General features: G+C 41.4%; 6 protein-coding genes, 1 long non-coding RNA gene and 1 other non-coding gene across 9 annotated transcripts in view; 2 read left to right on the top strand and 6 right to left on the bottom strand.

Annotated features, from left to right (window-relative positions):
- The window catches only part of LOC143138511 (uncharacterized), a 7,309-nt gene extending 4,425 nt beyond the window's left edge, over positions 1-2,884 (bottom strand). Inside the window, exons 1-2 of the long non-coding RNA XR_012990241.1 lie at positions 2,796-2,884; positions 2,432-2,681 (exon numbers count right to left, since the gene is read on the bottom strand). This is a non-coding gene — a long non-coding RNA (uncharacterized LOC143138511). The remainder of the gene's footprint in view (positions 1-2,431; positions 2,682-2,795) is intronic.
- Positions 2,885-13,515: 10,631 nt separating this feature from the next.
- On the bottom strand, positions 13,516-24,459 carry foxk2a (forkhead box K2a). The gene is made up of 9 exons (XM_076298191.1): positions 23,995-24,459; positions 22,679-22,873; positions 22,246-22,387; positions 21,622-21,768; positions 20,998-21,188; positions 20,055-20,263; positions 18,000-18,293; positions 17,479-17,688; positions 13,516-15,429 (listed from the first exon to the last, which is right to left on the bottom strand). The coding sequence occupies exons 1-9, from the start codon at positions 24,288-24,290 to the stop codon at positions 15,242-15,244; spliced, it is 1,872 nt and encodes a 623-aa protein (XP_076154306.1). The 5' UTR covers positions 24,291-24,459; the 3' UTR covers positions 13,516-15,241.
- A 1,038-nt stretch (positions 24,460-25,497) lies between these two features.
- wdr45b (WD repeat domain 45B) lies at positions 25,498-33,094 on the bottom strand. Its single transcript, XM_076298190.1, has 10 exons — positions 32,911-33,094; positions 31,467-31,541; positions 30,843-30,944; positions 30,467-30,554; positions 29,602-29,696; positions 29,099-29,289; positions 28,530-28,615; positions 28,317-28,418; positions 27,815-27,936; positions 25,498-27,347 (listed from the first exon to the last, which is right to left on the bottom strand). Exons 1-10 carry the CDS (start codon positions 32,975-32,977, stop codon positions 27,241-27,243), a joined length of 1,035 nt encoding a protein of 344 aa, XP_076154305.1. The 5' UTR covers positions 32,978-33,094; the 3' UTR covers positions 25,498-27,240.
- Positions 33,095-33,904: 810 nt separating this feature from the next.
- Positions 33,905-33,977, top strand: trnar-ccu (transfer RNA arginine (anticodon CCU)). The gene has a single exon. It is a non-coding gene; the product is annotated as a tRNA-Arg (tRNA).
- Positions 33,978-34,076: 99 nt separating this feature from the next.
- LOC143138277 (transmembrane protease serine 9-like) lies at positions 34,077-44,827 on the bottom strand. Its single transcript, XM_076298772.1, has 15 exons — positions 44,771-44,827; positions 44,367-44,387; positions 43,717-43,879; positions 42,466-42,734; positions 41,948-42,093; positions 41,454-41,742; positions 41,170-41,332; positions 40,694-40,962; positions 40,349-40,494; positions 39,947-40,235; positions 38,029-38,182; positions 37,613-37,881; positions 36,724-36,821; positions 35,980-36,228; positions 34,077-34,088 (listed from the first exon to the last, which is right to left on the bottom strand). The coding sequence occupies exons 1-15, from the start codon at positions 44,823-44,825 to the stop codon at positions 34,077-34,079; spliced, it is 2,592 nt and encodes an 863-aa protein (XP_076154887.1). The 5' UTR covers positions 44,826-44,827.
- Positions 44,828-48,492: 3,665 nt separating this feature from the next.
- On the bottom strand, positions 48,493-50,050 carry vkorc1 (vitamin K epoxide reductase complex, subunit 1). Its single transcript, XM_076298189.1, has 3 exons — positions 49,681-50,050; positions 49,062-49,171; positions 48,493-48,918 (listed from the first exon to the last, which is right to left on the bottom strand). Exons 1-3 carry the CDS (start codon positions 49,869-49,871, stop codon positions 48,701-48,703), a joined length of 519 nt encoding a protein of 172 aa, XP_076154304.1. The 5' UTR covers positions 49,872-50,050; the 3' UTR covers positions 48,493-48,700.
- Positions 50,051-51,103: 1,053 nt separating this feature from the next.
- On the top strand, positions 51,104-57,021 carry mapk7 (mitogen-activated protein kinase 7). Of its 2 annotated transcripts, none has more exons than XM_076298187.1 (7): positions 51,104-51,180; positions 51,725-52,059; positions 52,243-52,408; positions 52,923-54,373; positions 54,474-55,696; positions 56,363-56,496; positions 56,664-57,021. In XM_076298187.1, the coding sequence occupies exons 2-7, from the start codon at positions 51,744-51,746 to the stop codon at positions 56,815-56,817; spliced, it is 3,444 nt and encodes a 1,147-aa protein (XP_076154302.1). In that variant the 5' UTR covers positions 51,104-51,180; positions 51,725-51,743; the 3' UTR covers positions 56,818-57,021. The 2 variants fall into 2 exon arrangements, with proteins under 2 accessions (XP_076154302.1, XP_076154301.1); XM_076298186.1 differs by having other exon boundaries at positions 51,123-51,374.
- A 136-nt stretch (positions 57,022-57,157) lies between these two features.
- Positions 57,158-61,986, bottom strand: LOC143137871 (serine protease 33). The gene is made up of 7 exons (XM_076298188.1): positions 61,659-61,986; positions 61,207-61,230; positions 61,024-61,109; positions 59,396-59,475; positions 58,933-59,204; positions 58,421-58,587; positions 57,158-57,976 (listed from the first exon to the last, which is right to left on the bottom strand). Exons 1-7 carry the CDS (start codon positions 61,705-61,707, stop codon positions 57,719-57,721), a joined length of 936 nt encoding a protein of 311 aa, XP_076154303.1. The 5' UTR covers positions 61,708-61,986; the 3' UTR covers positions 57,158-57,718.
- Between the last annotated feature and the right edge of the window lie 8,345 nt (positions 61,987-70,331).

Here is a 70,331-nt window from a genome sequence, read left to right as displayed (position 1 = left end):
TGGGGGGGGGGGGTAAAGAGGGTAAAGAGAGAGAGAGAGAGAGAGAGAGAGAGAGAGAGAGAGAGAGACAAAGAGAGATTGTGGCTGTGGTCACTGTCTATAAATATGTGACCCTAAGGACTTGTGGCTACTGAGTCGAAAGACTACGACAAGAGCTGCCCTCTCATTTGACAGGCGGCACCTGTAGATATTCTCCTGCTCCCCGTTCTCTTCTCCCCCTCACCCACCACTCACCCTCTCTTAACTCCCCACATCAGAAGTCTCAGTTTCGCCTCTCCAAATTATACCCCACAGCAGTTTTAAACTGTCCTTAATGGGAGACGCAAAACACATTTTGTTCGGTTGCCGCGAGAAAACGCCGACATCTGCCCTGGGGGGGAAAACCTCATTCTGTAGCCACTTCTAATATCATCTACTGTACAACATTCCCCAAGAGGTCGTGGATGAGTTGGTGATCTGCCACCACGCAGACAGGGAGATATGTGAAGGCAGCGTGTCTGCTATGTGCAGCTAAGTGTACTTTGGGGGGGGGGGCGGTGGAGGGGAGAGACCACGAGGAGGAACTGTCTTTGATAACAGGGTAAGACGTCTGCTTAAATGCTCCAGGAAGCTCATGCGTGTCAAGGCTGCGGCTCCATTGGGAAATCAAGGATTGGGAAGAAAGACAGCATCCTCGGAAAGGAGCCTCGGCTCCAAGCGCCGAGATCTGACACCCCCGAAACGGCGAAAGCCAGACCAACCGCTCCAAATTGACATCCACACTGGGCGTGTGCGCTTGTTGAAGGAGGAGATAGGAAGTGGTGCTCATTTGTCAAGTTAAATCTAATGTTCAACTCTGCGGCTGTTTGAGGGCTCACTGGGAAACTTTACTCTAATGAGAGTAGCTCCCTGGGCATTATTGATCTAGATCTTCATCTCCCATTGAGCTGAATTGTTTAACGTGATTTCAACCATGAAACAAGTTACTGAAAAGTAGTTCTCAACTAAACTTTAGATTCATCTCTGGAAGTACATTCAAAATTGCTCCACATCCCCCCCTTGGACCAAATTGCTTTCCACTACTGAAAAGTAAGATGTCAAGGGATTCATGAGCACCATTCATGAGCACCTTTGACATGACAAGCCAACATTGTTCAGACACTAAATGTAAATTCACCTTTTCTATAACCCCCTTAATGAAAATCTAAAGGCAGCAAATAAAGGACTTTATGGGGACTTCAAGAAATCAACGGATGCCTATGACTTTCCCTCAGTGAGCAGCCCCAAAGTTCACAGTTGTGATTTTGATCAGTCCATTATGCTACATGTGCAAAACATTTCTGATGCCACATTAATGAAACTTGTAGGAAGACAAATGTATCACTGGCCTACAGTATGTTTATCAAAAGACAATAGAAATTACATTGCCTCATCCTTTCCGTTTTTGCTCTGGGTGATTTCATGTGGAAATTGTATACGGGAACAAAGTGTGGTCTTACATAACTATATAAAATATATAACTATGCAATCCTTTATAGTAAAGCCAAGAGAGGTCTCAGATCAAATTTGGCTCCAAATGAAAACTCTTCACCTATTCCCTTTACAGATTCCAGAGGCTTAACACACTGTGGGTAAAGAGAGTGGCCATTTCTAGATTAAACAGTCTCATGAATCTATCATAGGCCTATACTTCCATAGTGCAAACACTGCTATTATTTCAGACTAAGATTGATCTTTGGGTTCAGACTAAGTCATCATTTTCAGAAGGGAACATTTGTATTTGACACTGTGGAACTGGTCTGATGTATTTCATTTGACTGCCCTCTGCATTATCAGATACTTGCTTTGCTGACGGGGCGTCTTATGGAGTAAATAATGTCATTGCTTATTACACCTCACAAAACCACCATAAGACTGGAAGAATATATTGCTTTCCAGTATAGTTTTAGTGGCAGCAAAGCCTATCCAACACATGCTTGAGGAATGAGAGTGAGGGGAAACGCAAGCATCTCGTAAACAGCACTAGCATAATTTCTACGCAAAAAAGAGCATCTTTTGGGAGGTTTCAGTAGGCTCCAGCGAGTTCCAGAGAACCTTTGTCATTTCGCAGTTTAAACTCCCCAAGGACTTAATTATTTCATATGCCTTACTATGCGACTTCTGGGTATACACTTGGCTGATGCGCGCACCACACATTCCTATGGCACTATCACCACGGTGTGGTCAATGGTAATGTTTCAGTTTAATAAACTGCAATAATAAGATAAATATGAACATAGATCGATATATGTTGCACATTTAATAAGAGGGTGTAGCATAATTCTCATATCAGAGTCAAATCCATGTTTGGTGGCTTTATATCCGTTATGGAAAGAAAAATGCGACTTAGTATTACATTGGGAATACTGATGATTAGTTAGAGACCCGGAAAGCTGTAATTAAAGCCTCTTACCCATTGTGTAAACTGCGCGTGAGCTTGTCGATGGTACTGTGGTACAGCTGCATGAGTTCTGCGCACTCTCCAAATGCAACGGTCGGTTTCCTAGAAAGGTAACTGGCGCCCTCTATCGATGCACCAGCGCTATCATCCACACTTTCCTGTTTGAACTCCTTCTGTTACTTTAAGCCTACATGTTGAAGTTGTTGGCTATTCACCTACAGCCTGTTTTGTCGGGGCTGAAGTTTAATTGTGTTAAAGTGACCTGTAAAACGGTCAGAAACAAAATATGCGAATAGGACGTGTCAGTGCTCGTTTGCCTTTATGCATAAAAACCTTCATAAAAAAACACATAAACGTATAAAATTAACCAACTCACGTGCCAGAAATGAGTTCATGATCTAACCCGATAACTAAGAAATACATATGAAGTAGCCTATGATCAACTGCTGTGTGCCCTGTTCTCTGAGATGGGCACTGACACTGACTGTGATTTCCATGGAGGTATTATGGTGATTTCTGTGTAAGTTGTATACGACGTCATCAAACAAGGCGGGGCGCTAAACAGGTGTGTTGTGCAGGTGGGAAATACATGCCTTGAAAAACATGTTAAATGTTGCCCTAATGCTAACCAACGGGATACCGCCGAGAGTTCTAGCATGGCCACAGTGAAATGTGTGGGTGCTTGTATGCCTTTATTTATTCTCGGAATAATTTTCGACGTCGTCGGTTTGACAGTTTTACTGGTGGGAATTTTTGGAAATTTGCGTCTTGACGGGAGGTTTTATGGAGACTTTTTAATATACACTGGCGCGATCATCGTCTTTCTTAGTTTGATTTGGTGGCTAATGTGGTACGCAGGAAACATCAAAGACACATCTGTGGACTATGACAAGAGCAGTCTGGACAGTTTCACACAATGGGCTAGAAAGTTTTCCCAGAGGCTTTCGAAGAGTGGAATTAAAACTTTGGAGGCAGGAGAAAAATGCATTGGCAAGACGACCAACGGAGTATCAGTGCATGCGGCAACAAAAATAAGCTGGGAGAGTCCAGCAGTCCTTGAATACGATAACGAAGGATATGATCGAAATCTTGACACTCCAGTGCAAAAAAATGTGGAACTGGGTACTTTCAAGAATTCCGGAGATTTGTTGCAGATGAATGAAGATGGGAAAGTCGAACGTCTTCTCTAGACTTTGTACGTAACAGAATTTAGAACAAATTCAATGTCTATTCCATTCCTTAAATAGCCTACGTTTAATTTTGAGGGCATTGTGTATTTATGATGCTGTTGCCATACAGTACAGAACTATGACACCCATGACATTCTCCAAACATGCAATTTACCTTTCCTCTGTCCATGACATTGTCCCAACATGCAATTTACCGTTCTTCTGTTAGGGTTGCTGCTTTTTCAATTACACAGGTTGAAGTCTTTGAACTCAACTTAAATCAATTTAACTGTGTCAGTGTATATTGAATGTTGAGCAGTTTATTGCATCTACAGATGATTGCATTGCATTCACAGATACAGGATGCTGGGAAGGAGAGGTTATTACCACCTTTCATTCAGTGAAACCATCATGATTGCCAAGAATAAAAAAGGCACTCTTGAAAAAGTTAAAAAGCCTTGGAGTTTTTTTATTCTTGGCATTTAGTTTCCCATCCAAAGAGCACCTCTGACTTAACCAAATTTTGGGGTCCAGGAAGCGCTCCTCTACCCCCTTTTTTGTTAAACCATCATGATTGTTTGGCATATTGTGCAGGTTAGGCCCAGCAGTAAGCAAACACTTCCCTGAAGGCATTCCTGTAAGTTGCATGGACATTTTCCAACAGTATAGGACTACACTGGTGGTTAGAGAGGCAACACCCATGAATCAACAGTTGGGAAACAATCGTTTGTGCAATGTTTGTTCACTGCAATTAGACTCTTTTGACCACACAAAACAGTTGTGATTTGAGTTGAGGTTATCGCGTATTCTGATAGCTGGCACAGGTTTAACCTCAGGACTTTTTTTATTTTTCAGGTGGTCACTGGTTCTCTTGCACACCAGCACTTAGAAAACTGAAGATGGCAAATCAATGTTTTTAATATCTTTTTTTCTCTTTGAATGGGTCTTTGCAGAATCACTGCTCTCATTTCAGAAAGATCTTGCACATTTCAGTGTATATGGACATTTCATTTGAACATTTTAATTATTTTTACCATTTTATGTGTTAATAAAAAAACTATTTTTTATAAAAATATCTTTTGTCCACATGAAACCACAGGTTACTGAAATGTTATGTGTTGACTGAACTGCACCAAATATACCTCCATATTGAACATACCACCGTCTCAGCGGACTATGTAGAACACGCTCCAGGTAATAACACTCCTTTATTCAGCCTCACCTCAGTCTAATGCTTAAGGCCCAATTCACACCAACGCAGTTGCAAGGTTTTAGAACGTTGCAGCTCATCTCGACACAAATCTTTGGTTTGAACCCCCGCCCCCCCCCCCCTTAACAGAGACATGAAATTGGATGATTTGATCCAGGAGTGCAGAATGAAGTAAGACTTTAAGTTGCAGACACTTAACTTATAACAACAAAACTCATTTGACAGTGATTGAGCAGGTGTCCTCACATTATTACCTAAACTTAATGAAGCTTTTGCCTCATGTTTCTATTACAGATGCTGTATGTATTGCCTTGCTTATATGACTTAGCCTTTGATAAAGGGGCTAGATGGCAATATGATTCAGGCTCTCCTCCCAATGTTTTGACTTAACAAGCCAGCAAAGTTAAAAGAAAATCTATCTTGTAAGAACTTCTCAGCAGAAATTAACAGCCATACACACATAAACATACACCTACCGGTACGTACACACACACACACACACACACACACACACGCACATACATACACCACCCTCCAGAATGGCACCTCTAATAAAGTTGACCAAAAACCACTATAAAAAATGAATCTGTTGGTGATTTATTGTAATCTCACAATGAAAACAATGAAGGAAAAATCCAATCTTGAAGGGAAGCAATTTTTTGTGCATTCTCCTCTTTGAATCACCCCACATGTTTTCTATGGAGTTTAGATTAGGGGGTAGAGATGGCATTGGCTGAAGCTCGATTTTGCAGAAAACCATCTTTGTTTTGATCTGGATGTTTGTTTTGGTTCATTGACCTGATGAATGATCCAATCATGACCCACTTCTAGTGTCTTGGCAGAGATTGACAGATTTCCTTTGAAAATGTACCATGCACCTTAATTAGGTTCCCAAGGCCTTTGGGAATAAAAACAGCCCCACAATAGCACAGCCCTTCCACCATAATTTTCATTAGGCATGAGGTTCTTTTCAGGTAGTCATTCTTATGTACGCCAAACAAGCCTAAAGTGTTTCTAGCCAAATAGTGCTGTTTTAATTTAATTTCACAATAGACCACACTTCCAGACAAAGTCACCATTCAGTAACTCCTGCTGTTTACATTGGTCATTTTAATGACTGGACATACTTTTACGTATGCCCTCTAAATAATCTATTAGCAGTGAGGTCACTTTTGGGGGACTTGGTGACCATAAGATGACACCTTTTTCTGTAACTCTCCAACAGGGTTCTTATGGATTTTTTTGCCTGCATGAATGAAGGGATTCTTACCATCCTCCATACTGTGTGCGGGGGCAAGATAACAATGGGTCTTTGTCTGAGCATGTTTGTCACATTTCCACTTGATTAGAACATTTGAATCATTGCTTTAGACATTCCCAAACTTAAAAATGTCAACACACTTTCTTTTTATTTAAATTTAGTGTATTCTCTTGTCTTTCCTATGTTGAAAAATGACTAGAGGATTTAGCCACTGTGTCACTTTATTTTCATACCTTAGTGAAAAAGAAAGTCATGATCTACTTCTGAAAGTTCACAGACACTCTGATTAACTTAAAGCGATGGTTCGGAGTAATTTCACCCTAGGGTCCTTTGCACCATGACCCAGAGCCAAACACCCTCCAGGAACCTGTTTTCCCTTGGTCGAACCCTGGTCGAGTAGCGCTGTCAGAAACTAATGAGTTTCTGCAGTCGTAATGGTACCAACTTTTATCTCGTAAATTACCCCACTTATAATGCCCTGAATGGTACGAAACTTCTACAGTAGTACAACTATGTTCTTTACTCATAAAACGAGGCATTGAAAAGTTTGTAAATACACCAGGAGTTTATTTAAATAACACTTGCCTGATGGATGCTACTATACCGCTGCGTCGACGTTACTTCCGTGATCAAGGGCGTAGGTTTGGTCTCAGCTTTGGTAGGGACACATCCACAACTTCTGTTGTCACGATACCAACATTATTGTTTCAATACCAATAGCAAGTGAAGAATCTCGATTTCGATACTATTGCGATTTTTTAAAATTTGATTTGGTTTGTGTGATTTGTGAGATCATTCACATCAGTGGTAATCAGAATTTGATTGACCCTGCACACACACACACACACACATAGAAAGTGATGGTTGTCATAGGTTTCTTTTTCATATTTTGGAATTCATAAAAACTATAAATTTATATTGATAATTATTTATAGTATTTTATGATCTACATGATTACTAATAGCTAAACATATTTAGTAATTTGATTACATCATATTGATATTTAAAATATTAGGCTACACTTGTCTATATCATCACATTTGGTGTGTAAATCTAATTGAGTGCCTGTCACTTTAAGAGGAACATGAATGGTAAAAAATAGTTTCGGAAGTGCAAGGATATGTGGATTCAATTCAGCATGTTTGCTATGTCATTAGATAAAATAAATGTTAAAAAAAAAACTAACAAGTCAAAGAAAATCTTTCTGGGATGAGATCATAGAAGAGATAAGTGTCTCGCAATGTTCATTTATGAGTATGGAAATGCACCAGTTTATCTTTTATTTATTTGCATTGTGCAGGCTACATTCACAAATACATTAGCCTACATAAACAGAATATAGGAACAGGAAAATGTCTTAGATCCATTGTTTATTGCGACTGCAAGATTGGTAGCCCAATTAGCCTAACAGTCAGTGATGGTGACTTATAGCCTATGTGACTGTCCGTGTGGCACACCCTTATTCAACATGACTCCTAACTAACTTTGGTTGAAAGATTACAGAAGCTAGCTTAGCTGTGACAATATTTTACACAGTAAAATACGCATTTGAAAGTTGGTCACCAGTTGCCAGTTTGTATGGCTAATTATTTTGCCTAGACTGCAATGAAAAAGCTTCGTATTTTGGGGTGGCAAAGCTGATCTACAAACCACAAAAAGGGGCAAAGATGTACATGCTGAAGGGCATAGGGAATATCACAATGTTTTACTCTGGCCTTTTTTGGGATAGGCTATGTATTGGCAGACAGCCCTAACTTACCGTTGTCGTTGACACACCCGCTCGCTTGACTGCCGGTGCAAACAAGTACAGGAGCCTTTGACACTCTCCATGCGTGTAGGCCTACTGTAGCGTGCATGTCAGATAACCCTTCCCCCTCCCCCTCTGTTTTTCAGCAAATCATATGATGACGTTTTTTGTACTGCTGTGCTGGCTGTCGGAATGATCAGCAGCACAAATAAGTTCGCTAAAATATTGGTGGGGACAATTTTGTCATCTTAAAATATTGATTAGGACTAGTCCTTAGCGTCCCACCCTAAATCTACGCCCATGTCCGTGATTCAAGCCAGTACCTTTCCGGAAATGTTGCTGCTGCAGCTGGCATCTTTAGGGGAAAGTCCGTAGGAGTCGATTGCCGAGTGTGGAGTAACACGCTCTGGAAATTCACAATTTCGTCGCCGTTTAAAAAAAAAAAAAAAAAAAAACATAGTCCAGTATTTCTTTCGAAATTGAAATGAAGTTGTATACAACAGCAAACCTTAGCTTACTAACAGGTTGGAATTTTGAGATGTCATGACGTGATGTCGTGCAACGACGTGATGCAATCGACTTTCCCCTAAAGATGCCAGCTGCAGCAGCAACATTTCCGGAAAGGTACTGGCTTGATGAAATTCATTCTGGACTCTCTATCTGACCACATAAAGGACTCGGGATACTTCGGTTTGGCTTTAGGGACCCTCTACTCACTACCACGTAAGTGTAATGTTGTTTGGAACTGTAGAAGAGGTATAAAAATAGCGTTTTGTAGCGGCGAAATGACATGCCCTGGTCACTTCCAGGCTAACGAGTTTTGACTAAAAACGGTAAAATCAAACTTTCTCAAAACACATCCGAATGACATGATTTTGATGTCAACTCAACGTATGTACTCCCAATCATCCGTAAATTGATCTAAAGTGCATTTTACTCCGGATAATTCCTTTAATATAGTTGATCAGTTAAGTTATGACACTGCTGGCATATCCAGCATAGTCATAGCACCTGTTGCCATTTTATGACATTTATATTTCATAACATAATCACATGCTGTGTTACAGTAGCTGAAGACTAGTTTAGTCGTACATCCCTTCCATATGATGGTGTATGGCAGGCCACTAATCTGGGAACTTGTGACACTAAGGAATTGGTGTACAAGGATCACATTCACATTCAATCACATTTCCTATAACAAAGACTGTAGGGTGAATCTCATCCATCTTAAAGTGGATCTACTTGTAGTTCAAGATTTTTGCTATGCGGAACATGTCAGCGTTGTTATTGCGGGAATGCGTCCTTGTCCTTCAAGAGAGCTCTCCCTCAGCTTGCCACTTTGAGTTCACGGCTGGTAGAGGACAGACAAAGGAACATCTCTCCGAACATGGACTACACACAGTACCTCGGCCGCTGTATCGGCTTCTTCCTCCTGGCTGTGGCGTTTGACGCAATCGGCCTCATCCTCTTCTTCCTCGGCATCTTTGCTCCCCTGAGTTTCTGGGACTTCTTCGTCCTCTCAGGACCTCTCGTCATTTTCATCAGCCTTATCTTCTGGATATTTTGGTACCTGGGGAACCTTGTGGTGCCGGCGTCAGACTTTCTTGTGAAATGACGCGTGTGGGGAGAAAGTTGTGTTTGTGTGTGTCTGTCTGAAACTGGATTTCACTGCTGCTAGTTTATTGCGGACGTGCAATTGGCAGAGGACTCACCCAAGAACCAAAACAAAACTGCAACCTCCCCTATAACCTCCCAGCGAACATAAGGTGTGTTTACCCTCACATAAAGACTGTTCTGGGGATAAACAGGGACGGTATCCTCCACATGGATTAAGCCCGTAGACAGAAAAAAGAACTTTTAATCTAGGACTAGGCTATGTCTAGAAAACCACCCCTCATAGTGTGGCAATATATTAGAATACACATTTAATCATATTATCCACAATTCAGCTGTTGTCATCAGCAAAGTTAAGTGTGTACTGACATAACACTGAAAATCCTATTGGCTTACATAAAGACTGCTGAATACACCTGTGCCCCTTTCATGAACACTGTATAGAAACAGCCATATTTTTCTGAAAACCAAAGGAGGGAAAACATAATCAAAGATGAATACATACAGAATTTTGTGAATGTGATGACCATTTCTCAAGGAACTAAGAATTGGGGATGGGGGAAAGCTGACATGCTACACACTAACACCAGAGTTTTAACACCACTAACATGAGGAACCTGTTCGTCTGGAAGTGTCACACCCTCTGATGTGATGTATTATCTTACTGGGAGTGGAAGAAGAAATGGAAGATTTTCCAATCACCTTTCTCGTGACTAGGGACTTGACAGCTGCAAAACAGGACTGTAGTTGTTTTGCCACGAAGAAAACATGCCATGTTCCCTGTTCCTCATGCCTTTGTTTAAGCACCTCCATAGGTAAAACTACTTCACAACTGGCACATCCATCGACTATTGTTGGCTCTGTTTGCAAGATATTTGAACCTTTGATAGTACCATAGCCTACAGGAAATAAGACTGACTTTAAAGCAGAAGCTTAAAATATGCCATGGAGCTTGCAAGTTCGGCCTAATATCTCTCTATTCTGTTAATGTGTGCTGAGTTTCGATGGGAATCTAAAATGATTGTATATAATGTAACTAAATAAATTCTGAGATCAATTTTTTGGTCAGGGAGTCGTCATCAGTGTGTCATGTTGTGTTGAATGAGCAATACAGAATAATGTATATGTATGTTGTGGTTCATTCATGATGAAATGCATTAATGATCTTATGTCCCCTACTGTGAGCATAATAAGCTCCATGGCCTACTTACAGGCCTTTGTGCCATAGGATCACAGGAGCATCAACTGTCTGCGGTCATTTTTGACAGAGCTGGTGGAAAAGCTTCAGAGGAGGGAGAGAGAGGTAGAAAAGTCAGACATTCATCACTTATTCATTGCAGCTGCTTGCGTGGCTTTGAGTAATCAAGCTGTGTTTGTGTCAAGTGACGCTTGTTGTTTCAGTAACCCAGTACATGTTCAGAGACAGATCAGGTTGCCCTATTCACAACCACTGTGTCGAGAGGACAGGGCTTTGGGTTTCCAGCTCCGACACCTTCGCTTGGCCCGCCTCCCTGGCCTGGCAGGTAAATCTGACACCCCTGAACATCACTGTTACAGTGAGATCAAGTTCCCCCCTGACTACAGACAGAACCGGGACGGCAAGATCTCATCATAAGCTGCCTATGGCATCACAATAAGCTATTGTTCCCAACTGACCAAACCACAGATATTCTGAGCAACAAATCTATCAGTATGTTGGAACACACCAGCAGATCCTCTCTTAAGGGCGAGTTTGAAAAGCAAAGCGCATAGCAGTGAAATATGTCCAGCAAGCCTGCAGCAACCACCATGGTAGGACCAACAACAAACTACACCTTGTGGCAAAATAAACACACTGGATGGGAATCGGCTCCCAGAAAGCCTCTTATGTTACTTCAGTCAGCTCGACAAAAAAATAATGCCTGGTGACATTTCAGAATAAAGCTATTTCAAGTGGGCATGTGCTGAGGTGCCCCTTTTCTGACACGATTTCACACGCAGGGGGTTGTTGGCTCGGGCAGAAGGGGCTGGGTAAAATGCCCTGTCAAAAACTTGAATACAGCTTTCACTCCATTTTCAAGATGAATGCATTTTGAAGATGGGGTTAGAATGTCCTTGCGTATTTCACTCCAAAGTATGAATGGAAAAAGGGCAGCCGAATTCAGGGAATTCTTCACCTGTGTTACCCACTGGCATCAAAATGTTTGACTGTAAGGCATATTTTTTGTTTGATATTAAGAGTCCTGTGATGCCTTACAAAACAGCGAGGTATCTAGCAGTCTGCTGTCATTAGTGAGCCTGTGTGTACAATATCAACAGCATATCATCATTTTCAAATGAGTCACACAGACACAACCCTTTCCACAGACTGATTGAATGTTCCCTGTGCCTGCTGTGTCATTGTTTGCATATTCATTATATCGATAAGCTGAACAATTTGCTTTAGTTTCAATAGCAGTTTAATGATTACACTACTTGTAGCTGATGTTTGAGGTAGAATAATGTCTGGTCTTAGCAGAGAGGAGAGCTGGCAGATCCGTCACTGCTTTGTTCAAGAACCTGAAGATAATGACAAAGTACACAATTCCTAATGGGAGCCCTTGCACGCTACTCGATATCCTTACCTTTTTGAACAGACGTAAAGAATAAAGCCTTTGACTGCTTTTTATTGTAGTGATACATGTAGCCTTGTACAAGTCAAATGGTTTGAGAGTAAAACTAACTGTAAAATATAGAAAGCTCAGAGCTAGATAATATATAATATTCTCATGATTGCATAAAAACATTATCACACGAAACTCTCCCAGTTGGTGATCCCCTTCATAGTGATCACAACTTGTTTGCTCTTTTTCGATTGTAAATGCTCATTTATTTTATTATTGCAATACCTTGTTGACACACCTGCATGAGTCTATTGGGAAAAACCCACCATCCTGTGACCATTTATGTCAATTTATTGAAACACAGGCTACAACTTCACATCTGCATATATTAAGTAAGTAGTGTTTTATAAATAGTGCAATGGTATAGTTATGAACAGTTGCTAAAGTCAGTGTCCCCCCAAAATGAATACAATGGTGGGTAAGTTCAGAGACATTGGTGTTTTTTTAGCAATACCATGCAACATGTTTTGTGTTTTGTTGTCATCTTCAAATTAATTTGTTTTCACTGGCCATTCTCCCACCAGCAACATTTAAACTAAGCAGAGGATGGCCATTAGAAACCTTTTGTCCCAGATTACAATTTTGTATTCAGATTCTTGTACATATGTGTGCAGTCATTTACCATAACAACATCAAACAGAAATACGATATCTAAGCACCAGCCTCTGAAAAGGTGTGCTTGCTCAGATGGTTGCGTTGAGCTGTGAGCCATGTACACACACACACACACACACACACACACAAAGGGTGTATACAGAGGGTGAGTACGGATCAGAGAAGCGTTTCGTTTAGAAGACCTTTTCCATATTAATGGTTGGTGATAAAAGGCAACCTTCTACATGTTCACAAAGAGTGTGCAGTGGACGCTTATCCCCTTCATCCATTTTGACCACTAATCAGACATGAGACTGGAGCACTAATTATAGAGCCAGTGCGAAGATTAAAGTATACCACCAGTAAAAAGATCTAGTTATAAGCATGGGACTACTCTAGATAAACAAACTCCACTGTTAAAAACACTGAGGGTTAGGCCAACGAGGCTCATTCTTGTTTGTTCTCAAGCCGTTTCGTCCACATTGAGCCTCAGCTGATGGTAGTCATCTCATATCTGAGGCCTGGTGTGAGCTTTCAACCAAGACAAACTTGGCCAAGAGCGCCATCTACTGTTTATATCCATTATCCAACCAGATAATGGATATAAATACCAAATACACTAATGTTCAATGTATAGTTCAGAGGGGTGTGATACAAATGTATGTAGCTGACTGACCCAGATAACATTGGGAGTAACCGTTCATCTCTAAAAGAACACTGCACTAATCAGCTATGTTTCTTAAGCGCCGTGTTTGGAGATCCGTGGTTACTCCTGAAGTTACTTGGGTAGGCCAGTAACCTTGCTTCATAGTAGACCCCTCAGGTATTGAATGGATGCACACAAGGACAGATACATACATTAGTTATTTTTTAATTTAATATATAAAAGGCATTTACCCACTGAAGCAGAACAAACATCTATCACTTATTTTTCTCCTTGAGGAACATATACCATTTGAATAAACTTTTTTTGTCCAATCTGAGCAGACTAAAATAAAAAAAAATAAAAATTGGGCAAAGACATTGCCAACTTTAACACAAAGTACAAACACTGCAGACAGGGAAAACATAAAAGAAGAATTAAAAGGAGAGGGGAAAGAGGAGGTCAGAGATATAGGGACAAGGTAAGTGCAGCTCTGGTTGGAAATCACGCAGGAAAATATTTCCTTTTTTTAAGTTTCTTCACAGTTCCTTAGGGGGGGTTCTGCTCAGGTCCTGTATAGGTTTCTCTACTCATTAAACATGCAAGCTCAGATGAAGTGTTTTGTTCAAATACGAATGGAAATATATCTCTTATCTTATAGGTTATTTGTTAAAATATGGGAAAAAAAAATCTTTAGATGTAACAAAAAAAACATAATTTGGACTCAACAGAAAAATAAACACAAATCCACTGTATCGATAGTGTTTTTTTTTTTTTTTTACAGAGAAACTACATTCATTCTGATAAAGTTAGAGTCTGTTTTTTTTTCTTTCAAGATGTTTTTTTCTTTCTTTTTTTTTTAAACCCTAAAACTTGAATGCTTGTGAATGTGAGAAGATCCCATTCTGGTGTTGTCCCAGTTGCTTTTGGGTGCCTTGGTAAATGGAAAAACACACACAAATAAGACTATGATACACATGTACCACAAAATACTGCATATCTAGTTAGGACTGCATTAGGTAGGTTTTACATAAAGGCTAGCTGCCATGGTACAGGACAATAGTTCCACACATTCTCCTATTGTGGAACTTAATTTGGAACACCTTGGCGGTTCCAAGGTTAGGTGTTTTTATGCTACTAAATAGAATAGAAGATATTCCAATCTGTTACACAACATGATAACTTTTGCTTGCTTGTTTGTTTGTTTGTTTGTTTGTCAACAAACAACAGTCATGACGCTTTGAAGACTTGCTCCTTCATCCACTGCAACTTCTTTTCTAAAGGACTTCATAAATAGCAGCAGTATGGTTGTGTCCATGGATCAGGTAAAGAAGTTGCAGTCCCCACTTCAAAACAAAACTGGCTGTAAGCCACTGTGAATATCTGCATACAAAATAGCATTGGATGACGACTTTAGAGACATATTGTCACTTCTAAAGTGTTTTGATTGTGTCATGCTTTCTGATAAGTCATTCAAATTTGGAAAGGTCCAACCATCATCCCTTTGCCTTTTTATTTCCAGTCCACAAAGAGGTAGTGGAGGTGGAAGGTTCTAGAACCTCCTGAAGACCTGGGTGGTTGTTCTATGAAGTTTAGGTAGGCCTTGGGGTTCAAATACAGTTTCATTTTCTGGTTATGTGTAAAGGCTTCATGTGCTTTGCTCACTGTACACTTGAAGTTATCCTTCCTTTTGTTTGCATTCCTCGGCCCTCCTGGTCATTTTTGCACCAAACGCATTGTCTTTCCACTTCGCCTACGTCCTCAGAGATGACACTTTCCCAATCCATCTGTGTTCTTAAAACATGTGGTTTCCTTTTTTTGGCACCATTGAAATCGGTGAAATAAGTAATGATGGAAAATGACTATGGCCAAAAAAAACGGGGAAGAGAAAACAAGAAATGAGAGACTCTCGGGTAACAGGATGAGAATGGAAGGAGAAGCCCTATTCGTCGACCGCCTGCTTGTCTCTGTCTGTTGTCACGGCGAAGACTACTCCACCTTCCGTCTCGTCCTCAGTTTTGAGCTTCTTGGGCTCCGACTGTTCTGACGGCTCTCCGTTTTGGCGCTTGGTTGGCAGGGAGGCCGACGCCGAGGCGTGGGTTGCCAGTAAGTGGAGGGGACTTGCCACTGCTGAGAGAAACAAGAGAGGCCACCAAACTCAGTTACTTTGTAAACACAACGGTCTCCATGGAGATTGGAGAACATCAGATAGTTATGCTGGTTCGAGTAGTTATTTTGTATGGATTAGGTTTAGTTTGATATTCAAAAAGAATTCTACTAAACTAAAAGAGCTGAAGTGCATCTTATGCCTCTATATGTCATAATCTATATGCATCTTATGCCTCTATATGTCATAATTAAAGTCAACACCACAGCCAGTTGTTGAAGGCATGCTCCTCACAAGCCTGCTGGTAAACTGTACTATATAAACAAGCAAACTCCGCAACACATTTCTGGCTTCATAAGCCCTTAAGTGCTGGCCTTCTATAACATTCCTATCAAACAGAAACATTGCTGAGACCGTGCTCACGGGACACTTAACACTTTTACATGTGGCCTCATGGAATGACTGTCCAGTTTGAAGTAGAGAAAAACCAGTACGTATACACAGCTCACCCTCATATAATCTACTCAGTGTATGTATGCATGTGCAGTTCACATGCATCAATGAGATCACAGATCTCCAGACATCATAATCATTTTTCATTCCATTTCCACAGGGAAACTATTTGCCCTTCATGCAACGGAGCAGTGCTTTGCGCCATTCCAACATACTGGCATATTACCATGCAGTGTTGAGGGATACACCTCCGCATTTTTTGGTGTCCTTCAGTCTCATAAACCATTAATCTGCATATTATCTAATCCCAAAACAGAGCACATTACCATCACAGGCAAAGTTCAGTTCAGTTCAGATATCTTTATTAGTCCCCGAGGGGCAATTCGGTTTACAGCCAACCCATCCATTAAGGGGTTAAAAGTTTAAAGAGTGCATTAGCATACACTAAATAAATATATGCAATGTTAAGAAAGATAATAGACAAATAAATAAGTAAATACTGCAGCAGTCATACATCACCCATCTACAGACACACACACACACACACACACACACACACACACACACACACACACACACACACACACACACACACACACACACACACACACACACACACACACACACACACACACACACACACACACACACACACACACACACACACACACACACACACACACACACACACACACACACACACACACACACACACACACACACACTTCGCCTACCAGTGACGGAACATAGCAGCAGAGTCCAAGAAGCAGTATTGTTGTAGTTATGTGCATTCTTTTAACAGTCTTATATGATGTTCATTTAACAATCTAATAGCAGAGGGAATGAATGAGTTGGCATAGCGGCTAGTTTTACGTATTGGCACATGGTACCGCCGACCTGACTGCATGATAACCAATTTATTACTGAGTACATGATTTGGTTGGCAAGATATTCTTTCTGCTTGAAGCACCAAAGTGATTTACATGCACCACAGCCATCAAATATTAGCCTCTGCCAGACTGGCGGGGTGACAGAACTGAGTTGAGGAAAATACTAAGTATAAGTAAGTATAAGTATATACTCTTTTGATCCAGTGAGTGAAATTTGGTCTCTGCATTTATCCCAATCCGTGAATTAGTGAAACACACTGAGCACACAGTGAGCACACAGTGAAGTGAAGCACACACTAATCCTGGCGCAATGAGCTGCCTGCAACAACAGCGGCGCTCGGGGAGCAGTGAGGGGTTAGGTGCCTTGCTCAAAGGCACTTCAGCCATGGCCTACTGGTTGGGGTTCGAACCTGCAACCCTCCGGTTACAAGTCCAAAGCGCTAACCAGTAGGCCACAGCTGCCCCAACTAGCTCATACTAGCCATTACAACCGCTGTTCAAGCATGCAAAACTTCATGGCTTAAAAGGATTCAACGTTAAAGCTTAAACCACAAGCCAATATTAAATATTTGAAGCATACATTTGAAGATATTACCACAAGCCAATATTAAATATTTGAAGCATACATTTGAAGATATTTCATGACTTTTCAAGTTTGGCTGTAAAGACAGAGTTCATAAGCATGGTTTATATCAATGATACGAGTCAAGTATAGTCAGAAGCACTGACCTGTGTTTCCTGCCGATGAGATGGCAGCGCTGATGGGCACTACGTGCGTGCCGTTCTGTGTGATGGTTTTGATTGGCAGTTGGTGCTGACCCAATGGAGCCTGCTGCACCAAGGTAACAGTCTGGAGGGGCGTGCCTTGGGAGGTCTGAATGAAGCGACTGGCCCCACCTATAGAGGCGTTTGAGATGGCAGGCATTGCTTCTACTTTCACTGCAAATACAAAAATGGAGGAGGAAGAAAAAAAAAAAAAGGAAAAAAAAAAACACGTTCAATGAAATGCTACTAGCAGATGCACTGCACAGCCACGTATGATCAACCCATCATACAACCACTCTCCTAAAAAAACAAGTTTTACTGACCATTTTGTGAACAATGGAACACATCAAATCAACCCCATAAAAACACCACACACAGGAAGACGCACACAAACAGAGAGAGACAGAGTGATTAAGTGTCTGAGTGCATGTGAGAGTGGGGGTGGGAGAGGGAGACAGAGACTAGAAAAAGCTGTAATCCTTCACCTTTGACCTCCGAGTGGTCACCACCGTTCTGCTGCCCCGACTGGGCGCTGGCAGTGTAGGCGGCGTTGGCCGTGTAGGTAGCGCCGGCAGTGAGGCTGGCCACCGTGGTGACTGCCACAGCCGGGAGCTGGTGAACCACGTGTAACGTCTGCACCACGGTGGGCTGGGGCGAGGAGGATGAGGAGGAGGAGGGGGTGGAGACGGGCGAGGCCATGGCGTAGGTCACCGGCTTAATGGTCTGGGGGAGTTGCCGCTGAACGGTGATTAAGACTGGCTGGCCGGCCATGGGAGACCCTGGAGGAAAGATGGCGGACAGAGATATAAAGGACCTGTGTGTGTGTGTGTACAAAGTCACTTAAATAGAAAAAAAAAAAACCTCTATTTTAACCATGTACAGAGATATTTCAGCTGTGAAGGATCCAAAGGTTCTTTGTACAAAAAAAAAACACATTAACAATTTAAAGATTCTAAACAAAAGCTTTTGATTCAAAGTAACGATCTGTCCAAGTAATCTACAAGTAATACTATCTGAAGTAGTGTTACGATAATCCATGCTAATAGCAATCAGGTACCAAGGGTATTATTTTGATAAAAATATAAACAATAATAGAGGCTGTGCTGATTGACATGTCAGCATATAACACGTGCAGCATTTTATATCGATTTTTCATTTTCTAGCCATTCTTTTCAACCTTCATTCAACTGACATTTTCAGTCCTCTTCTCAGATCAAAATTGTTTTATATAAAATTGGCAGTTCTAATCCAAATCTAATCAGTACAGTTTTTCAACTCAGAAATCCAGTCCAATCAAGCAATAACCACAGACCCAGCTCTACACAGGCCGTTCCCCGGTGGTCTACTTCGGTTTGTCCATTTGCTGTTGTCTGCTTGTCGTCCTTGTTTGTTAGCCTTTATGAATACTTCAGCGACAGTCAAATGCACTTACGTCTGTACGTGTTTGAATTATTAATTTGGCTGGTGTGCTGAGTGATGGGAATTTTTTTTTACTGTGCACGTCTTATTTATATCCATCTTCTTGCAATTCTACTGACCTGGATAAGCCTTACGCTAACAACCACTTTCAACTCAAACTAATCAAGCAAGAAAAGAACTGCTTTGCAATAAACCAAAGTTATTGTTTCATTGATTTGTACAGTCTAACTGATAAAGAAATGGGACATCTTTGACCCTGCTTCATAGCAAGGTCAGGCCTTCATCATATACTCTTTGCCTTCATGATCACAACCCTCAGTTAGGTTTGTTTTTACTGGCCGGCTTTCATATTACCGGTGGCTTCCAATAAGTTGCAAAAATTGTTCACTTATGATCAGTTCTGTGCAATTCAAGTGTGCTGCATTGCTCAAGACTGGTTGAGACAGCATGAAGAAAGGCCATTATAATTCATGTCAAGATCATTTTTCCTTTTTGAGCTGGGCAGACATTTAGACATGATTCTAAAAAGCAAGGAATGATTAAGTATAATCTCCAGCACAAACGCATCAGACGAGCTTTAAATGATAATGGGACAGCTGAGATTTTATGTCCCCGAGTTCCTCCTTTGTTTTCAGATATTTTATTGTGGTTATGGAAACGAGGAAACGCTATATTTAAATCACTATGAATCTGGAGCAGCTTAATATAGAAACCGACTGTGACAACCCAGACAAGAATCCCCACCTTCTTCAAAAAGGGTGTAGATGAAGCTGGAAGTGACAAAGCGCTAGCATCATGAAGATAGGCTTTAGCTATCTGAACGTCATACTGAACCTGCTTTAGATTACAGTGAGACAGCCACTTCCTTCCACTGCTAGTGAAAGGCCAAAAACAATGACTGCCCTAGAAATTATGCTCCACTTCAGAAGGTCTACTTAAGTATATAGTGTCACCACACACATATCGCTATATCTAAAAATATGCTCAAAATACATAAGGATGTGTCATTAGACCTCTGAAGTTCACCTACAAAAGGACCCCAAAAACTGGCATTTTGCCCATATAAGGAGTTTTGTAGGCAAACTTTAGAGGTCTATGTTGGTGTGGGAAGTGGTTCTCACCAGGGGCATTCTGGGTGAAGCGTGCCTCTTGAATGACTGCAAGCTTGGGCTGGACAGGAGTGGTAGAGGCGGCGGCTGGAGTGGGGGCAGGGGTGGGCTCAGGCTCCATGGGAATGGGAGAGCCTTCACGCGATAAGCTCTCGGGGGTCTGCACCCCGCTGGAGTGGGCGGAGAGCCCACCTGCATGGTTCGGAGAGGCGGGCGCACTCCTGAGAGACAAACAGGAGAAGCAATTAGTGAGTGATTAGCTTGTTACTTGTTAATTAAGCTGACAGGCCTTGAAAAAAGCACCTGGATGACACATTTAAGCCATATTCAGGATGCACATAGTGCTGCTAAAACTGGTGAGATTGGAAATCTTTTGCCGTTTGTTTTTACATTGCTAAAATAATCCTTAGGCAACAGTTAATACCAATGCAGAATAAAAGATCACTTAACACTTTCAAGTGCCATTGCGAAACTCTAGCACATTCGATTTGCAGAAATTCTGTTTTGGTCTCCTGAGGCAAACCAGACATGGGAACTGTTGTAAGCATTACAAATGGAACAATTGTTTTGTTTTAGTTTAAGGTTTGGTCTTTGTTATGTTTGTCTGCACCAACACTCCTGAGAGATAAACATCTTTAACAGGGAGCTAATTTTAAACAAAGCCTTCAGGCAAGTGAGGCAGAGTACCAGCCTCAAAAATATGTCTAGACATTTAATACTGATACACTACTGATACATTCAATTTAGACTAAACATAAACAGATCATAGCAAACATACAGGAATTTGGGAATAACTTTAAAAAAATGGGGCAATTCTGTGCAAAACTGTCACATCCATAACGCCAACACAATGCCATGGTAGTTGCCGTTATGGACGTTACAGTTTTGCGTGGAATTGCCCATTCTTAAATGTTTGATGACTCTTCTAAACAGCCACATGCATTGGTCGAGTTACCTGGAAGAAAGGGGACCTAGTGGAGTCCTGAAGCAAGGCACCCGAGGCCTTCGCTTCCTGAAAGCCTGCTCTATGAGCTTGCCCTCCGATGAGGGGTCTATTCTCCAGAAAGACCCTTTGCCTGGTTCCTCCTGGGATCTGGGCACTTTAATAAAGTAGCGGTTCAGTGACAGATTGTGACGGATTGAGTTCTGCAACAGGAAATGAAGGTTAGTGGTAAATACGGCCACAGTGTTAAGAAAGACAAACAAGTAGGATTATTTTGTACTTATTTTTTCTTTTGCTGATAGAAAAAGCAACGGATGCCTATTTCAGTTCTGACTAATGCCTTTTGGCAAACATCCCAGAGCTCTTTTTTGTGGTCTATTTTGCAATTGTCATGACCTAGAGACACCCTTACATCTCTGTTAGGGCCCCCCATTGACACATTAAATAAATATAGATTGCACTGATTATCCCTGTGGCTGCACAAATAGTCATGTCTTTAAAAGTCACACACACACACACACACACACATTCTGCCACCCAAGCAATCAGCATGCATCATTCTGACAAAAAATATTAGAACAATTAAAAAACACTTTCTGCCACCCAACCAATCACCATGCCCCCTTCACAACTCACCTGCCAGCCCTTATCTGCAGTCCTATAATACGGGTAGTTTTTAGTGATGTGCGTATAGATGCCATTCAATGTGAGTTGCTTGTCTGGTGCCATTGTGATCGCTTGGACAATCAACTGTGCATACGAGTAAGGGGGTTTAGAGTCATCCTGTGAAATAAACACACAATAGCTTATTAATGGACAAATACAAATGTACATTGGGTACCAACTTCAAATCATCTTGCTCCTACTTCCATTTCAGAATAATTTTGTTTAGCCCAAATGGACAGGGTCAATCCAGGAACCCAGATAGGGAGGCAACTACTGATTTTCATAACGGAGTTGTGGATTACCTTCTCAATTAAACGATTAATTGTTTGATCGATAAAATGGTCAGAAAAAGGTGAAATATGTCATTCAATCATTGCTTCTGAAAGCCCAAGATTATGGCTTCAAATACTTTATATTGTCCACACGCCTAGCTATTTAGTTTACAGTCACAGAGGAGTTAAAGTTTTAGAAGCTGCAATCAGAAGATTTTGAGGCGTTTCCCTTAAAATGTATTAATTGTTGGATCCCTAAAACCAGATATGGTTTATTGATTTAGTATCAAACACACAGGTCAAACAACAAGTAGGCACTTGCCTTTGGACTGTCCCCTCCTGAGGCGTCTTTGTCATTCTCTGACTGAGAGTTGTCCCCGATGAATTCGGCAGTGAGTCCGCGTCCCATCCTGTAGCTGGACAACCCCGCCCCTCTGGGGCTGGATGGACAGGAGTTGGCAGCGCTGCAGCAAGGACACAATCATGAGCTCTTCACCGAATTCATCTCAGGTAAAGAACCACTCAAACTATTGATTTCTCAATTGCATGAAAACACGACGACAACGACAAAAGCTTCAGCCAAGTCACGCTTGTGCCAAATGACTGAATTAACACATTTTTCAAGTCAAATAACTATGCGTGTTGATCTTTTTTCTGCTCTGCAGCGTATACTGCATATCTGCTACTGGTTAACTAATCATAAGAAACTGCTGGCAAGTGTGTGCTGATGTCATGATGTGAGTATGAAGGGTTACCTGATGGTGCTGGTGGGGGAAGGGAGGGGACTCATCAGGTGAGTGATGTTGTCTGGAATGTTAATGGTCAGCGGGGATATCTGAGGCTGAACCGCTTTCACTGGGGACTCGGGGGCGTTCCTTCGTTCCTTCTTGTCAGTTGCCAAAACTGTGAAAGTGATCTTGATGTTTGTGCTGGGGAAACGGAAAGTGCACCTTCAAAGTAGAGATAGAGAGACAGAGAGTGAGATATTATAGCTGCTGTGAGGATAACAAGAATCTACACTGGCAACTGAGAGCAAGGGTCAAGTGAAGTCCCACCTTAGAAGGCTCTCATTCAAAAAACAACTGCATAGCTCAGTTTTGTGCAAGACAATAACATCAGACTTGTTTCTAAATTCATAAATGAAACTACAGAGCACTGGCTGCAGTGTTTTCCCCCTTAGCTAAAATGGGTTAAGCTCAGTAACAGAGTACTTAACACCATGCACAATAAATATGAATTTGTACGGCATAGGAGCCTAGACTCTAGGTTGGGGCTTTGACCTATCTGGGTTTTGTTTACATGGGTGAGAAACTGTGCTAGAGAGGAAACAGGAACGGTGTTGGCAAAATGAAACTAACCATGAGCTTTCAGTTTACAGCCAAGTTGATCTAACATTGCTCAAGTTTATATGAACCCAGTCCGGTCTCAGCAGTCTGCGCTTAGTGTGTGCGCCAAAACAAGTCTTGGTTCCGTCAATGGGGAAACAAACAATGGGTCGGGCCGAGCCATAAACAACCCCAGTAAATCGACAAGGTGCTTCTGGACAACGCAAGACCGGCGTACTTTGGCTAACATCAAATATATATATAAAAAATAATAATAATAAAAAAAGAGTCGTGGTCCCATCTCGAATGTAAACAGTAAGCTAACGTTCACCAATCATATTAACCTTATGGACATTTGCTAGTTAATGATAGCTAGCGCATACTGACATACATCGGGGGGCCTGGTGTTTTAAGTAACTGAAACACGCAAAGCCCTTTTGCCACATAAATTAACAATGAATGATTGTGTAATGATGGAATTGTGACAGTGATCATATTAAAGGCATGGATGATCTTATCAAACAGAGACTTAGCGTCAGTGACGCATGGGTCTGTTAGCTCAGCAAATCATGCTAACTTCGCGCATCGGCTTAGCTAGCGACATGAAACCGGTATCCAAAGATTGCGCAGAGCACGTGCTACATGGGGAAACAAAACAATAACACGGGAGACCAACAATAAATAAGAAAAACGTTAGTTTGCCATTTACATTGCATATCTGACATTTGTTTAGATGTTCATCTTACATTCGTGGAAGCTGCAGAGGAGGAGCCCCTCGCCTTTGGAACACCCCATCCACAAACACCCCATTTTTGCCGAGACATCGAAGATAGAAGTCGCCGCTGCCCGTGCCATCTTCGCCCGCAGTAAATATTTCAAGGTGTCTTCGTGAAATAAAACTTGAGTGACCCATGCTGACATCCACGGACCCGTGAGAAGAATTTCGACCGATGGTTACCGAGCGCTTCTTCATAAGATACTCGAATTCTCGGCCCTCAAGCCGGGCGACTGCCGACCCTGACATCCCGCTCACCACCGCCATTTTATGGTGTTTTATTTATAAATCGTTGGGAATCTGGAGCTGAAAATAGCTAAATGTTTTAGATAAACTGTTTCCAATTAAATACTTCGTAGACGGTCTCCAACGTTATGTCTTGATACAAAATATATAACGTGGAACGTGCCAGCCCAGGAACAGCGGCTCCAACACACCGCCGCGACAGAGAGAAAGAGGGTACAACAGAACCTCCTAAACAAACAAAAGGGGTGGGATGTTTATAACTGATCGCGTGCGCAACCAATGTGCTGGCGGTTTCGCAAAGTAAGGAAATCGTAGCTACCAATGGGAGCCTCAAATAAAGACACACAGAGAGCTGAGGTTGGTTGAGTTGCAGCGTGACACGCAGATCCGTGTATTCTACAAAATACGGAAAGAAAACTCACATGGAGAGGCATTTGTCACGCATTTAATCAATATCTGTACCATATTACATTATTCGGGATTGTGTTGAACAGGTCTATGATTCAAAACACTGGGACAAATAGAAGGAAATAACGAGCTAATGTATTTTGGGGTTGCATTACGAGGGGAGAGCCATCCATCACATTGTAATGGATTGCCCTTTTAATTTTTGGATATGTTAACTGGCTAAATATGTAACGTTACAGGGATAATCCTAATTATCCTCGTGAAACTCAATTTGAGATTTCAGACATTCACGTTTCTGCAGCGTAGCCTACGTTCGTTTGAAAACCGACTTCATGTCGGCGCGTCCGTGAGCATCACGGATGTAGTAGCGAAGATTGCAGACAGCAGCGTGGAGGTCAAAACACGATAAGCCTGATAAACCCCGTCGAAATCCTCCCTCTTTGCCTCTGAAGGCAGAACACACGGCTAAAATCAGCTACATTCCGCGCAAGTATCTCCTTGTAGGCCTACATGAAGCAAGATACATGTTTTGTACATGACTCATACATTTTCGATGGCATATTAGGGATCAGCGTCAGTTTAATCATTAAGTTACAAAATACCATTAACTGTATTTTGAGCTTTCAACATAGCCTCCTATGAGTCCACGTTTGAAATGACAACTAGATGGAATGGCACAGATACCTAAATTAAGCCACAATAACGTGTACAAGCTACTGTCAAATACAGAGATAGTTTAATAACCCATAACTTCAAATTTTTTGTTGTCACATAATATGTAATTTGTGCAGTAGCTTACTATTGTACAATTACCCACAGATAGTATATCAGACATTTTTTATTTGACTGTGTACTTATAGTGTTATCACAATTACAATCAAAGCATGAAATGCATTCAGTATGCTGTCTTCCAGCAAGAACTCAGAAATGGAACAAAGCTGTTTGACCAGCAAGTAATTTTGGAGGGAGAAGAAACAATTCATCAACAAACACATACACATTTTCCTGTACTCAGTGATAAACAAATCAATGTAACAAATGGAAGAAGTCAGAAATATAAAGTAAAGCTTTTTTCCCCCCTCATATTAATTTCCTTGGGTTCAAAAGCAATTCTAATGTATAATACAGGCATCTGGAAATTTGATAGAGATGCAAGTCCAAATTCAAGTTCTAAACTGCACTTCTTTGTGTTTGTTACCTGACAAGTCCACATTATGTCTTCCAGCAATTGCGGTCATAACAAAAATGCTGTTATCAACTAACAAGATTATTTAGTGTAGGACAATTGGATGAATGTTTTCAGAAAAGAGGATTATAAACTGTGCATTGGTTAGTTTATCTGAACAGTTTGAAACAAAGGCAACAGTGGCTTGTAGACAACGCATAGGACATTGCCCAAATATTGTGCTCATATGTCCAATTTGAGAATATGCAATGAAGTTGAGACAGCCTTTATGATAGTTTGTGACGAGAGTAAAATAGCTCACATCCGTGGTTTGCGTTTCTTTAATTAAGGGAGATAAATATCTAAAAGGGACAAATGCCTGCTTAAATAATCCATTATTTGTCATCTGTAAGGCTACAAATTAGGCAGTTATATATACAGATTTATATATGAGCAATGCTGTAAATCTAGAAAGATTCTTGAGTAGCGCATACCTTCCTCTTCCTCTTGACACCACACAGAAGTGTGATGGCCTCTCATGGTCCTGCGTACTTAAATCTGAAAGTGGATGAATGCCAGCGACACAAAGACTCTGATTTTGAAGATAACCTTCATTCACATCACATCAGTCCACAGCTGACAAAGAAAAGCCTGAGCAGAGAGTGAGAGCGAAGTAAAGGACAATATTGCACATACACTGAAACAATAATGAGAAATATTTTTCACCAATGATGAATCTCATAAATGCTTTAGATTCAGCTGTTATGTTTTGATGCCTGATTTTGCGTGTTTTATACAGCAGATGAAACAGAGTCTAACACTACTATGTTGTTTGTACAAACGTTTGTATATACTGTATTACATACACATATGTGTGCATTATGCACACATAGACCTGGACCTCTTCAATCTATACAGAGGCACTCAGGCAGGTTAGAGTTAGGTGATGTTTATGGACAATGTATTTCAAACTATCTAGCAGAGTGAAGGCTAGGATTAAAAAAAAAACAAAAACGGTTGAAAGAAAAGTTTCATGGAAGACATTTTAAAAAGTAACGATAGTCCTCTCCAAAAAATAAAGTTTCCCAATTCTCACTTTGTATAGCGAGAACAAAACTGTTTAGTGCCTTCAGGTATCCAGTCTTTCATTTGTATGTCCCTGTCCCAAGGCGGACTAAACATTAGTCCAGCAAAGGTCTCTTGGTCTCTCAGTCTCCATTGAACTGTGAGAAGCACAGCACATCACTTGGCATTGGTGCTATTCATCGAGAGAAACAAGTAACACTCCTGTTCATGGTTTTCGTTTTCTTGTTATTATTTTAGCTGGTGTGCTGTAAACACAAGCATAAGCTCAAAAACCCTTCATTCATTCAGATCCTCCCATGCAAGTTACAGGTCTCAAATCTTCTCATCTGTCATTTCCAGAAACTGCGCGTAGACGTCTCTGGCGCACTCCCCTTTTTGGTTGAACAGGAATTTGTAATAGCTGCCATCAGCACAAATCGCTGAAAGGGAGGAAAGAGAGAGGGTAGAACAAAACAGGGCTGGTCAACACGTACACCCTTTTTACATCTTTTACCCAGGAAATATTTTCCACATACTACTTCCTACCGTTATACTAGGCATTCCAACTCAACTCAATTCCAGCCGGGCGTATTCATATTCTCTAAGTGTTCATCCATTTTAGATCTGCCCTTGTAATTCACTTTGGACAAAAGAACCTGCTGAATATCTGACCTTTACCTGTATATTAGTCATTTCCACACACACTGTGATTGCACTTGGGAAGTGGACTTTGTCTCGAAAATGTCAACAACGCTGTCCTTGCAGCACCCCACTGCCTAAGCTGAAATCCAAGTCTACTGTAGGTGTCAATGAAAAACGCTGATTCTCTCTCACACACACACACATACACACACACTCATGGTTTACAGAGCAGGGGGGTATGGGATGTTGGCAAGCAGTGCTTTACCTATAACAGCATTGGGCTCCGTTCCAAAGGCACAGACACAGGGCGATCCAGATGGGACCTGGAACTTGGAGAAGCTCCACTTGGAGCTAAAATATTTGGGGAGGAAACTGGCTGATGCCAGGCTGCAGGCATAGAGGTAAACAAAAAAAGCAGTCTTAGTATGGGCTTTAACCCCCTTGTGACATATACAGCTCTGGAAAAAATTAAGAGACCACTGCACATTTTTCTGATGTCATCCTATGGTTGCTGAGTGACATTCGAATGAGTTGATGGTCGAATGAGTTGACGGTCATATTCAAATTTGCAGTGGTCTCTTAAGTTTGAATCTGACCATCAACTCATTCGAATGTCACTCAGCATAGTCTTAACTGGAGCCGAACAAAGAGGACAGAATAACTTTCTTTAAATAAAATTCATATGCCAAATAAAATGGGATAGGATAGAGTACGCATATCAAAGCATTTTTTTTAGTTTGATAAGTTTCAGTTCATCTGAGAAATACCTGGACTGCTTGTTCCTTTTGGGGTCCTCAGCAGCAAATATGTGGACGGTGCCGTGGTCGCTGGACACACAGATGAGCGAGGCATCCTGATTGAAGTTGATGCTGTCGCCACAGAGGGAGAATTTTCCAGAATAATTACAATGGTAAACAAACAAAAAGTGGGCAATCTCATGCACATGTGGGAAAATGATGCGCATAACAACAGAAAGTCACCAGTAGATGTTTGCAGCCTGTGAGCCCCGTCTCAGCTCCTGGATGAGATGGCCAGCAGAGGTGTCGAATATTCTGATCAGGGTCCCCTGTTTGGAGGAAATGACATCCAGCCAGAAAGTCAGAAATATTCAGAGCAAACGCAGCAGCAGGATGTGGTTTGCTGTTGTAAGACAGATTTATCCATAGCGACTTTATATGACATATGTCACTTATTACAAGGGCCAGTCTCCCTAGGGCAACTCAGGGTGCCTTGCTCAAGGACACAACTGTGGCAGCCAGGAATTGAACCCACAATTATTTGGCTGCTGCATGCTAGCCCACCTCCTTGGCCACTATGATACAAACTACAAATGCTACAAAAATGTGTATGTGGTTGTATGTATTTGTATGCTAATTAAGACCAGCAATAACCTCTATATAATAATGTCTCAAAGGTTCCTTTGCAGACTGAGGCTATTTGTGTACAAAAAATAAACTGAAGACAAGAATTTTAACAAACATTACTTATGAAAACTGTCAATAAAACTGCTATAAATGGTATCAGACAAAGAGCTTTAATCACAACCAACTTTTTCTGAGGCTGTGGCTATCCTTGTGCCTTGCAGGTTGAGAGCGATGCAGCAGAGGGCTCCCTCGTGTGCGGGAATGTCCACGGGCGGTTTCTCGGTGTTGGCCAGGTCCACTATCTGCACATGGCCCGAGTGAGTGCCCGGAAAAGCCAACAAGGAGTTGTTGCTGTTTGGACACAGGACGCAAAGACCTACAGAAACATGTCGAACAAAGGTGTAAAAACAAATGCTATACACATTCATCAGGCACTGATGAGTCATAATAGATACCAGCAAAGAAGCAAGTGTATTAGAAATCTGGTTGCAATGTGTAACAATTTGGTAGCCAAGGGCAACCGGGTCAAGCCCTAATATTACCCAAATTCTAAATTGTTGATTTAATCAAAACCTGAATAGTTTAACGAAAGATAACTCTAAATGTAATTTCAATCATTGCTTGCATAGAGCCCATAGTTTCTTCTAGTGAAAATCCTTAACATGGTTTCCGTACTAGAGGGACAGACCTTTAGGGTTGTAGCACGTCTCAAACACATGTAGTTGGTGCGGGTTATGGGTAAACGTGAAGACTTTGATCATGGAGTCGAGGACCACCACAATCCTGTAGGTAGAGGAAGAGAGCCACACAATCTCAAAATGGAGACAACACATCTACAACAATTTCAATGCCTCCTAAACAGTATTCATGCCATCTACCGCTCAAGATGTAGGCTGTCTGTTGAGGCTGTTTTTTGCATATAATTAGTGGAAATAGTTGCCATATGACAAAGCAGCACAATCTCAGAACAGCCATTTATATATATCTGTATATGTATTTTCTTTTTTGATCTTCCATCACATTGTGTGGTTAAAAAAAGTGTTGCACTATGTGCAGATAAATGCCACCAATTCAGTGGCAAATATATATGTGGCTATGCTATGCATTGCAGATTGTCTCAAGATAACACTGATGCAAAGGCAGCCAAATAAGCCAATAAACTTAATGACAACATCCACGAGGCCAATTCTTGAGCCAACTGATTTCAACACAAATCTGACAGCAACCCATTGACGTCCCACTGAAAGTCCCATAAAGAGGTCTAAGCACTTTAGCATCGACTTTACATTAACAAGACATAAAAGACCAACACAGATACTGATGTCTTGTGGATGCATTGTGGGAGCCCAGATCCTGCTGAATCAGCTTGTAACTGAGCTTGTGCAATAACCCTCTATGAAAGACAGAAGTATGAGTCATTGTGCTTTGTAGACGGATTGACTACGGTGAAGGTGTCTGCCAGCGTGACAATGATAACACTCAGAAGCCTTAGATGTCCCTTGTCCCCCTCTGGCTGGAGCATTTTAACGCCTGTCATTAACGCTAAGATGTACCTGTCTCGTCGGAGCTTAACTGCTTTGACTTCTGTTGAGAATTCTATCTCAATTACAGTCTTCTTTTTCAGGTCATCCCAGATCATGACTGAAACACATAAAGAGAGTGAAAACAGTGTAAAAACATAAAGAATGGTCTTACGAAACATCACCAGTATGAGCATCATAACAGAATGACCACTCATTCCAAAATACCACACAAAAGGAAAACAATAGAATATTGACTTTATTTCATCCAGTGGCCTCCATTCATTGTCTTGTGTTGTTATTGTTATTTTCTATTATGTCAAATATGTCAATCTGTCAGCTGCCACCACAACCATCAAAACTGGAGAATGGACTATGGCCCATTCCTCACAGGCCACAGTCCTCCTACCTTTATTAGGTGGGTACTTGGGCTTCTTTCCTCCTCCAACGAGAGCAAGGTAGTTGCAACGAAAAAGCATCTCCACATGTCCGACACCACCTTCAAGGAATTCTGCCAAGAGCAACAAAGACATGAGGTGTCACTCCCACACACAACTTGTACAAAGACAACAAGCTGGTTAGCACTACCAAATTAAAAAAAAAAGACTTGGATCAGGGACCATGCCCTTTCTGTGTGCTTTAAAGCAAGACTAAGCACCTGCACAGTGAACTAATCTCATTAGCCACTATCCAAATTGGCATCACAGTGAAGGCAACTTATCAAAGCAACAGAAAAGAAGAATACAGGCCAGGGGCATACCTTTGCTCACAGGTTTTTATTTTTTTTTTGCATGCGAAATACTGTAACTGTGCATGCGGTCATGGGGTTTTCAGTCACATGCTCAAGACATGGGGAAGGAATAATTAACTTCCCTCTCTTACAATATACTTCACAAGGCTACCATACAAGGCGTTTCTTACTTCCTACTGGATAAAGAACATCATATTGATGCTGGGTGCACTGTTCTGTTGAGACCCCACTTTCATACACAAAAGCAGTTATGTCTGACAGGATTAGCTCATTGCATTATACCTTGCTTTTCTTTTTCTTTGAGAGGGTCTGCGTTGTAAACTCTGAATCCATTTTCCATTCCACATGCAAAGCAACCTGCAAAGACAGCAAATTGGTCATCTTCCATGGAGTTGGGGCCTTTTGACAACACATTTGCATCACGCCACTGACAATGGTTCAACTTTGCCCACTTGTACCTGCATCGTCATTGAGATAGCTGGCTATAAAATGTAACAAAGCAGTTCAACTTGGCTGATAGCGTATAATGGATCGGATTCATAACAATGGCAAATATAACTGATTTTTAAATTAACGGCGAGGTCGTAGTGTTACCACAACGCTAGACCATGTATCAACTTAATCTCAAGTAACGCGACTTTCCAAAAGGACTGATCGCTTGTCTGGTTTCTAACTCTATTAATATATAGTGGTCAAGGGATGCAAGTATGTGCAAAGTTACAGGTGTATCAAGGTTAAGGCGTGCTAATGTGTGAGAGCAATAACTTGCATGCAATGATTGCCAGCTACGACTGCTGACTGACCAATTTCGCCAACGAAGCGATGCTGATACTCTAACTAGCTATGTTGATGTTAGCAATCGAGACTGGTTTTGGGAAGGCTTGTTTTGCAAAACAAAACATTGACCTCACATTAACGTTATTATTTACTGGCAATCAACGTTTACCCTCTTGCAGTTGATTAATCCACAGAACGGTCAGTCTAGCACTGCTACTAGAAAAGTGCGCAACCAAACTACAACCGGGCGTTGCTAACTAGCGTTGGCTGCAAGAAAGCTCTCACATTTGCTATCATTAAACGTTCCGTTAACATTAGCCTACCTTACCGTTATTTTTCTAAGATTGACCAGCCATTATCACAAGAAGATCGCCGCTACTGATGATGCCCTAACATAATTTACCATACACCTATTCGCTGATGCTGAACTCCAATATCCCGTTAAACCAACTCATTATGCAAAGAGAAAACAGAAGCTTTGTTAACGTTAACGTTAGAAATTGATGACAACAATGTCAGTTGATAACATGGTTCGCAAACGTAACTATCAGTTAACGTACGGTAAGTTAGCTAAGCTAATTTATGTTATATTTATGTATGTACGGGGTAGCTATAAATTCCTAGCTAGGATGTCGCTATGTTGTTTTAACATCTGCAGCTAGCAGGTCTGTTCATAAGGCACAACCAGTCAGCTCAGCTAATCGTAGCTAACGTTAGCTGACAGCCTCAGAACACAACTAGGACTAGTTCATTGTTCTGTACGACTAAATGTCCCAATCAAAAAAAAGAGAATAGAATAGAATAGAGTATGCTTTTGCGATGCTGTCTTTCACTGTAATATGACATATTTACGCTAATGTCAAAACATAGATAACTCAGCCAGAGCAGCTGCAACTGTGGTTAGCCTAGCTAACGATAGCTAACTAGCTCGCTATTTCAATTATCTTACCATGGTCCTGGTTAAATCCAGCGTACAAAAGCCCATTCCCATGTGGATTTGATGGTAATAAATTCATTATTCTGTACTTCAATGTTCCCTTAACGCCAATGATAATCCAATGATAGCTAGAGTCGGCTGCCTTTCAACCGATAGCCACCATTCCCCTGGCGTAGCATTCCCCTCAAACGTAGATTCTAGCTGTGGCCAAGCAAGGTAGGTGGTGGACGGTGTCACTGACGGACACAGCATAGGAAAAAAAGTTCGCGGAATTCTTCTTCCTTCCTTGAGAGGTCGCTGAACTGCTGTAGCTGACTACCTGCCTCCTACATTGCCATACATTGCTCATGTTGATGCCGCATTGGCAAACATTGGTGGTGCCGTGGTAAGGTAAGCGTTTGTGATAAAAGTAAACGTATAACGTTGTTATTTTTTCTTTTGCAAATAAGCAGGCTATATAGTCTAGCCTACCCTACGACTAGTTTCCTTTGCTTTAGCCTTATTTACGAGGGAATAGAGCCAATGCAATTGATACCTGAAAAAGAACGTGGTAAGTTATTAAAGCCACAGCCAAAGTTTACGCAACGATATGTAGAAGTTTGTTTGTCTAGGACTCTAGGTCAAGGCTTCCAGCATTACGTGAACTGTTCTCTAGCATGTATTTTGAATTACTTGCTTTCTTTTACTGTCTGATTAGGCTACTTTTTACCATTTAGCAGCTGCGTGGTAGCCTATAACGTGAATTACTTGCTTTCTTTTACTGTCTGATTATGCTACTTTTCACCATTTAGCAGCTGCGTGGTAGCCTATAACGTGAAAATCAACTTCCAATGCAATTTGACCATTTCAATTTTCATTAGTCCATCACATAGTGTTCACAAGTTGTTATGCTACGATACAACGAAGTAAACAAGATTTTGTTGTTACCAGAACTACGTCATAAAGAGAACTTTTATGTCATTTGTGAGTCATTTGTAAATAATTCTGTACAAAGATATAATAATGAGCCCCAGTGGCCTAATGGATAAGGCACTGGCCTCCTAAGCCAGGGATTGTGGGTTCGAGTCCCATCTGGGGTGTGTGTGCTTTTAAAATATATATCAGTATCAATGACATCGATCACTTCGTTCAGCAATAAAAATAACATTATCATCCTTCATAATCTGTGTGAATGGCTCTTAAAGAAATGTCTGGAAAAGAAAAACAACAAAAAAACAATTGATCATGCTATTCTCTGCAGGGCAGCACAATTCTGCTCACCAATTCCGGTTACTATTGTTTCCTCATTTCGATTCCAAAAGATTAAACATTTTGTCTTTGGTCTTTATTCCAGGCTTAGTCTTAATTAAGTCTTAATTGAACATTCAGAAAGTGAATATTTATTAGTATTGATCCACAGACGTATGAATTAAAACACTAATAAGGCATTAACTAGATGTACCGCAGAGCGGTACAAAATATGACCACCGCCCAGTCCAGCACATTTTTTCCACAAAAATAAATCACGCTGAAAGGCCTATATGATTCTAACTGTCTCACTAAATTGCATTAGCCACACTCAATTCTCACTGGTATCTGCTAGACAACAAGTACCAAAACATGATTTGTTCATAGATTTCACATGTAAAATTCATTTTATACAACCCCACCCCCATCTTGCCTGTTCATAATTCTGAGAAATTCTTGAATTGTGTGCATGTGTGCGTGTACACGTTTATGTTTATGTGTGTGGGTGTGTGTGTGTGTGTGCGTGCTTGTGTGTTTGCCTGCGTATGTGTGTTTGTGCATGTGCATGCATGCGTACATATGTCTACTGTGTGAGTATGTGTCATACGTATGATTACTGTGAATGTATGTGTGTGCGTGTGTATCTGTTTATGCACATGTGTGCACATGGAATGGGTTAACATGACCCCTGGAGGCAAACATAGGGAAAAAATTGGTCATCCTAGGCCCTACGGTTCTCAAGATATTTACAGAACACTGTGTCTGCCCTACCCTCCTTTCGAGGGGTCCAGTACAGCGGGGGGGCTACAGATCAAAACGAAAAACGATGGTTCCATGCTATCCATATGGGTTACATGCCCGCCAAGTTTCGTTTACCCCGGTCTTTCAGTATCCCGGGAATCCTTGACGGAAATTTGGACATGCGAAATATGCGACATTTTGATTTATCAGAAAAAGCAGAAGAGGAGGTAAAGAAATGTGTTCGTCACCCCTGCAATAGGCCTTCTTGGTGAGAAAATAGACAAACATGTGCTTTGTTATGTGCAAATGTTACTATGACATAACAAAAAATATATAGCAACCAATATATGGCTATATCACTACATTGGACTTATTTAAAATAGCATTTTAAGCATATCGTTTTTTAAAATCCTTAATTACAGTCTATCACATCTACACTAAAGTTAGTGAACAAAGACTCACTCATATTTTTATTAAAATGGTGTGTGCCAAAATGTATCTGATTCTAAACATTAGTAAACTATAAATTAAATACATCCTGGTAGCTGAAACGGTCGCGCAAGGTAATTTTTCCCCTCCTACCTTAGCTGTCTTTTCTCCATTCTGTCTTACACCAATTAGTGTCATACCATAGGCTATAAGTGCAATTTAGGTAATAGTACCATGATTACTATTTAATCTATTAACATTTAATTTCGTCCATATGACTTTACAATAACAAGGATACAAGGATACAAGGAAGTTTATTGTCACATGCATATAGTTACTGGAAGTAAGAAATGCAGTGAAATTATGTCTGGTGTCAGCCTATTTGTGCATTAATGGGGGGGGGGGGGGGTAAAAAGTGCAGTAGAAGAGGGGTTTAGTAGATTAAGTGGCAAGGGCTGCATAAAAAATAAAAAAAACGGTCAATTTTAATGTTAATGCAGTGTTTATTGATGAATCACTTTGGACAAAAAACGTCTGCTAAGAAACATAAACATATCAAGCCAAAGATCATAGTTATGCTTTCTTATCTCCACTTCACCCTGTAAACAAAGTTAAAGAGAGAATGGCCGAAATCAGGAAATGAAGAAAAGAGAGTGAAAGTGAGCCAGGAGATGCATTTCCTACTATATCAAATTCATAGTCATCAAAGACTGTGGTGTTGACAGTGGTATGGAGAGCAGTTGTCGCAGCAGCAGTGAAAGGCAATGGTAGATCCCCGACAGTGTCTCGCAGGAAGGCCTTGAACATAGTGGGTTTGGAGAAGGTGAGAATGTTTTGAGTTCGGATGAAGTTCCTCTGCGGGACCCCCATGATTACTCCAACCTGGAACCACGACTGATCTGACTGGCACATCAATGGGCCCCCAACATCTCCCTGGAAAGAGAGCATAAGAAGGGTATGATTGGTATGAATGTGAAACTTTAGAGGACAGTCAGGAGTGTTTTGATGTGTTCAAGCAAGAGTTGGCATTGCCTATATTGCGTATAGGTTTGCAGTAGCTCTGTCAGAGTGTCAGTGACCGAACGGAATAAATATACGGAAAATAGGGCTCTGTTATGTGGCAATAGTATAGGGCCCTGTTATGTGACAATAGTATAGGGCCCTGATGTCTGCAGTCTCTGAGTGCACTTCTAGTTACACTTGTAAAAAGAACAATTACCAAACTAGTATTACAAAAAAAAAAAGACTGAGGGCAATAAATCTGCACCCTGCATCGGTTTGTGAAAGGGTGAATAGTGAAATGCTAAAACAAAAGCCAGACAGCATTAAGTGTAGTACAGTCTATGAATGGAATGTTTCTCTGTTCAATCGTGTGTGGATTGAGTACAGTGCAGTGCTTGTATTAGGGCTATGTGTTGACTGTCTCACCTGCTGTATATCTAAATCCGTAGTACAAATGGTCCCTGCAGAGGTAGCATTTCCACACTCCACCAGAGTGGTCTCCATATCCGTCAGTACCATGTCTGCTGTAATATAGAACATTAAGTTTACTCAAGATGTTAAAAACATCTCTCAGTGTACACACACACATTTAAGTACATTCACTAAAAATGCTTTCATACTGGCATGCACACTACTGGGCAGAGAATTTGCTCTAAAGAGCTACGTAGGTCCATGAAAAGAAAAGGATTCTGTTGCCCGATATGCAATACATCTTTGTATCTTTCAAAGGCAAGGTTAATGCAAATATGCAAAAAAAAAACATTGTGACATAGTTTGAACTAGATGTAACACATAGCAGTACATAATTATGATCGCTGCATGGTGATTCCATGTACTACCTGAAGAAAATAAAGCACGTCTCTCAACTTCGATCCATCACCTACTCCTGCAATTCCTTGTAAAACGAAATGCTTACATGCTTTCCCCTTGGTTGCTCAATGATTTTTGAAACTAATTCTTGCTTAAGTATAAATGTACATTTTACAAACTGTTCAAATTGTGTACAAAAATATATTTTTATTTTCTCTACAAGGTCAAAAACTTCAAAAACAAGTGTTCAGGGTTCTCACGGGTCATGGAATTTCTAGAATATCATGTCTATTCCAGACATGGAAAGTCAGGGAATTTTATCATCAAGTCATAGAATTTTGTTGTAGCAGTTTAAGCAAAATACATTAAAACAAATATTTCCATTCAGAATTGGTGAATATCATGCATGGGATTTTCCCTAAAAATTCTATATAACCGTAGTGCGCTAGTGTTAGGGTCTTTCAATTCACACACAGTCTTTCACATTTTGCATACAAAACCTCACCTCCATTCTGCCTCTTTCCCCATCCAGTGACCCAGCATGTTGACCCTACTGGAAAGGTCCTTTGCTCAGTTAGATCAATGCACAAAGACTGAGCGTAGTCACTGAGCTCCACAGAAGACTTTAGCTGAAGCACCGCAATGTCAGAAGAGGAGTGAGCCACATTGCTGAGACTGATGTTGGCCAAAGCAAGGGAGCTAAGGAAGGTATCAGAGCCATTGCTCTGTGGTTGCACTCCAACCAATACTGCCCATTCGCTTATGTTCTCAAAACTAAGGAAAAGCACATAACAACTCTTATTAACATATGCAGACAATACTTTAAAAACTCATTCAGTAAGGGAAAAAAAATCTCTGTGCATGTTTTCAAAACCAGTCTACGTTGATAGCACCTAAACATATATGATACATGCTTCTCACCTGTTGAAGCAATCAGCTGAACTTAGCACAAACTCTTCAGAAAGCAAAGACCCTCCACATTTATGAACTCCATTCCTTTGAATACTGACCATCCATGGCCAGCTACCCGCAACCACAGACTTACTATTCAAAGGTGCGCTGCCACACATACGTGCTAGAGGGAGAAGTGTAAAAAGTAACAAATGCAGAGAGAGAAACAAAGGCAAATATTATGAGACATTTAGTTGAACAACAAGAAGTATATATAGGGTGCCGAATGCCGCATCTTATTCCACAATAAGACATTATCCGCTATAAAGAAACTATCTAGTGTCATTAACAACAAAACAGCAAAATGTACTTTGACTGGTTTTCTAAGCAAATGTAGCCTGGCGGGCCATCCTATATCATTGAAATGTATAGTCTGGAATCGACCCATTCACCTCGCTTAATCCTAAGGGGCGGGCAGAGAATTGTCTTTCAAACTGCCTAGGCATGCAATAGGCCAGCGCTACGACCAATCAGAACAAAAAGCAGGATGACGTGGCCAGAGCAAATACATCCTTCTTCGAAAGGAATGACTTAAGTGCATTGTGTTGCTCAACTTTCAAAGAAAAGCACAAGTCCAACTCCTCCAAAGTTGACGCCAACGCCGATTCAAATAATCGCCATAGCCACCTTCCTTGTTGTTCACCGTCGCAGGACTGTCGTCATCCTGTTAAGCCCGCCTTAAGACTCTCTAACAAAATAGAGCGCTGTGATTGGATGACGTCCACGGTGTCAGCCAATAGAAATCCCTATGGTTTGCTACTAGATGTACAGGCTGTGCAAATTAATTTGCCGCCGCTAGGGTGCGTCTAGATTTCTAGGCTAAAGCAAATGTGGAATATGTGGAAATACCAGCAGCATACTTTGTGGAATTAATTATTTTTTCAAATTGAATCTAAATTAAATTTTAGGGCCCCATCATGACATTCTGAAGTGCATCGTCACTCGTCAAAAGTCTATTCAAATTTAGTAGGATGTCCAGTTCACATTGGGAGGGGTTTCGTTATCAAACATGGAGCGCATGGCGCAACAAGGTGTTCCTAGGTTTTTTAATCAGTCATATGGGTGTGTTTGGGGCGTAACATCATTTAAACCAATGAGAATGACATCTGTCATTCCCTTTAACGGCGCAAAGCGCGATATGTCAAATAAATGCATCAGTATTTTGGCATTCAATGGCGCATTTGAAGGAGGCTGCTTGCGAGACCCTATGGAATAGTCATTCCACTAAACCATGCTTTACTAAAACTTAGCATAGCCTTCACGCATTTGCACTCGTCTATTATTTGAACTCATTGGCAAGTGAAACTAACTTCACCAAGGTGTCAGTCAATGACGAGACGCAGTTATATGCAGTTACTTTCACTAATGACTAACAATGGGTTACCATCGAAAACATAGGCTGAAAAAAACAACACTTACCCAAATATTGCTCAAATGACTGACGTCTTCAGCTGTGCTCCATACGTGTCTCTCGCCTCTCCCCTAATCACTTTTAACCGTCATTACCAATTTGCAAATGACTACTTATCATGAGATGTACAGTATTTCGTAATATCTTTATTCTAATTATGTTTCCCATTGTAATCGTGCAATTTGTAATGCTTTGCATGGACGTGCGCTGGTGGTTCATGAATGATAGAAGGATGGTGCGTGCACCTGCCAATATGACTGATGACATGCCCTCTTAAAATAGCATATGAACAACTCGCCATTGACTTCTGACCAGGTTTAGGTGGTGTACAATAGCGCTGGTGTGCAAAATACAGCCCATAGAGTTCAAAATAAAGCAATCACTGTACCCATGAAGTACACGTAGACATTCACTCGGATGAATAAAAATCAAGAACATGTATGTTACAAAAAAGTCAGTCAGACAGTACATGCATACCTCTGACAGGAGGAGTGCTCGTCACAACAGTAGATAGTGAGAGCGACGTAGGTGGGGGCGGAAGTCCAGGGCAGGTGTAGCTACTGTCAGTGTCGGCTCCCGTAGAGGAGAATGTGACGAAGCCCGGTGGGTCGCTCTGGATCTCAGAGCTGATCCAGGACTGGTAGCGGGACACTCTTGAATAAATGCCGGGGAGTTCAGGTCGAGCACAACCAAACCCAAAACTGACGATTCCAGACTGGATCCAGACCTTTTTCTGTTTGGTCACCATTGGACCTCCTGAGTCACCCTGCAAGCATGTTGTGGTAAGAAACATCATTCGTTCTCACATCTGAACTAGTTTGGCACAGTCCATATCTAGAATCTCATGACAACTGAATGTGTGCTGAACTATTACAATACCTGACATGAGTCCTTTCCTCCAGCGAGTAGACCAGCACAGATCATGTTTTCTGTGATCGTTCCAACTCCGTTCAGGCAGTTGCACTGTCTGTTGCCCACCACTGGAATATCAACTTCCTGTAGGGTCCCTGGGAATGGGAGAGCAACTAGAGAGGAAGAGGAGAATGTGCAAAAAATATGTTAAAATGTTTTTGAAATACAAAACTGGGCACAAAACCATGTGTGAAACTTTAATGTGATTGATTGTTTAAAGTTTATTTTGCTGTTTTAAGATATCATCCTCAGCTATAGCATTAAAATATGAGTCAACATGAAATTGTCCTCTGAGCTATTGAGAAGACTTACCACCTTCTCCAATGGTGCCCCATCCAGTTATCCAGCTGTCTATGCCATTGTTGAACACACTGTCACCTGCTGCCAGACAAACTGGTCTGATGAAGTCAGTAAATTCAATGGGAGAACTCAGTCTCATTAAAGCAATGTCGTTGTCGTTGGTATTGCTGGCATAATTGGGATGCACAACGATTCTGTCCACGCTTCGGGAAACTTCGTTGGGATTGCTGCCTTGCTGGGTCTGCCGACCCAAGTACACAGTCAGCCCGCTTGGATTGGTGCTGAAAAAGACGTTGGTTTTAGTCAGAGAACAAACAGCCCAAATGCAATGACGCTTAACCCGACTTATGGATGTGCGGGTTCGAAACCGCAGCCGAATTAGTATGAATGGATGAGCGGTGTCCACAAGCTGCAACTTTCTTTTTGTAAATTAGATACAAAAGTACATGTTAAGAGAGTCCCGTTCCTTGAATCCAACCCTTACTCACCTTGAAAAGCAATGAGCAGCAGACATAACCCACTCCTTGTTGATCAGTGAACCTCCACAGAAATGTGTTCCAAACCTGTGCAGACTGGCCTGCCAGGGCCAGCCACCTGCAGGGGCATCTTTTCCCCCAACTATCCTGGGATTGAGTGGAGTTGTGCCACACACTGACAAAAAGCAAAAATACTGTGATGATACACTTGCATACATATTCAAACTAGTTACTTTTCCTTAAACATGACTAAAAGATCATTTATATTGATGTATGTGCCAATGACATGTACACACCTCTAGCTGAGAATGTATTTGTGGAAGCTGCTGTTACAACATCTTTGTTTAATGTAAGTGCTGAGCCTGGGCAGGTGTAGCTACTGTCAGTGTCAATTCCCAAGGAGGTGAATGTGATGAAGCCTGGTTGTTCACTGGTAACCTGCGATCTAATCCAGTCTTGATAACGTGATACCCTTGTGTAGACGCCAGGGAGTTCGGGTCGAGCGCAACCAAAGCCAAAGCTCACAATCCCAGATTGGACCCACACAGAGTTTTGAATGCTTACCATTGGACCTCCTGAGTCCCCCTGATGAGAACACATTTGTACAATGGATAAGTTTTTTTATTTAGTTTCCCTAGATTTTCCCCTCTAGGCTACCAAGTCACACAATCAGCAATCATAGTCATAATGCCCTTCTTTTACCACCATCTCAAGTTAGTAAACTGGACTTTACACTTAAACTGATAAAACTGATTTAAATCATTGTCATTAGAATGGACATTTATCCCACCTGGCATGAGTCTTTTCCTCCAGCGAGTAGACCAGCACAGATCATGTTCTGTGTGACTGTTCCAACTCCATTCAGGCAGTTGCACTGTCTGTTGCCCACCACTGGAACATCAACTTCCTGTAGGGCCTGTGGGAACGGGAGGGGAACTAATACAGATGGAATAGACACAATTAATAAAATGATTAAAAATAAAATCTGTCTTCAGTAGAGGTACAGTCAGTATACACTCCGTATAATAAAGCCGCAAATCTGAACTTGGCGCAGACAATCATCATAAAATCAGTACAAAAGTATCATGTTATTTTATGAGCCATGCTTTGGTTCTGTAATATCCTCTTATCTTTACCCTCAAAACCCTTCTACCCTTGGTTGAAAGAGATACACACATGCACATCTACATATCCACACAGACAGAAAGAGACAGCGAGAGTAGAAGTGAGAGAAACAGGCCAAAATCACTACATTATCTATTAAACACCTGACTAATTATTACACCACTACCTGGTGCTGTGACTCACCTTCCTCTCCAATAGTTCCCCACCCAGTGACCCAGCTGTCCACGCCACTGTGAAACACACTCTGTCTGGCGGCCAGACAAACCGGCCTGATGAAGTCAGTGAATGTAACTGGGGACCTGAGTCTCAGCAGGGCAATGTCATTGTTGTTAGTTTTTGGGTTGTATTGAGGATGCAAGATGATTCTAGCCACTCTTCTGGACACCTCGTTAGGGTTGCTGGTCTGCTGGGCTTGACGGCCAAGGTAGACAATCAGGCTACTAGATGTTGTGCTTAAAACATGTGGATACCAGAGGTAGGGTGTTAGGGTAGGGCATTTTAGTTCTCGAGTAATTTCAAAGGAAGTAGAAAGCTCCCGCACACTGTCTTCATTTGCAGTTGTAGCTTTTTATTGCAACGTTTCGGTCAGATTGACCATCATCAGGCAAAATTTACATTAGCGGGTGATTTACATTTAATTACATTAACGAGTGATAAACATTAGGAAAACAAGCTTTATGCAATAGGAAAAGTTTATTGTTCCGTTCTTTAAGCAAATATGTAACAATAACTTGCTATATATCTACAACTTTAGAAATTCATAGTAAAATTGCACAGGTGTTTTTATTTCTGTATTTTATTTTGCTCTTTATTTGTTTATCTGTTAATCTATTGACTAATTATTTTTTTCTTTTATTTTTTATATATTTTAGCCACCTACTTTTTTAAATACTTTACTTACTGTTTTAGAAAAGACTGGATCCCTGAGTATGTTTATGTGTCATTGTTTTAGCTGCCTGTGTGAGTGTTAGGTACATGATTTGTGGCAAGTGCCAGTTTGTTTCTACATGTCTGTCTGTGAATGATGGCGTTACTACAGATAAAATTTACCTGGTACAACTAAAGTAACCTGAACCTGAAAACATGAGGAAAAGTCAAGTCAGAAACAATGAGTTGATACAACCCAGAAAAGACTTTTGTCCATGAAGAGTGTTATGTCGTTTTAACACTCACCTCACCTATTATAGTTTACTTCCCTGACTTTGCTTTCTGACAGCAAACATAGTAAGTTACATTTACTTCTAATGTCCTGCCTGACCAATTCCCTATTTGAAGTCTCAATATTTCAACGTAATACCATAAGTAAATTTGATTTTACTTTGATTACTTTCATTCTGCTCATCACACATTAGGTACTGACACACATAACACTCATAACACATTCATGAAGTGGATTGTAAATTCACTTATTTTCTACTATAATTTCCATCTTACCTTGAAAAGCAATGGGCAGCACTCATGATCCACTCTTTGTTAATGAGAGACCCTCCACAGAAATGACTGCCAAATCGGTGCAGACTGGCCTGCCAGGGCCAGCTTCCTGTAGGGGCATTCTGTCCTCCAACTATCCTGGTTCTGACTGCAACTTGGCCACACACTGACCGATGGGGAAAAAGTTCAAATGCTTTGCAGGAACATACATTTATCCCATGATCTTGTGTCATGAGATATTTTATCCACTAATTAAGGCTATATTAATTCTCACATGAACTTATTTGTAAATAGGGGGGATTTCGCAGGGTATCCTCAACCAGCAGTTTTTTGTGTGATTGTAATTACACACAAAAAATAGACCCTTTCATTGAGTGTCTTTGTTATTCATCTCTTTTCAGCTTACCACCACAAAATGTAGCAAGGCACAGAGTCCTGGCAAGAATAGTTGGGAGTTGGGAAGGCTCTCTGTGTGAAGACTTTCTAGTTTGACACTATATTATTAGGCTAATAGGAATTAAGGCCAATATACCTACATTATTTTTAATGTGTGTTAAAACAGCTATTTTAACATAAGGTACTAATTATCCACTGACACTGTGTGATATAGGCATATAATGCAATCTAAAAAAATAATGAGAGAAAAAACTTACCATCTAACTGACTGTATGATCCTAGAGGATGAAAGATTGTAATATTATGACTCAAAATCTTTGTGATGACTACATGACTCATTTATGATAACGTATGTCATATGCAATACTCCTGTACCCTCAGGAATCCTCTCAAAAGAAATAGCTGAATGCAATAACAGTTAAACACATGTAAACTCTTCCTATTTGCTGTTAGTTTTCACCCATTAAATTAACTTCATGACTGATGAACATCTCATGTTCATCTCATCTCAAACTTCAGTATACTGTAGCCAACACACAACATTGTGTTCAGTGGGCACAAGTTAATCAGTGTTTCAGTTGTTATCAAGCAGGTGAATAACATTCAAGCAGGTGTAGCCTATATGATAAAATCCAAATGTAATCAAGACATAAAAACTTACCCCGAACTGAAAAACTTATGATCATGAGCAAACCAAGCCAAACTGATGAGGCCATTATACTTCACCTATAACTAAAACATCATTGTCTCTTGCTTTATATATACCTAAACTTGCTGTGTCACTTTAACCCCTCCTCTTAAACTTGTCTGTCACACATTCTTACATCATCCCTCTTTTCCATTCATCTCGGACCTCAGACGTCTTTTTTTTCTTAGGCACTTCCTTGTGCACCTTGTCGTTGTCCACTGAATCGTTTGTTCTGTGGTGGCACTAGCAAATATGTATTTCCAAGTAAAATGTGCCAGCCAAATGTAATGTGATATAATATTGAGCTTATATCAAACACTCTAACAAATTCCTCTCAGGCTCTTTTTTAATATTTGGTGACTAATGTGTCTGGTTACACACCTTAGGTTTCTATGGGTACAGCTTTATGTTTGATTTTACAGTCTTATTCATCCCCTAGCGCCCAGTCTCATTCTCTGATGATCGCCTGCTATGTCGGACTTCCATCAACACTAGAGGTCACAGTCAAGACTGGGTTCTTGTGATTCCTCATTGGTGGAATGATTTACCTATTTCCTACGCTACATCCGAGCGATAGATTTGGTAGTTTAACTTTTTCAGTGGTTTGATCGTTTAACTGTATATTCCTATGGGTATATTCCCAGTGGTTCAAGTTGATTTTTATTTTATTTTTTTGCCATTTTGTGTAGTTAATTACTGAAACAACAAACAGTGTGGCCCAATATGTTTCTCTACTGTAATTGAACTTCCTTTGACCGGCTGTCTCCATCAGCCTTATCCAGACCACTGTGAACGCATGTCCTGTCGACAATGCCTTGGTCAGGTAGCCACCACCACACCCTTGACTTTTGTGTAGTTCAAAAAGTGTGACCATGGATCAGTGTTGCGACAGTAACATCCTCATGCATGAATTTACTGTGGGCATACTTCAGGAAACACATCACTGATTTGCTTACTGACCAAACATATGTTTTTACCTTGGAGATAAGCCAAGAGTAAATACACTCTGGATTCTCTCTACTGCATTAAATAAATCTTACAGTATGAATCTTATTTTTTTGGTTTAGGTATGATCAGTGAATAAGAAAGTATTTTTGCAATAATCTCAATTACATCACATCTACAGGACCTTATGAACTTTTTTACCTTGTGTTTTTTTTTTACAAAGTACTTTTCTGCATAGGTGGGTTTGCTCTAATTTAACTACTTCCAGTGTGGTAGTTTGTTAAGCTATGCCTTTAAAGTAACTTCCCCAACACTAACTAGTAGTCATGAAAAAAAGGTTTTTGTTGTGTTTTTTGCCCACAAAGGATGTTTTGTTGGAGATTTTGTTTTTGATGGTAAATCGTTGTGGTTGTTTATTGATCACTGTGGGAAATGGCCTATACTATAGCACTAGGAACCTTTCCTGTGTGTATATCTGAAAATGTCAAGGTTTTGTTACTATGTTATATGTTTCAAGTCTGAAGTTAATTAGTAATGATGAAGTTCACTGTTGTGTTCTGTGTAATGTGAAGTTGAGGTGTGATGAAAACAGTGTGTTGTGCACCCTTTAGATTTTGTGTCTGCCATTATATAAACGGTGCTGACAGACATGTTCAGACAGCTCACTACTCCCTCCCCCTCCCTCCCATGCAATTAAAACTCTCCTGAATGCGTATCTCATCTGTGATTGGCTGGAACAGTTTGTTATGGGTTTATGGTCCAGGCTGGACCAAGTTGTTTTTGCTGCCGTTTTTGGAGCCTGGGCTGTCCACAGAGACTGTGTTTTTTACAATGTATTCAGGGCACAGGCAGCTAGCGGATTCTGAGGAGATGTTTGCTGTGCGTGACAAAAAATGTCGCTTATAGCACCTTTAATAATAGTGCATTAACTGACAAAAACGAAGGGATATAACTGGTTTTAAACACAAAGAGACAGGGAAATGCATGTCTGAGGACTTAAAAAATGGCAGGGCTTAACAAATACAATGGCGATCAGTCATTGGAGAAGATGAGAACTATGGCTTGTGATGTAATAACAATTGTCTATTCACCAGTTTTCTCAACACATATCTAAAAATACGAGGTTGTTTCACATGTTGAGCCAGGTGAGCACATCCGGGCTTACACAACTAGTGATCCTACTGTTGGAATTTAAGTCAATACAATACATCTTTGTCAAAACTATCCTCACACTATTAAACATCCACTTACAGATGTCAAGTGAGTATGCAAATCATTGGCTTCATGGAAATACAAATGTTAACTATTGTGAATTATTTACAAGCAAAATGTACTTGTTCAGTTAAAAACCAAGTCAACATTGATTTCATCTTGAGACTCATCGCACGCACAGGGACACTGATCCAGGTTCATTATCAGTGCCAGCTAAACTTTAATTTGTATAGAGTAGGTCCACAGTACACATCTGTGATATATAGCCTGCTGTATGTTTGCAAGGAGGAAGGTTCTCTTATGTAGGCTATTATAGATATTAGCCATAATTTATAATTGTATAAAAATCAAGCAATGCTTGATTTGTTTCCTCTTTCATCATTGTAAGTACAAGTTTTCTTTCTACCTTCTACTTGGTTGGTTGGAACAACCTTTCTAAAAGTCTTACTTTGAGAACGATTCTGTCAACATTACACAACTCCCTGTGTCATCCATCAATGAGTTTGCAAGCCTTACAAGGACTTTTGTTTATTGTTCTGTGTTACATCACAGACCTCTCCCCATCATTCCTTCCTATTAGACGCTAACAGTAAAGCAACTGTTGAGAGATGAGATGCATAAGAACCAGTCTTCTACTATTGCAAGAGCCTCCTAGAACAGAAAGAATTTAGCCTATTGTTTTAACTTTTATGTGTTATCCCATGATGAAATATCTCAGGAATTGTCATTCACACTCAAACTCTTTATAAAATATAAAAAAAATCACAACCAAGTCACAACATTTAATGTAATAGGTGTAATGTATTAATAGTGACAAGCGGAATTCAGTGGAAGTGGCGCTAGAATGAAGTACAGGGAAGCGATAGCCTGGAAGCAGGAATAATGTCTTACACTTGTTAATGTGTCACTACAGCTACTATATTAATTACCAGAAATGCAAAAAACAAAAACTGTTTCAAGCCTTTGTCATCACAACTTCCACAAGAGGCTTGCTGGTTATAGTCTTCGATAACAAAAGTGAAACACCTTTATATTCTTATAACAGGTTCAAAAACCTTTGACAATGCATTCACAGTGGTGAGGGAATGGATAGACAACTCAGTAATTAGGCTACTTGGAAGTATCCTAATAATTTGATGGTGATTTGTGTATTTAATCAAAGTATACTCTTGAAAACTTTCGAGAAAGCAATAGTAAAGATACTTCACATATGCAATTAACAGTTAATTCCCATCTGGTTTAGGCTCACAGCCTGAGATGAATGAGTCTTGAGTGAGTCACAGTCTTCATAAATGACAGAAAGTAGGCAAAAATATTCTCAATCTCTCACTCATGAAGCGTTAAGTGTTTATGTTTCAGTTTGAGCGGAGCACCCTCTGCTGCCATCATCATTTACCACATTGTAGTACAGTCTAATATGACTTGGTATAGAGACTCCATACTTGGTAGTCATACTTTCCCGTATTAACTTGTCTATCAAATTAAAGGACTCAGCAGATATATCAATGGGCTTAATTTTTAATGTTTTGTTTTTAAAAAAAAAAATGCTAGGGCTAGAAATGAGAAATCTTTTATAACATCAGTGACAGAAGCTTAGAATTTTGGTATTTTTTCCGCTCTTATTTTCACACATCGTGGTTCACTCACTCACACAGCCAGCTTCATCCTTCTCAGCCAGCTTCATCCTTCTCAGCCAGCTTCATCCTTCTCAGCCAGCTTTCTCCTTCTCAGCCAGCTTCATCCTTCTCAGCCAGCTTTCTCCTTCTTTTTCTCAGCATTCAATCCATATCTTCGTTTCAGATTGGTGTAAAGTAGAGCAAAGTTGACAACATAGGTGGAAACACAAACTAGACAAAAGTCACCTAAAACAAAAACAAGAATGCCTGCAAGATACACAGAGCCCGCCATAGACACCCAAGAGGTGATGACAAGGAGAAATGCTGCTCTTTTAGACACAAGCTGGCCTGTCAGAGAGAGAGAGAGATGGGGGGGGGGGGGTCAAACTTACAATACACTACAAATGTGTAATGTAGTTGTGTGAAAATGTATACATGCAATTTAGATGTCCAAATGCATCTCCAGGTCCTGTGTAAGGTGGGCAACTCACCTAAACCCAGCTGCAGTGTGTAGAATAGGATGCCTAACACACTGTTTGGCTGATTCAGTGCACTGTCAACTGGAACAAAAAACTGAAGCAGCCCAAAGCCACGTCCCCATCTGCAATATCCAAAAATAGATCAAATGTTATATGACATTAACTTAGTCATGCATACTATGTACACTTTATTATCACTACTCGAACACATCATACAAATGGTGTCCAGGTCATGTTGATGTTCAAAATCAAAACATTTTCAAACGTTTTGCTATAGGCTAGTGTTCTGATTGAATGACATGCAAGCAGCAACAGGTTTTGAGGTAGTTTTCTCTCGTTTGGTGGGTGTGTCAGAGGTGCTATCCTATCAGCACCAACTTTAGCCTATCAAAAACCGGCTGTATTACAAAAGACAGTGAGCATAGCATCCACCTGAAGCCATTTACGGATGGAAGATAAGAATGAAAAGTTGAAAACTAGGCCGGTACATACACTCACTCACTCATCCACCAGTAACGTAGGCTAGGTTATAGACTTCAGGTATAGATATTACACAATTTCCAGCGCATGTTACATGGAGATAAATTACCTTGAATTGTACTTTGAGTGTAAGATAAAAAAAATAATATACCTAGAAGTAAACACTTTGGAGCAGCTGACGGAATCGGCGAGGTCACACAGTGCTCTATACCCGGGATCATGCTCTTTTGATAGCTCGACGTGTAGGGCATACACTGATAAAAGTATCCCCACAGCGCATAGCAGTAAGCGAATTTTTCCTTCCCACGCAGGGACCCCAGTTGAGCGGTTTCCCGACGACATGGTCAGATCAAACACAGTCTGCGTTGAAGACAGTTTTCCTCTGGCTTGAAAGTCTCACTCAGCGTTCAGAATTTCCGCAACCGTAGCGTGCGGAAATAAATAAAACTCTCTCCTTTTCGGGCAAAGACCCTAACCTTAAGATACCTGGAACTTTTAAATGCAGATCTGAATTACTTAACCATGCAACGTGTACGAAAAGAGTCCAGTGTTTTGATTGGATGTTGGTAGCAGACAAATGTGTTTGATTGGTTGGGTTGTGCAGATGTTGTAGTACTGCACCACGTCGACTGTGCACTGCCTCAATTTGGAGAGTAGGCCTAGGCTATGTCAAGTCTACAGTGTTGCCAAAAACTGTTTTTACCCCAGGTTAGAGTGACGCGTCTATTTGTAACATAATTTACATTTTATAAGAAATATATTGTATTTATATTGTTCTATTCTCTGACAATTTCATGGTCTTTAAAAAATAGAATTATATTTATTATAATGAATTAGCCTATATTTAAAAGCAACCTTTAGTTAAAACGCCGTGGAGGGTTCGTCTATTCAACTCTTTCAAAAAGAGTCTTGGCCTGTTTGCAAAACGCTCCCACTTTTTAAGTGAAACCTATTATAGCCTACCATTTCCCCCGTTTCGTCTAAATCCTTTGGTCCTCACATTTGGCAACCTTGTTGTTCAAAGTGCTCTGCAGTCCCAGCAGCAGCAGACTCGTGTTACATATTTCAGGTGGGCAGTGAGTGCATGTTTGTCAATGACCCTGCTGCATTGGAATCTCATAGGCCTATCCGTGGGCCATGAATGAGATTTGGGCCCATTAATCATGTTGGCTGTTGATACTGCCTGGCTAAAGCCTACGTCATTATGCTTATGAAAAAAATAAAAGAAAAACGCTCTTACATGTGTTTAGGTCTAAAAGTAAACAAGGAAATTGCTTTCATGTATTGAACGTTGTGTTAAAATCATATAAACGGTTAAAAATCGCTGTATTATTGTATGTATTATTATCTCATAAAGGCAGTCACTTTGGTGTGGGCACAATGTTGTTGTAACCATCACACCGCTCCGGTAAACCCGGCACCGCCCAAGTTCTGACCCTACTATTCATCCAAATAGGACCTCCCACTGTACTAGCTTTTACCCTCTATTGGATAGCTGTATAGAAGATGCAGATCTTACTGGATACAGAGTTGCCATTCAAAGTCGACACGGAAATGTATGAGGAAGTAAAACATCGTTTGTAGATAACGAAACCTCGACATGCTGGGGCCGGATAGATGAGACGGACCACTTGTCCCTCTTAATAATAAGGTAATTATGCGTGCTTGGTTAGAAATTAGACCCCATATACTACAATAACCATAGCTTCACATCTTGCTACAATGTGACGAGGGCAAGACAATGCAGTCTACAGGCGCACACGCCTTTGCGTAAAAAGAGGCGTTGTATGCTTATCGCGGTAGCTTTAGAATCGTCTAGGTTCACAGTGCAGAGAAAACGTCAAGGTAAGTTACTTTAAATGAGTTACGAGTTCCTCAAAAATCATTAGTGATGATGTATGACTTATCATTATTATTCAGGGCCTTGCTTGTTTATAACCTTAGCTGTCGTTGTTGAATTGCTTTGCCAGACAGATGTAGGGTAGGCTACATTTTATTAAGTTTAACAAATGGAACCCCTTTTCCTTGTAGAATGTGTGACATTTTAATGCATTCTCCACATTAGGCCTAGGGTGTAGCCCACATTAGAATAGCTTAGCGTAGTGATTTTGTGTTGAAGAATTCATGGATGAAGGTCTATGTAAAGTGAAATGTGTAAGACTTGTGAGCAGATGTCTTCTCTCAATTTCCCCCAGAACTGAGATTTTCACAAATATGCCCAAGGAAATGAGGACAAGAGATCTTGCAGACGCAGCTGCCATGGCAACTCAAAACGCAGTGGATGGCAGTGGCAGGGGTGAGAATAACAGTAATGAAAACCGTCACCCAGAAGTGGCTGAGCCGCATCCTCCACCCAATAGCGATATTAGTGGCGCCACGGATGCCAACACAGTCGCTGCCAAGAACTTGGATATACTCAAAGCCCACTCCCTAGATGTTATCTTCGAGGTTGGCGAGGAGTATGACATAATCGAGACCATTGGGACAGGAGCTTATGGTGTTGTATCCTCTGCCAGGAGGCGAGACAATGGTAAGAGTATTTTACATTAATCCCTTTAGTATATAAAAAATCTTGTCAGATAGACCATGTCTTCACAGAATTAAGATGTAAAACTGTGATTAGAGCTGTTGAAATGCTTTGATAGAAGTTTTTACTTCAAATTGTTTTCAATCTTATGGATTGTGCTACACAAGGTGTCCTTGTATTGTGCAGGCGAGCCAGTAGCCATCAAGAAGATTCCAAATGCTTTTGAGGTGCTTACCAATGCCAAGCGTACCCTGAGAGAGCTCAAGATTTTAAAGCATTTTAAGCATGACAACATCATTGCAATTAAAGACATTCTGCAGCCTGCTGTCCCACAATCGGCTTTCAAGTCTGTGTAAGTTTGCTGTATCCAGGTCTTCTCAACCCACATAGATTCTGTTCATGTGATGCATGTCTCTCTGTCATTCCCCTTTCTTAGTAAACCCTGTCCGTTTTCACTAGTTACTCCCTCTTTTATCATGGAACAGTACTCCATGTTAGTTCTATTCATGCATTACTCTATGTAGTTGACATAGTAACATACAGAATGAAGCAAATGGTGCCATAGAAAGAAACACTGTTTGTTTTTGTGTGGATAATTTACTGGAGAAAAAGTAATATAAACATAGCTCACTGGCTAGTTTTTTTCTTTCTCAATTCTATAGACCCTTTCAAGAGAGTTCCATTATCAGCATCATAGCATCCATATGTTATCTTAATGCAGAGGAAGTAGATTGGGGCCCAAATAGAATGTTCAAGCATTGTTTTTGTTTACCTTGTTGAAAGGGTCTATTGCTACAGTGCTTATCTTGCATTTCTGTTCTTTTGATAGTTGTTGGTGTATCTATTCATACCTGTCTCTTTTACAGTTATGTAGTGCTTGACTTAATGGAGAGCGACCTCCATCAGATCATCCACTCAAGGCAACCGCTGACCCCCGAGCACACACGCTACTTCCTGTACCAGCTGCTGCGAGGCCTCAAGTACGTGCACTCAGCCAACGTCATCCACCGCGACCTGAAGCCGTCCAACCTGCTGGTGAACGAGAACTGCGAGTTGAAAATCGGCGACTTTGGCATGGCACGGGGCCTGAGCGCGGTCCACTCCGAGGAGTCGCGCTCCTTCATGACCGAGTACGTGGCCACCCGGTGGTACCGAGCGCCTGAGCTGATGCTGTCACTGCACCACTACAGCCTGGCCATCGACGTGTGGTCGGTGGGCTGCATCTTTGCGGAGATGCTTGGCCGCCGGCAGCTGTTCCCTGGCAAGCACTATGTTCATCAGCTGCAGCTGATTTTGTCTGTGCTGGGCACGCCTCCCGAGAGCTTGGTCGGCATGATCGGTGCAGAGAGAGTGCGGGCGTACGTGAAGAGCCTCCCCTCTCGTGCCCCTGTACCCCTCAGTAAGTTATATCCGCAGGTCGAACCGTCTGCACTTGACCTGCTCGGTGCCATGTTGCGATTTGACCCACGCGAGAGGATCAGCGTGTGCCAGGCGCTCGAGCACCCGTACCTCAGCAAGTACCACGACACTGACGACGAGCCCATCTGTGTGCCTGCCTTTGACTTTGAGTTTGACCGGCAGCCCATGGGTCGGGAACAGATCAAGGAGGCCATACTGGTCGAGATCCAGGACTTCCATGTGCGCAAACAGGCCAGTAAACCACGAATCCAGTTCCGGCCCCTAAGTCAGCCCTCCAGCGCGAGCAGCTCGCCGAATGCCAGTGTTGCTAACAGCACATTAGCAAGCAAGATGCATCCTCCTCAGCCAGCAAATACAAACACTAACCAGCATGGTGACACGTGCAGAACAACTGTCGACACCAGTCAGCCTTTCCGCAACCAAATACCTCCATTTTGTAAGCAGCCAGTACATTCGACCAACTCCCTACCACCACTGACCCCGTGTCAGGATGTGGACATGCCAAGTGCCAGTTCTGACAGCGGCCAGGCAGACAACATCATTGATTTGACTACCCCCACGTCCTCCAAGGGTACGCCAACAACCGAACCGATGAGAGAGTGCCCGAAGGCGGAAGAATCCCCCTCCTGCAACCACACCTCTAAGACGCAGGCTATGCAGAACCTCCCTCTGTCTCAGCCTCAGGCTCCCACCTCGCTTCCGCCTTCCTTTCCGAACGCTGTCCCCTCGCTATCTCTGTCGCAGTCCCAAGCTCAGTCTCTCTCCCAGTCCTTGTCTCGCTCTCTTGGCAAAGGTGCAAGAGGGACAACAGGCACTGGAGACACCACCAGAAAGGAGGGAGCAATCTCTGATGACACCAAAGCAGCCCTGAAGGCTGCCCTCAGGCAAAGAGCTAGGGGTAAATCTGCACTGCTTGCATAGTACATGCTCTGGGGTAAGGGTTTCAAAGTGTTCTTTTTGCATCAATGCATTAATGCCTTGTCATCGTTTTTTCTCAGATGGTGGATCTGCTGCGGTAAACACGGAAGTTGGAGGGGGAGGAGGAGGAGGTGGTGGAGGAGTGAATTTGTCATCGTCCTCCACCCATCTGTCAGATATGAGGAGACCCGTCACAGCCCAGGAGAGGCAACGAGAACGGGAGGAAAAGCGGAGAAAGAGGCAGGAGCGAGCGCGTGAACGAGAGAGGAAGATGAAAGAGAAGGAGAAAAAGGAGGGCAGGAAGGGCGAGTGTTTGGGAGGGGTTTTGCTGAGTGACAACGACAAGAGCCTACTGGAGCGATGGAAACGCATGAGTGACAGCCGCACGGACAAATACCAGCCCCTGGAAAGCAACGGTACTAAAATCTCAGACAGCGCGATATCCTGCTGTCACAGCCAGTCGGCGGCAGGAAAGACAATTCAAAAGTCAAACATGGAGGCAGCTGAGCCTCAGCCCACAAAACAACAAAATGAGCTGCCAATTTTCAAACCTTCCTCCCAACTCGTCCCTCCAGTTGGACAGTGTATACCCTCTGGAATGTTTCAGCTGCCTGCGAACCAGACTGTGCTTCCATTCGCTCTGGGCGAACCACAGGACGGGGAAATGGGCCTGGTGGCGATGGGAGGCGGAGGGGGGTTAAGTGTTGTAGGGGCAGGTGGCCTTGGAGTAATGGGTGCCACCTGTCCCCTGCCCAAGAACAATGTGTTAAAAGTCCCGCCGCAGCCCTCGGGTCAGTTTGTGGGCACGTCGGTGTTCAACTCGATGGAGAGCTGGACAGGGACTCCAGCAGGGATGGCTGCACCTCAGCAGTTGCCCCAGCAACAGCAGCAACAGGCCCAGCCTCAACCACAGATCCCATCCCAGCAGCCGCCCCAAGCGTCTCCCCTCGCCCCACAGAAAAACTTCCCCCAGTCGCTCCCCCACACACAGCCCCAAGCCCACCTCCAGACACCACTGAACGCCTTTGTAAACAACCCCAACCCCCTGACCCACAATGGTACTGGTAGAGTGGGACTTGCCAACTCCAACACCCCCCTCCCCAGCCTCGACCCAGTACCTGTAGACAAGCTCTGCCCCACTCTACCCGACCAGCCAGCAGTCCTCCACAGCCAGAGCCCTTCCCAGGGGCCCCCGGCAAACCTCACTCAAGCCGGCCTCAGCCTCACAGACTCCAGGCCAACAGATGGCAGCAGTGGGGCTCCAGACATCCACACAGTCACACTACAGCTCTCAAAATCACAGGTGAGTACTTCTGAGGTCATTTTTTTGTTTAAAGGCTTGGAGGAGGGACGCACACCCAGGTTGAGGTGCTAGCCAGGGGGGTTATCCAATAAAATATATTTAAAGTAGCCGCACACTCTTATCTCTTTTTGTGTATTTATTTAACCAACGTTTTGGCACACAGCCTTTATCAAGGTTTTGGTAACTTTGATAAAGGCTGTGCTGAAATGTTGGTTAAATAAATACACAAAAAGAGTGTGCGCCTACTGTCATTTTTTAGTTTGTCAATTTTCCCCCCAGTTTGTTTTGTTTTCTATTCTATTTTTTTCTCCTCACAAGTATGTTTTTCAATTTTAAAACAGAACAAAATGATGAGCATTTTCCCCTATAGCAGAAAACAATGTTGTACATTGCATCGGTCCTTCTGATTTCCTACTACACATGAGCTTTTGTTAGTACTTTGTCATGTTTTCTCAGAAATGCCAATTTGAAAGCCTCCGTAATCACATTTCTTTCTTTGGTCAACTCAGAATCATATATTTTATAAACATCCTGTCAAACTCTCTTCCATTCCATATATTAAAATGTGTTTACATCAGCTTCCTACTCTCTACCCCTTAATTCCTTTTTTTATTATTATTGAGTGTGGTACATTCGATTTTGACAGCTATGCTCTCCTAATGCCAGGTGGAGGATGTGTTGCCTCCCGTGTTCTCTGTGACGCCGAAGGGCAGTGGTGCCGGCTATGGTGTTGGGTTTGACCTTGATGACCTTCTGACACAGTCCCTCACCGACCTACAGCACTCGGACCTCAGGGAAAGGTGTGTGAATAAAGCCAAGAAGCCAGATCTAGTCCCTTTGAGAGCATTACTTAAGGGCCTCTTTATAAAAAGCCTCACTAACACCTCTGTTAATAATGTCAGGTTCTTTTGATGAGTTGAGTTGTCTTTACCATGAATGACAACTGTTCTCTTGCTTTCTGTTGCAGTCACAATGACTCTGCCCCTCTCTCTGCATCGTTGCTTTCTGACTGGCTGGAAGTACACAGAATGACCCCAGCTGACCTGGAATCACTACAGCAGGAACTGCAGCTTGGATCTCCCATGATCCTGTCTGACAATTCCACTCTTCCTGATTCGTGATATTCTTCACCTCTATGTTTAGAACAAAACTGAAGGAAAAAGATGTAGTTCTTACCACAGAATAGTTACTGTACTTCATAGATCAACTTTGTACATTGCTTTTTTTAGTCATAATAACTAGAGTGATTGATTGGATACCATTTAGGCATTTGAGTTTTGCAACAACATTACCAGCAGTGTTTTTAAATAAAGGACATAAAGGGATATTTGTGGTTGTGCATTTATATTAGTTTCGTACTCTTCACTTTTTGATCAATGCTGCACTCTAGTGGCAGACCATGACATTACCTCTTTTCCCCCAGAAATGTCCATCCAAAACAGATTGGGGTGATAAAAGAAATGGATAAAATATGATTTTTATTATTGCAATAATCACACATTTAAAACTACATGAGATTCTTCATCATATATAAAAATAAAAGATACAAAAATGTATGCAAGAATGTGATCAACTGTGCAATGAACTACTTCATGAGTTGTAATCATTTCTTATTATAATTTCATAATTGGCTTCACATTTTTGAAAAACAATACCCTGTATGGTCCCCATTTACTGTGAACATGTGTATGAACTGAAGAACTTCTAGTAAACCCCAGTCCATAAAAATAGCCATCTTCACATTCATAGTATCAACATGGAGAGAGATACTACAGATCATGAGCTATACAGTTTCTGAGGCACAAGTGTGGCATGCTATGGTGTAGAGTGAAAAAGTAAAGTGGCCATGTTTGAACATGCTTACTCTGTTCATCAAATAAGATCAAATCATCATGTTTACATTCTTACTTTACATGTGGGGGAGTGTTGCTTAAGAGTAGGTGATTTCCTTTTTGTGATACCTTTGCATAGTATGAGGTTGTGACAGTCATTTTGTAATCTTCCCTGCGTCCGGGAGAAAACTTATCTCAATACGTGTGCCACCATGAGGAGAGTGAGAATAGACGGCAGTATGGTGGTCACAGCCCGCTGGATCCTTCCGGCGCTGCTGAACAGCTGGAGCTGCGGAATGTTGGAGTTGATGAAGCGGTTGAATGAGGAGACCTTGGAGTAGACACCAGGCCGGTTGGCCTGAGCGCAGCCCAGTCCGAAGCTCACAATCCCGGCCTGAACCCAGGTGCCGTTGGCCATGGGGCAAACAAGAGGTCCTCCAGAATCACCCTGCCAAGACAATTAAGACAAGTCAGGACTGTTATCAGACTAGAAAAATGTAGGTAGTTCAATTACACTTTGAATTAAATAGAATTAAAAATGGTTGTCCAAAACGTCCCAACTGTCCCAACATGTGGCAAACTAAAGGGGGAAACAATAGACCTCTATTCCAACAGAGGGCCTGAGCTAATTGTTGTTTTTACCAATAAGCCAGAGGTAGTGACATCACTGAAGCCCCCTCAGTCAGTGCTTTTCCTACCATGTGACCAAATCTATCATTGCAATCACGAGACATTGGCAGTTGCAGTGAATACTATTACAGTTGCCTAGCTGAATACTTTGCACAATAAGTACTATCCATTACACAGAAACAAATGAAAGCAATACCCCCATTCCAAACAACCTCAAACAACAACCACAAAACATCAAACCCATTTCCTCTCCGACCCCCACCTGACACGAGTCTTTGCCTCCCTCCTGATAGCCAGCGCAGATCATGTCACTCATGATGTTGACCGGGTCATTGGGGTCGGGGTTGATGTTGTACATGGACTGGCAGGATGACTGGCTAATGATTGGCACGGTGACCTGCTGCAGAGTGCCCGCTCCTTGCAGGGACACTGTGGATGAGGAAGGAGAGACACAGGAAAAGGCGTAAGCGCCCCACTTACAGACATCCTACAGAGCACTCCTTCACCCCGAAAGCAGTTAGTCTTTATTCTGCATGGCACGCGGCCACAGAACCTCCTTTACCCAACTAAACCCAGTCCTGCCCCCCCCCCCTTCACAATTCAACGTTTAAACAGTCCTGTTCAACTATCCCATCTCTGTGTCTTTTTATCCAATACTTCCTCCCCAGTCCGCCCCCATCTTCTGCAATCTGCATCAGTCTATATAGTCAAGCAGAGTCGGCTTTTCAGTCTGTCTCTGTCTCTCTCTCATCCAACCCGGCCGTCTCCTCTCACCTCCATCCCTGATATTCCCCCAGCCGGTGATGGTGCACGTCATCCCGGGGTCGAAGAACATGTCGGCATTGGGCAGACAGATTGGTTGGATCCGGTCCGAAAAGATTACCCCGGTGTCCAGCTGCACCAGGGCTATGTCTTCCCCCATCTGAGGGTCCGAGTACTCGGGCGGGATCACCACACGCCGGATGCGGTGGCTCGACTCGAAGGGATTCCAGCCATTCAGCTGGTGCCGACCAGCATAGATGGTGTAGGAAGACACATCATTTGGACTATGAAGGTGATAATGGTGCGGTGAGAGAGAGAGAGAGAGAGAGAGATGGAAAAAAAAAGGTTAGACAGAGACCATGTTGTTGACATCAAACACTGGAGTTCATGCAATACCCCCAAAACAAAAAACATTGGAGAAAAAAACTTCCTCATTACAGTGGGTTAGAGAGATGGACACAATTACAGTTCTTACTCTGGGAAGCAGTGAGCAGCAGATAACACCCACTCCTCTGCAATGATGGTTCCTCCACAAACATGGCCTGTAACCCGAATCTGGAGAAGTCAAATTCGAGAAACGTTATTAATATAGCCAATACTGGACACAGCAGCAACACACAGTAGCAATTGTGTCACAAATGTTAGCTGATAACCTTATGACATTTGTTGATAACCTCTTGAAGAGAAACAAAAAAACCAAATTGGTTTCGCTAAATTCCTTTTCGATATTTTAACGTCCTCACAAAAATGACAGACTATGTCTAAGAGTCACATTGTAAGGTAAAATAAGAATTTACTCCTTTGATTAATTTGGGAACTCAAAAGGGAAAGGCTAGTAAAAGTAAGTTTATTGGCAGAATGTCTAACTCATTGAGTGCCAAAAACGTAATATTACGTTTTTAGCTTTTTTTTTTAATTACAAAACTAGACACTCTAACACACCTTATATGTGATTTTGGGAACTCTGTGATGAATGGAAATGAAATATATGACGATCGTGAAACTCATGAAAACGCACAATCTGGACATTTTATCTGGACATTTTATCATAACTCGGTTGCTGCTTAGGTCGAATCAGTGACGCATGCACGTCAGGTCAAAACCAGGCCATTTTCGTGGGTCTATCACTAGGTGGCAGTCTCGCCAGGTCTCGCTCAGAGCCGTCTCGCTGATCACTTCCCGGAAAGTTTACACAAGTAAGTAACAGCAACACTTCATATTTCATGAAAGACGTCATATCTCCATTTCTAGAAAAAAACAGCGATTTTGATGAAAACTAGCCACTGTTTAGCTTGGGATTTCTCAGGAACAGAGGCGTGTAGAAATACACAGTTTGCACCCACCGAGAGCTTAAAGTCTCACCTTTTAATCGAGCTATTGTATGTGTTCATAGCTATAACACAGAATATGCTGTGGCTGTACAAAAATCATCAACAATGGTCTAGATTGCTGGCACTCTAGGACAAAGCTCCCGAAAACAGCTTGGCATTCAATGAGTTAATGTGGACACTGGACACATAAAAAAGTCCTATGTTATGTTGATTTCCCCTCCTTTTATAGACAGTGCTTGGGACAGTGAGTCAGTCACCCGAGGTTGGGAAGATATGCTTAGAAAGATTTGTCACTGAAACCCACCGAACAGTTTGTGAAACTGTCCAACAACTGGTCACTAAATGTTTGTAAACACAACTACGTGAGTTTCTTGTAGACTTTCTTTGTAATAAACTCAGTACCAAGGATCTATGTTGAAAATGTGTCTGACAGCTTTTACTAATCATTATTGAACAAGGGTGATCTTTGTCTAGGTGGGCTGAAATGAGACTCAACCACTGAAATGTAATGTGCACCTACATGAAACAATGGTGTTAGTATTAGTAGGCCCAGTCCTTCTTCAATTGGACCATATGCCAGGCCTCCTTAACTAATAGCATATTCCATGGTCAACACCTGACAAGCCACTCATTTAGCATGCACACCTCATGTTACAAAAAGCACCTCTCCATAAGCATTGTTCATTATTCATATCTTAACTCACCATTCTTCCCAGTACAGTGCGAGGTATTTTCCCATTCATCAGGTTAAAATTATATCTTTATTACTAACCTGTATGTCCACCTGCCACGGCCAGGCACCTTCCTCTGCATCAAATCCTCCCACAATCCTATTCTGCAACGGATGTTGTCCACAATCTAATCCAAACAAAAGGAAGTACAGTTTAGCATTAAGTAGGCAACTGTGAGCGACATGCACATGTATGTCAAAAATGTCCATCATCCATATACTTACATTGAGCCGTACACGTCAAAATACCTGAAAACGACAGGAAGAGTAAAGGGAAAATCAGTAGAATATATATTTTAATCAGTCGTCTCAAACAGATCACCAGCGAACAGAGACGATAACCATTATGAATTTCAGAAATGACTCTAGATAAGGCATCTAGCTAGTTGTGTAGCCTACGAAGTTGAATCTTTGGATCTTGTTTTATGGCAGGCTATTTCAAATAAGCAAAGCGAACTCTTGACCTACATTCAATTTGTACATGGCCAACATTGGAGAATTCGTTAGATTTAAGGGCAGGCCTTTAGGCTCGCCACTACACGAGTTCTATCCTCATAATCAATAGTATCGAGTAGCCTACCGTTAGCCCATTAGGCTACATGGAGAGGGTCACCTTAATCACTAGCGCAGGTAAGTAGCCCAATTGACTTCTCGTTTAACGTATAAGGGTGACTTACCTAAACTCGAAAGAACAGCCCAACAAAGTAGGCCTACCAAGAGCTTCATTGTTAGCGGCACAAACTCAAGAACACCACATCTAAACAAAGCAAAAAAAAAACAAAAAAAAAGAAATCCAATAGGCGATCTGGCGGGAGAATTAATCTACAGTTTCGTAAAAAAGCCTGTAAATAAAATGTTTGGCCTAGTATAAAGTTACATTTAAACACGAAGCGGAATAATACAAAAAAGGTGAAACTAGTCGGAAACACCTGTGCTGAGTTTCGGTGTAGCCTTGATCGCATGCACTGACTAGAAAATAGTTTCGGCAAGTAGGCTACCTGTGTCTGGAATTTGACCTATCAGAATCGTTGTTCACAGTTTCTTAACTTCCGGCCATTTCCAAAACAGCTCGGCTACGTGTTTGGATATACCTGCTGTTTCCAATGGCTGCGTGAATACGCACTTAACTCATTGAATGCCAAGCTGTTTTCGGGAGTTTTGTCCTAGAGCAGGGGTTCCCAAACTTTTCCATGACAAGGCCCCCCAAATACCACTAGGTTCTGGACCCCCTTAATGTGTTATTAAACCCATCGACAATACTACGGCAAATGTAAAAATACATTAAGCTAATCCTAATAATTATGACCGCCGCGCAGCGAAGCGGCGGTCATATAGGTTTAGTCAGGTTTAGTTTTTTCTTTTTCGCATGCCCAAATTTCCGTCAATGAGTCCCGGGACACTGAAAGACCGGGGTACACGAAACTTGGTGGGCATGTAACCCCACATGGATAGCATGGAACCATCGTTTTTCGTTTTGATCTGTAGCCCCCCCGCTGGACTGGACCCCCGAAAGGAGGGTAGGGCAGACACAGTTTTCTGTGAATATCTCGAAAACCGTAGGGTTTAGGAGGACCATTTTTTTTTGTATGTTGATCTCAAGGGGCCATGTCAACCCATTCCTCATTTCATGTATAGCGTCACCTAGTTAAACACAAAAAAGTAAAAATGAGGTGTTGTAATCGCAGGTATCTGTGACCTAACTAGTCAAAACTGCACGAAATTAGAAGTGTAGGATCATTATGACACCCTCTGTATGCACGCAAAATTTTGTGGAATTCCGTTCATGGGGGGCCACACAATAAATTAATTTATGTTACTATACACCAACTGGCCTGTAGGTGGCCGGAGACAGTTTTCTGTGAATATCTCGAGAACCGTAGGGCCTAGGACAGGGGTGGGCAACTAATTTCCCCAAGGGGCCACATGACAAACTGGGACTGTTGAGGAGGGCCGGACCCAAAATACCAAACTCAAGTCTGAACTCAATTCTGTTCAATTAAATTATATTATGTTCTTGTATAACATTAAGTAAATCGTATGGTTTTGATTACTTGTAAGAACAGATGAAAATGTGAGGGAGACGAAGGAAAATCTGCAATATTTAATATATGTCCAGTATTTACTGTAATCCTCATTCTCGAAAATGATTTTTTGACATTGACATGTTTTTTTTTTCAGTTTTCAAAGACTGATATAAAAAAGTAGTACAATATCTATATAATTAGGCTTGGCCATGAAAATGTGAGTCAGTGAGGCCTGTACCACCATTTCATCAACACTCAGCAATATTTCATCATTAAATCATTACCATCGTTAAATTAACTCTATGCAGAATTAGACTATGAAAATGTGGAGCAGACAATAGTAGGCTGTCATTAGTTAATCAACATGCACAAAGAAAACTATTTTGAAAAAATGTAGGCTATGTTTTTGCTTTAACTTTACACAAAACTGTGATTAGTCAACTCGCTCTGTGTGTTGAGCCGGCTGCTTCAAGCAACCTGTGGGTAGTAGCATCATACTAGTTCGCTAACATAAGCTTTGCAAATAAACTCAGACATATTTTGGTTACAATGACGGGGTTATCCGATTATAAACTGTCTACTGCAGGGGTGGGCAACTAATTTCCCCAAGGGGCCACATGACAAACTGGGACTGTTGAGGAGGGCCGGACCCAAAATACCAAACTCAAGTCTGAACTCAATTCTGTTCAATTAAATTCTATTATGTTCTTGTATAACATTAAGTAAATCGTATGGTTTTGATTACTACTTGTAAGAACAGAGGAAAATGTGAGGGAGACGAAGGAAAATCTGCAATATTTAATATATGTCCAGTATTTACTGTAATCCTCATTCTCGAAAATGATTTTTTGACATTGACATGTTTTTTTTTTCAGTTTTCAAAGACTGATATAAAAAAGTAGTACAATATCTATATAATTAGGCTTGGCCATGAAAATGTGAGTCAGTGAGGCCTGTACCACCATTTAATCAACACTCAGCAATATTTCATCATTAAATCATTACCATCGTTAAATTAACTCTATGCAGAATTAGACTATGAAAATGTGGAGCAGACAATAGTAGGCTGTCATTAGTTAATCAACATGCACAAAGAAAACTATTTTGAAAAAATGTAGGCTATGTTTTTGCTTTAACTTTACACAAAACTGTGATTAGTCAACTCGCTCTGTGTGTTGAGCCGGCTGCTTCAAGCAACCTGTGGGTCATACTAGTTCGCTAACATAAGCTTTGCAAATAAACTCAGACATATTTTGGTTACAATGACGGGGTTATCCGATTATAAACTGTCTACTGTATCTATCAGTAACGTTTTGATATGAACACTTCGTATCGCCAACGAACAGCAGTAGGAGTTTGACATTCTAACAACCGTTGCGGTGGTGAGCGACGCAGACACAGGAGACACAAAACTTTGAAAGGTTTACGCAGATGTAAAGGCAACTGCACTGTGTCGACGCAGAAGCATAAATTCTATTCACCAGCACATCAGTGAGGGTGTTTACCTCGTATGCATCCACGCACAAATGTATGGGCGTACAAATAGTTGTCGCTTTCAAAATAAAAGCAACGATATTGATTAGCTCTATGCTAGGCTCTTGACTAGGGGAGACCGGGGCTGGTTGGAACACTTTTCACTCTCGGTTATATTTCTCCGTCTTACAATGCGTTGAAATGGTCAAATTGTGATTAACTGAAAGCTTGGGATCTCAGCTACAAAATGTATACATTCAATGTCAACAAATGATCCCTTGTTTTGAGTTATACATGATTAAAGTGGTGTTGTGCACGTGTTCCAACCTGCCCCATGCACGGGGTTGGTTGGCACATGTAGTCGGGGTTGGTTGGAACACCTATGTTATAGTCCTTTGCAGTACTCCTTTTGCTTTTGTTTGAAGTGCTCATCTATATCACTACCTGTAGGGCTTTGCTGATTTCTTTTCTGTGTTTTTATTCAGTAGGGCCCACCGTCAAGACCAATTTGGTCCCTACCGATTTTTTTTTTACTTCAAATGTTTAAAAATGTCTGAAATGCTTCCAAATGTAAAACTATGTTCAGTAATTACAATAACAATGTTAAAAATATAGCCGCAAGCGGCAATGGCGGGCCCGAGCACCTCCGGTCAGCAACCCGTGACATTTCGGAATCCAACAAAGCACCGACGCGGTGCGTGTGTGAAATGTACATATTTGATGCATGTGCTATTTGTTTTTGGACTTTAAGCAAAGAACATTTCTGATGCACTTTTTGGTTGGCCAGATGGTGGCGCTATGTTAGGCATGAAAATTACATTTGCTTAACTGTGATTATCATCACAATAAAGATATTCAAAATGTTTGTAAATTTTCAGATCGATCACTTAAGGCATTGTCCATTTCTGGCACATTTCCTGCTTGACCTGGTGGTGGCGCTATGCCAGGCAGGCCCATAGGGTCTCTGGATATCATCATAATTATAATATCTATTAACCTGAGAAGTTTCAGACCATTCATTCAAAGCATAAAACATTTATGGCATATTTCCTGTTTGTCCAGATGGTGGCGCTATGCTAGGCATGTGAATTATATGTGTGAATATCATCACAATAATGATATCCAATATTTTATAAAGTTTCAGATCAATCACTTAAGGCATTGTCCATTTCTGGCACATTTCCTACTTGGCCAGGTGGTGGCGCTATGCCAAGCAGGCCCATTGGGTGTCAGAATATCATGATAATCATAATATCTATTAACCTGAGAAGTTTCAGACCATTCATTCAATGCACTGTGACTTTATGACACATTTCCTGTTTATAGGGTGAGATATTAAAATCATGACATATTACAACATATCAAAAATCCGTTCGCAATTTAACATCAGCAACATCTTGGCATCATATTTGCCAAATTTCATATGAATCTGACAAATTGTCTAGGAGGAGTATGTTAAAATTGACCATGTGACATCAGTGTAATTGCCATTCTTTCTGTTGCCAGGTGGTGGCGCTATGCAAAATATGCATTATGGGCATGTGAATATCATCACTCCCATGGTATTCAAAGACCTGTGAAATGTAAAACATTTCAAGCCATGCATGGTGAAATATGACACATTTATTGTTTATGTGGAAGGGTATTAAAATTAATAATTTCGCCATTGCGTCAAATTACAACATATCAAAAAAAAGCTTCACAATTTATAATCAGGAACATTTCAGCGTCATGTATACCAACTTTGACATGAATCGGATCAACCGTCTAGGAGGAGTACGTTAAAATTGATCATGTCCACAACGCACAAAATCTCAATTACCTCACTTCCTGTGGGCGTGGCTAATGGCATGTTAATACAAAAGTTGATTGTTTTTGGGAGTTACATACACCCACCAAATTTGGTGTGTGTATCTAAAACTATATGCCAACCACAAGTCACAGTGACATAAGGGGGCGCTATGGAGTTCCTGGGCAACGCTCGGTGCCAAGGCTTTTCCCCTGTGTATTCACGGTACCTCTTGACGTGTGTGCCAAATTTCATGCGTTTTCAGCTATGGGAAGCACCTCTTTTGGCATCACAATTCATCACATTTTAGTCCGCACAAAATCCCAAATACCTCACTTCCTGTTGGGCGTGGCTAATGCATTGGACATACAAAAGTTGTTCATCTTGGGGAGATACACACACCTACAAAATTTGGTGTGTCTAGCTGAAAGTATGTGCCAACCACTGGATCAATCACCTAAGGGGGCGCTACTGAGTCCCTGGGCCACGCCCGGGGCCAAGCTTTTATGCCTGTGTAGCCATTGTGATACCAGATGTGTGTGCCAAATTCCAAGACTTTTCATCCATGCTAACCACCTCAAAAATAGCAAAAAGGTGAACAAATAATAATAATAAATATAGCCGCAAGCGGCAATGGCGGGCCCGAGCACCTGCGGGCCGCAACCCGTGACATGTCGGAATCCAACAAAGCACCGACGTGGTGCATTTGTGAAATGTACATATTTGATGTGTGTGCTACTTGTTTTTGTATTTTATTTTCTGCCACATGTACTTGCTTGGCCAGGTGGGGGCGCAATGCAAGGCAGGCCCATTGGGTGTCATCATAATCATAATATATATTAACCTGAGAAATTTCAGACCATTCATTTTAAGCAAAGAACATTTCTGATACACTTTTTGGTTGGCCAGATGGTGGCGCTATGTTAGGCATGGAAATTACACATGTGAATATCATCACAATAATGATATCCAAATTTTTTGTAAACTTTCAGATCAATCACTTAAGGCATTGTCCATTTTCTGGCACATTTCCTGCTTGACCAGGTGGTGGCGCTATGCCAGGCAGGCCCATTGGGTGTCTGGATCTCATCATAATTATAATATCTATTAACATGAGAAGTTTCAGACCATTCATTCAATGCACTGTGATTTATGACACATTTCCTGTTTATGTGGTGAGATATTAAAATCATATCAAATATATTACAACATTCAAAAATCCCTTCACAATTTAACATCAGCGACATCTTGGCATAATGTTTGCCAAATTTCAAATGAATCTGACAAACCGTCTAGGAGGAGTATGTTCAAATTGATCATGTGAAATCAGTATAATTGTCATTCTTTCTGTTGCCAGGTGGTGGCGCTATGCCAAACATGCATTATGGGCATGTGAATATTATCATTAACATGGTCTTTAATGACCTGTGAAATTTAAAACATTTCAAGCCATGCATGGTGAATTATGACACATTTATTGTTCATGTGGAAGGGTATTAAAATTAATAATTTCGCCATTTCGTCAAATTACAACATATCAAAAAAAGGCTTCACAATTTATAATCAGGAACATCTCGGCGTCATGTATACCAACTTTGACATGAATCGGATCAACCGTCTAGGAGGAGTATGTTAAAATTGATCATGCCAACAACGCACAAAATCTCAATTACCTCACTTCCTGTGGGCGTGGCTAATGGCATGTTAATACAAAAGTTGATTGTTTTTGGGAGTTACACACACCCATCAAATTTGGTGTGTGTATCTAAAACTATATGCCAACCACAAGTCACTGTGACGTAAGGGGGCGCTATGGAGTTCCTGGGCAACGCCCGGTGCCAAGCTTTTATCCCTGTCTATTCACTGTACCACTTGATGTGTGTGCTAAATTTCATGCGTTTTCGACTATGTTAACCACCTCAAAATATTTGCCAACCACGGGATCAGTCACCTAAGGGGGCGCTAGCGAGTGCCTGGGCCACGCCCGGGGTCAAGCTCTTGTACCTAACTGCGATGCATGATACCTGACGTGTGTGCCAAATTTCAATAGGTTTCGACCATGTTAACCACCTCAAAAACAGGAAAGCAAAAAAGTGGAATAACAATAATAAATATAGCCGCAAGCGGCAATGGCGGGCCCGAGCACCTGCGGGCCGCAACCCGTGACATGTGGGAATCCAACAAAGCACCGACGTGGTGCGTTTGTGAAATGTACATATTTGATGCGTGTGCTATTTGTTTTTGTATTTTATTTTATGCCACATTTACTCGCTTGGCCAGGTGGGGGCGTAATGCAAGGCAGGCCCATTGGGTGTCATCATAATCATAATATATATTAACCTGAGAAATTTCAGACCATTCATTTTAAGCAAAGAACATTTCTGATACACTTTTTGGTTGGCCAGATGGTGGCGCTATGTTAGGCATGAAAATTACACATGTGAATATCATCACAATAATGATGTCCAAAATGTCTGTAAACTTTCAGATCAATCACTTAAGGCATTGTCCATTTCTGGCACATTTCCTGCTTGGCCAGGTGGTGGCGCTATGCCAGGCAGGCCCATTGGGTGTCTGGATATCATCATAATCATAATATCTATTAACCTGAGAAGTTTCAGACCATTTATTCAAAGCATAGAGCATTTCTGGCACATTTCCTGCTTGGCCAGAAGGTGGCGCTATGCTAGGCCTGTGAATTACGCATGTGAATATCATTACAATAATGATATACAATATTTTATAAAGTTTCAGATCAATCACTTAAGGCATTGTCCATTTCTGGCACATTTCCTGCTTGGCCAGGTGGTGGCGCTATGCCAGGCAGGCCCATTGGGTGTCTGGATATCATCATAATCATGATATCTATTAACCTGAGAAGTTTCAGACCATTCATTCAATGCACTGTGATTTATGACACATTTCCTGTTTATGTGGTGAGATATTAAAATCATATCAAATACATTACAAAATTCAAAAATCCATTCACAATTTAACATCAGCGACATCTTGGCATAATGTTTGCCAAATTTCAAATGAATCTGGCAAACCGTCTAGGAGGAGTATGTTCAAATTGATCATGTGACATCAGTATAATTGTCATTCTTTCTGTTGCCAGTTGGTGGCGCTATGCCAAACATGCATTATGGGCATGTGAATATTATCATTAACATGGTCTTCAATGACCTGTGAAATGTAAAACATTTCAAGCCATGCATGGTGAATTATGACACATTTATTGTTTATGTGGAAGGGTATTAAAATTAATAATTTCGCCATTTCGTCAAATTACAACAAATCAAAAAAAAACTTCACAATTTATAATCAGGAACATCTCGGCATCATGTATACCAACTTTGACATGAATCGGATCAACCGTCTAGGAGGAGTACGTTAAAATTGATCGATCATGTCCACAACGCACAAAATCTCAATTACCTCACTTCCTGTGGGCGTGGCTAATGGCATGTTAATACAAAAGTTGTTTGTTTTTGGGAGTTACATACACCCACCAAATTTGGTGTGTGTATCTAAAACTATATGCCAACCACAAGTCACTGGGACGTAAGGGGGCGCTATGGAGTTCCTGGGCAACGCCCGGTGCCAAGCTTTTATCCCTGTCTATTCACTGTACCACTTGATGTGTGTGCTAAATTTCATGCGTTTTCGATTATGTTAACCACCTCAAAATATTTGCCAACCACGGGATCAGTCACCTAAGGGGGCGCTAGCAAGTCCCTGGGCCACGCCCGGGGTCAAGCTCTTGTACCTAACTGCAATGCATGACACCTGACGTTTTTGCCAAATTTCAAGAGGTTTCGACCATGTTAACCACCTCAAAAACAGGAAAGCAAAAAAGTGGAATAACAATAATAATAATAATAATAATAATCCTTACAAAAACAATAGGGCCTTGCGCCCTTCGGTGCTCGGGCCCTAATAATAATAATAATCCTTACAAAAACAATAGGGCCTTGCGCCCTTCGGGTGCTCGGGCCCTAATAAATATAGCTGCAAGCAGCAATGAGGGGGCCAAGCAGATTGGGCCAGAGTAGCCACGGCAA

This window comes from Alosa pseudoharengus, unplaced genomic scaffold, assembly GCF_046254945.1.
Source record: "Alosa pseudoharengus isolate Yale_2024_CS ecotype anadromous, Long Island Sound unplaced genomic scaffold, YU_APseudo_1.1 YU_APseudo_1.1_scf_21, whole genome shotgun sequence".
NCBI classification, from domain to species: domain Eukaryota; kingdom Metazoa; phylum Chordata; class Actinopteri; order Clupeiformes; family Clupeidae; genus Alosa; species Alosa pseudoharengus.
Note: the sequence above shows the minus strand (reverse complement) of the source record. Positions and strands in the feature narration are given on the sequence as shown.

Excerpts from the sequence above, each read along its gene's own strand:
- foxk2a (XM_076298191.1), bottom strand. The coding sequence starts at position 24,290 with ATGGCGGTGGTGAGCGGGATGTCAGGGTCGGCAGTCGCCCGGCTTGAG. Across the intron at positions 21,769-22,245 it reads CAGGAGGGGACAGTCCAAAG|GATGACTCTAAACCCCCTTA; the intron begins GCAAGTGCCTAC and ends TTTATTTCACAG. Across the intron at positions 18,294-20,054 it reads CTTCACCCAGAATGCCCCTG|GGTCTCCCATGGCCGGCCAG; the intron begins GTGAGAACCACT and ends TCTTTCCTCCAG.
- wdr45b (XM_076298190.1), bottom strand. The coding sequence starts at position 32,977 with ATGAATTTATTACCATCAAATCCACATGGGAATGGGCTTTTGTACGCT. Across the intron at positions 29,697-30,466 it reads GTTAAGCTCCGACGAGACAG|GATTGTGGTGGTCCTCGACT; the intron begins GTACATCTTAGC and ends CTCTACCTACAG. Across the intron at positions 28,616-29,098 it reads TAGCCACAGCCTCAGAAAAA|GGGACCCTGATCAGAATATT; the intron begins GTTGGTTGTGAT and ends TCCTCCAAACAG.
- LOC143138277 (XM_076298772.1), bottom strand. The coding sequence starts at position 44,825 with ATGGCCTCATCAGTTTGGCTTGGTTTGCTCATGATCATAAGTTTTTCA. Across the intron at positions 40,495-40,693 it reads GGGCACCATTGGAGAAGGTG|TTGCTCTCCCATTCCCAGGG; the intron begins GTAAGTCTTCTC and ends CTTCCTCTCTAG. Across the intron at positions 37,882-38,028 it reads TCAGCTGATTGCTTCAACAG|TTTTGAGAACATAAGCGAAT; the intron begins GTGAGAAGCATG and ends GCTTTTCCTTAG.
- vkorc1 (XM_076298189.1), bottom strand. The coding sequence starts at position 49,871 with ATGTCGTCGGGAAACCGCTCAACTGGGGTCCCTGCGTGGGAAGGAAAA. Across the intron at positions 49,172-49,680 it reads TCCAAAGTGTTTACTTCTAG|ATGGGGACGTGGCTTTGGGC; the intron begins GTATATTATTTT and ends TGGATATTGCAG. Across the intron at positions 48,919-49,061 it reads CACACTGCAGCTGGGTTTAG|GCCAGCTTGTGTCTAAAAGA; the intron begins GTGAGTTGCCCA and ends TCTCTCTGACAG.
- mapk7 (XM_076298187.1), top strand. The coding sequence starts at position 51,744 with ATGCCCAAGGAAATGAGGACAAGAGATCTTGCAGACGCAGCTGCCATG. Across the intron at positions 52,409-52,922 it reads CAATCGGCTTTCAAGTCTGT|TTATGTAGTGCTTGACTTAA; the intron begins GTAAGTTTGCTG and ends TCTCTTTTACAG. Across the intron at positions 55,697-56,362 it reads TACAGCTCTCAAAATCACAG|GTGGAGGATGTGTTGCCTCC; the intron begins GTGAGTACTTCT and ends TCCTAATGCCAG.
- LOC143137871 (XM_076298188.1), bottom strand. The coding sequence starts at position 61,707 with ATGAAGCTCTTGGTAGGCCTACTTTGTTGGGCTGTTCTTTCGAGTTTA. Across the intron at positions 58,588-58,932 it reads GGGGAATATCAGGGATGGAG|TGTCCCTGCAAGGAGCGGGC; the intron begins GTGAGAGGAGAC and ends CCTCATCCACAG. Across the intron at positions 57,977-58,420 it reads GAGGCAAAGACTCGTGTCAG|GGTGATTCTGGAGGACCTCT; the intron begins GTGGGGGTCGGA and ends TTGTCTTGGCAG.